We start from the raw sequence: 69844 nt of genomic DNA, 5'->3' as shown, positions 1-69844 counted from the left end.
CAGGTTGGATATTAGGAAAAAATTTTTTACCATAAGAGTTGTAGAACACTGGAACAGGTTGCCCAGAGAGGTGGTGGATGCTCCATCCCTGGAGACATTCAAGGCCAGGTTGGATGAGGCCCTGAGCAACCTGATCTAGTTGGAGATATCCCTGTTCCTTGCAGGGGGGTTGGACTAGATGGCCTTTGAAGGTCCCTTCCAGCCCTAACCATTCTATGATTCTATGATTCTATGAAAACAGCCTTTTGTGTAACAAACACATGGTAACCCTAACACGTTTCTATAGTATGTCTCAATAACTAGGTCATATCCAGCACCAAGAAAAATGCTACAGGTCAGATTCCCATGTGCCATGCCCCATAAAGGGAACAGCATCATTTTGTATGAGTAACTTGATCTCAGCTGCCAGTTTTACATTTGAGAATGTCTGTCCATGTTCAGAGACATTAAACTAAACACTTAGCTCCACCCCTGTCAGTTATCTCCTGTCTCCGCCTTCCTGAAATGAGTCTTTAGCTGCATTTCATCTGTTCAGTTCCAAAATCTTCAAATTCAGCTGCAAAAATGGAACCCCTTTGATCTTAGATTGCCACTAATTCATAATTGATAACTCAGTCTGGAAGGAAGGGAAAAGCTTCGTCCCCATTAGTCGTTCCACTTAATATGTTCTGGTGCTTCAATTATGCAAAACCCAACTCTCAGGGTCTGACTCCCTTCCAAAATGTGAGTCAATGGGGGAAAGAAAAACCCAGATCGAATTATTCCAGCTGTAAATCTTTGTAATAGCATAGATGTCACGAGAGTGATATCCAACACTGAACAATTCTGTTTGTTTTCTGAGCTGTTGCTTTGTAGAATTCCCAAGGCATCCATTAACGACTTCAGAGGGCTCAGCAGAGAAGGACTCATTCCCCCTCACTTTTATTTTTTTGGTCAGGTCATTAGGCTGCTTGCTGTAATGACCCTTTTTGGCCCAAGGCACTAAAAGCCTTGGAGTAATATATGACTTGGAAAGTGAGTAAGTGAGAAGGAATAATTAACACAAGTCATTTTGCTCTTTATTTTGTAGAAGAGAAACTGTCACTTCTTTCTGAAGATGTCTGAATTATAAATGTTAAGAATATGAGAACCGTAAAGAAAACAGTAACGTGCAGATATCACTGGGCCAAAGCATGTCTTTCAACTGGGAGACTCCAACAGAAGCAGGACTATGCAGCACGGAACTCAGCTAAAAAGGCATGTATGCCTACATCACCTCGTATGAATAACCAGCAATCGCCGCGTTCTGTCACCCAGCAGGTTGTTGGGCTTAAAGAACAATCATTTGACTTACATTTCTCTTGGTCAAAACCGTACAACTATGCAGCAAACTCCCAGGAATCAGGGAAACTAAAGACCGCAATTGCACGGGTGCTGTTCAGACAAGAACTGATTTTAAGCACAGGACGTCCCACTGAAATCAGGTGGATCACCTGTTCAGGACATTTCAGTTCCATAGTTCTCCAGAACTGACCCACATTACCCCAAAAAGAAATATGCAGTTTGATTTTCTGCTGGCTTGTGTCAAATGACTGGGACTTCATGCTCTAGGAAGATGTGAACTCCAGTTGAAAGTTTTCCTGGAGCAGGACCAAGAAAAGGTCTCTTTTCTGGAGGTCATCACAGCTTTTCTTTTTTAGGTGCTTACAGGATCTCTGCTCTACTCGTCACTGATTTTCTGCAAACTTTATTCTCTTCCACACTTGTCCACATCTGTCAAACAGGTCCTGGCACTGCTGGGAAATCTGGGACATACAGAGTGCAAAGGCATAAGCTTCCTCTCTAGTAAACTATGCTAAAGAAAAACACAAATATCTTGCAATAGAAATTCACATCCTTTCTTTTCTTTTCTCTTACATACAGTGAGTCTCCCACAGTGACACAGTAAAGTCAAAGGCCTACAGCAAATGGAGGACACATCTTCACATTGCATTTATTTCCCCAGTATGTCAAATCCATCACATAAACCTCCTTGCATTTTCTGGTATGTTTTAAGGGCTAAGCCATTAACCTCTTACAAGGCTAAATCTATTGAGTTCTCCAGGCTTCCCTTGCTCTGCTCTTACTTCCCTGCCAAAACCCTTTCATACCTGGAAATTGCAGGGTAGACCACGTCCTTTATAAACAGACAGATGCTACCTGTCCTCACAGACCATCCCCTTTTCTCTCTTTTCTCGTTGTCATGTGCTGCAACCCACCTGCTGTTACTTTTGCCCTCCCAGGATTCTTGTTTCCCCTCAAATTTCCCCTTGTTTCTGAAGAGAAATATATGCCTCAGCCTCACACAAGTTGAGCAGAGCAGTAAGCTGTCAGCTTGCCTCCTTGGGCAGTGCAGACCCTTCCCCACACCCCAGAGCAGGGGCTGTCCTGCAGGTGATGGTGGTTCAGAGCTCTGGCTTTGCTGGCAGACTGTCTCGTGGCCAGCAGGACTGGGACCATTGATCCAGGGCCAGTTCTTGCCTTACATTTTGCCTGCATGTTCTGCTTTTGCTTTTATTTTTCACAGACACCCCACAAAAGAAAAACAACCCCGCACCTCACAGACATTTTAATAATTCATATTCAACTTCAGTTACTGCAAGTTTAATAAACAAGTACTTATTAGAATACAATCATTTCTTCTTAAAGTGGGCAGTTTTTAGGAATGAAATCACAATAATTACCTCTAAGAATATGTATGAATAACAAACATCCAGTCCTCCTGGTTTTGTTGTTCCATTCATTTACATGAAAGCCTTCCCCACTGTTCCCCTTGCCTTTGTTTTAGCAGAGACTTTGCTTTTAATTGGACTGAATCTTCGGCTGGGTTCGAACCCAAATTTATATGTAAAAAAGCTATACCTAGCAACCAGCTCATCCTGGAATCCATTAAAAATAACAAGAGGGATTGAAATTAGATTATTTCAAGAGCTCTCTTGCATTCATAGGAAACCAGATTTATTGCACTTGCAGAGAAGCTCTCCCAGGTAAGGGAGATGCAGGCGATAACATTGAGTCCTCCTGGCTTTTCCTTTTCTCCACAAAGCAGAACCACACGAATTTGCAAGCTAATTTCATACCTGAAAAACGGCTTGCCATGCAATGATAGCCTGCTATCCACTTCTACGCCGAGACTGATTTTATTTTAAGCACAGTGACATACCAACACCATCCGTTTCCACAGCCTCCTTCCTTCAGCCCTCCCTTGGGACGCTTTGCAGGCCCCCATGAAATTCAGCTTAGCACTAAACGGAAGCAATGGAGAATACAGGAGCCTGTACAAACCTAAAATAAACCAGATGTTAAGTGGCAACTACAGTAAATGCAACTGCAAGAGCCAGGAAAGCAGGTTGAAAAGCTGACATAAATCTCTGGAGAAGATAAGCCCAGCGGCCTCAGCATCACGTTGCAACAGCGAGGCTGATCACATCCTCACCACCCACCCTGGCAAGCACAGCCATCCTCTCATGGGGCTCCAGTGAAATTTGGGCTCACCACATAAAAAGCAACATGTTGTTTTAAGGAAGGACCACAGTGTCCAGCTGCAGCCTCTCCAGCAGGATGCAGGCTGTGTTTTCATTCCAGGGGAGGTTTTTAATCATTTCTTTCACTCAAAAAAAAAAAAAAAAGCTATTTTCATAAAAAGCACCTTTCCTGCATTCCCATTCACAGTAAGAAAACGGAAAAGTGACCTGGAGATCTTAGGTTTCTCCTTCTAGCGCTTGATAAGGGAAGCTTCCTAGTAAGAAAAAGAAACTCCACCTTAACAAGATAATGACTTAGGTTTGGGGACATGTGTTGTGGAACTGTTTAATGGAAGAGAACGTGGGGGGAGGACAATTTTTACTGCCTTGGCAGGGAAAAATAATACCTTTATAAGCCAAAGGCACACACCCTGAGGTGGCGGCTGAAATTTCTGAAGGGTAAGTCCTCCACCACAACTTGCCCTGTTGGTTGTCCTGCAGTGACCTCATACAGCAGTCCCAGAAGAGGCCTTAAAGTCATCATCTCCAAATCACAGGCTCTGATGTGCCTCCTCTGAGACAGTCTGCCTTCCCAGGGAGGACGTACGTTAACTCCAGGGCTACAGAGCCCAGAGCGAAGCAGCAGCATGTTCCTGTGTCAGGTAAAAGTATCGCCTTTCACATTGCTCTTCAAAACAGAACATCTTCCTTTGGACCACACAGCTCCAGATTAGGTTACTGGTGAAAGGTCTGTGCTGAGAGGTTGCGATTAGAGGCCAAATGAAACAGGATACATTCGTTGTGGTTTTGAGAGCATGTTTTACTGACTGTCACACACCCTTAAGTGTTGAAAGTCTGTTGATCCCAAAAGGTTCAGGCCACTGAGCAGAAGTCACAGGACCCAAGGTGGTTTTCGTCGAAGTCTTGCTTCTAGTTGCTTACAATTTCCAGCTCTCAGACTAAATGAGCTGAAGCTTGGCGCTCTGTAGATAAAGGTCTTACATTTGCACTACACCAAAGAGCTCCCAGAGCTCAGAGTAATTCCTTTGCACCACGCAGATTCCTCTAAGAGTTAATCGCTGTAAAGCACAGTGGGCTCTTTTGGTGAAAGGCACCAAAGAAGTCAAGGCCCGTTTGTTCTTATGGATTCCGTATTTCAAGGTGTGTGTTGTTTTTAAGAGAGAACTGAAATGAACTGAACATTGGTGTAGCTCAGTTCTGTAGTAGATCCTTAGCTGATATAAATTAACACAGCTCTGACATGTTTGTAATTCACACCTTCTTGTCAAGCCAGGAACAGATCTTTGGCAGTGAAACACAACCAAGATGACTACAGTTGACTATAAAAGCCTTGGCTTCAACAAGATTGAGGACTCATCAATTTACTTTCATTTTGATAGCCCTTGTTCCAACTCTAGAAGAAGAACTAGGCTTTTATTTCAGTATCCTAGAGTTTGTCCACTCTCCATATGAACTCAGAAGCATTTTATAAGAGCCTGTGACTTGTGTCTTCTGCCAACTCATTTTCCCTGGTGCGTTGGCATAGAAGCATGCTGGGCAAATGCAAAAAAAAACCCAACAAAACATAATGACCATGTCTGGATCTAACCTAGTTTGGGAATCCCTGGGATGCAGGAGAATTTGAACTGGCTACCCAGTTCTGCCTGTGTAAAGAAGCCTTGGCTTCTTTTTAAGCTTATTTATGTACAGATCAAACAGACAGACTTCCAAGTGCTTTCATTTAACTTTGATGCCAAACTTTGATGTCTTCACCATTTACAGTAATCATTTTTATGTGCATTTAATATTATATTTTTTAGTCCAAAACGCTACACATAAAAAGACCAACTTCATTTGAAATATGCAGCATTTTTGCTATTTGAAAACTCTGCATTTTTAATTTGTTTCTTATCAGCAGAGTACTTCTGGGGCAAAGAGAACATCAAGTTTTTAATGCCTTTCAGTTGATTTAAATTAATATTTTATGTTTGTATTCAAAAAAGCTGGCTAATAGAAAGGCGCTGACATTTTTTTTTCACACTCTTTCTCTGACAAGTGTTATACACAAAGTAATGGTTATTTCTCAAATGTTTGGTGCTTTATTCCATGATGAGTACCCAAAAGACAACATTTCCACACAGTTTAATCCACTTGGATCATTGCTCAAAAGCCCTGTGCCCAATCTGGGGAGGAGAGGTACCCCAATCTCCCAAGATTAAGATTTAGATGGAAATATATCAATCCTTTGTTTTAGAGGCAAATGTCTAACTTTGTGTGCTTGAAAGCCCTGTCTCCCAAAACCAACAAGTAGGGGAGCATTTCCTCTTCCTAGTTCTGTATTTCTGCTGAGCTCTTTTCCAAAAACATAGAAAGCCAGAGATAAGAGGGAAGCTTTTAATGAAAAGGGGCTTGAATGACTTCTATTGCACTTAACAACCGCTTCATCAGCGTCACTAGACGAAAGTGCTGTATTGAATTCCACGGCTGACAACAGTGGTGAGGTAGAGGATGGTCTTCAATTAAGAAGCTATACACCTCTCCCTTTAAAACTAATGGAGGAAGACAGTATGTGGAGTTATCAGCTAGCTTTAACGTAGGTAGCTTAGAGGCTGGTAGCAACCTAGTACCAGCAGGATGGAGCTCAGTTTGTATTTATTGTTATAGTCACCAGGATTAAGGTCAGAGTGACGCCATGGTCATATCGTCCAGAAACCTTCCAAGACTCTGTTAAGAAGACAGTACTAGATGACTGCTAAGGACAATGGGAATCATTTCCAGAAGGCATCTGCCATCCAGAAACTGTCTGAGTTAACTTAGTACAGCTTAAACACTCAGATTTAACCTACAGGGTCCACTAAACAGGTATGAATCCCGGGCTTCCAAAATCAAAAATAGCTTTTTAAGTTGGGATTCCTGCCATGCTACTCCTGTTTAGAGCACAACAGCTAACCTTCAGCTCACTGAATCAAGAACATACCTTCAAGCAGGAAGAACTAGCACTCCGTTCTTGACATACCCACAGATCGTACCAAACATTTTCTTTCCTTGTTTTTGCCTATATACACTGTTATAGCCCCAAACTTCCCCATGGTCGTGACTACTCTGAGAATTTAATAGGCACACAAACCTGTTTTTTATATTGTTCAGTTGAAACTACTGGAGTCAACCTGGAACAGCTGTGCAAATGAGTCAGCAGAAGGTCACCACCCGCTTACACAAAGTTCTCACTGAGCATCATCAGGAGAATTTGCTCTGGAAGCATTTACTCTTCTATCACTTCGGTTAACAGGAAGCAGTTGAACGGGTCAGAGAGGAATCAGCAGAGATGCAAGCTCTCAGACTTTTCCTGCTACACTTAGCACAGTCACAGACAGGATCTACAAATAAAGGCTGGAAAAGCAGGGAACTGAGAGAAGGAACGTAATTACATAGCTGAGTACCACACAGCACAGACTACTGCAGCGTTAGCACCATATTTTTACTGAAAGAATCTATTTATGCCATTATCCAAGAGGACAGAGTACAGGAGAGAAAGTTTTCCTCGCTAGGGCAGATGAAGGAGGAGGAGTGCACTGAGAAGCAATCATTAGTAAAATAATTGACTGCCTGTTTTGCACAGTTGCCACAAAACATTTATGCTGTCAGTGCCATGGATGTGTTGGCTTGCCAAAGTCACAGCTGTGCCAAGGAACCGTCTCCCGCTGGGGCTGCTGTTGCATTTCACCTTGTATCTATATGATGCACCCCTGGGTCATCGTCCCTACTCCTCTGCTATCCCAGGCATCATATCAGGAAAATGTATTATTAGTCTCCTTTTGAAACCTAGAATTTCAGCCCTCATGATTGCTATCAGCAACAAATATATAAAACTTACTTTTAAGAAATGAAGATACTATGCAGCCTGATAAAGGATCTGAATTTTTTTTTTTTTTTTAAAAGTAGTAATAAGTTGGAAGCTTCTGTGTTGGAGAACAAGAAAAAGACCTGTTGTTTTTTCCTGCTGTAGACAGAAAGAAATGTTGATGTCTTACATTCAAGGACAACAATACTGAGTTTATTGTATTGTACAATACATTTGTATTGTAACTAACTTTACAATACTATTGTATTGTAACTAACTTTAACAAAGCACACCTTGAAGAAGGAAGGAGGCCTTTGTTTCATATCAAAGAAGATGGACACAGAAAAGAACTCATAAAAGACCCAAAAAGGATTAACTAAGAAGAGACAGGCATTGCAAAAATTTCATTTAGAAGTTTCACCTATCAGAGAAAGTATCAAAGAAGGATATGGTCTAGGAAGGAGAGATATGCACCACACTTATTCATATACTTCATGTGTAAAGCAAGCTTCTAAGAGCACAATCCTGAAAGATGCTGCAGGCTCCCTGCAAGTTACTGCTGCTCTCAGGTGAGCATACTCAGCACACCGCAGGATTTACCTCTAATGGCTATCTGATCCAAAAGCCAAACTGTTAAACGAATAAAATCCCTGCATGCTACATCAGGACACGAGAAGATTGCCTGCGTTGTTGAGATTAAGATTATCAAGTGAATAAATCTAGCATGTGATAGATAAAACAAATACCCATTAAAAACATAAATCTCTCCACACTAGGAAGAGAAACGTATTCCCAGCACAGACTCCAAAAGCCTTCAAAAAGACAGGCATATCCAGCACCAGAACAGATGGAGATGAACAATAATTGCTTTCCAAACATCCATCCCCCCAAAAGTAGTGAGCATAGGCCTCCAAAAAAGACAGATAATAAAAGCAAAAGAAAAAGGAAGAATATCTCTCAAACATCTAGGACTTGATGAGAACAGGTGGGAATATCTGCTCGATATGACACGACATACTAGAGACAAACTCATACATTTCTAACTACTTAGCAGTGGTTTAGTTGGCATTGCCTTGATCTCAGGCATAAATTTTCACTGATTTTGTAGGTAAGAGAGGTGTAATTGCACCTTGTTCTTGACTCCACTCAGCCCAAAGTAAATCCAAGTTCCACATCATTTTGTCCCTACCCTTTGCTGATGCTGGAAATCACCTTCTCCTTCTAAGGACACCACAGTTCCAGTTGTTTCATACTCAAATTTCTCCAGATATGTCTTGGTCAAGAAGGTCCCATTTATCTGCCCTCATTCAACTGTCTGCAACCACATTTCTAGATTTACCCAAGGCCCTGGGCACGCTCAGGATGAAACTTGGCAACAGTGTTATTTAAAAGCGGTTGCTACAAACAGGGATCTTGGGCAGCTTCCTCAATTCATGTGGACAGGGCAGACAAAACACAGCTAGAGCACATGCATGGATATTCTGTTATAACATAGTTCTTCCACGACTACAAGCTCTACGTAGAAGTCATCCCTCTTGACTGAACCTTTCCAGCTCAAGGTTCGGTATCTCCAGCCTGTGTTTTTCTCTCAAAAGCCATGTTGCAGACTCCAAATCAGGGCACCTGTCACAGCACAGACCATTGCAGGCTGATTCTGCCCGTGCTTCAAGCTGACAGGACACGAACCCATCCAGGTGGCCTTCAGCCACAATGCTCACCCAAGTAAAACCCTGAGCCCGGTCTGCTGGGACTGGCTGCGGACTCGGGACTGCCTTCCCCCACCTGTGCAGGTAAGTTCTTCTTTGGACAGTCCAGTGTTCAGACTCACTGAACTAGCAACATATTTCAGGCCCAGAAGAAACAGAAAAGGACTTTTTAAGCCAGTGGAAAGAACCGGAACCATAAGAATAGCTGAAATCTAAAGCCATGTAAGTTGTGATACAGCACATTGGCAAAAAGCATTTAGTTGCTGGAAGAACTACCACAAGGCAGATGTCCCACCTCCGCTCTGCACCACAGTGGGATTCATTTACACTCCCTTTCTGGTGAAAATTTCCATCTCCTCCAATTTGCAGCCCTTTTAAGAATTTTCCAGCACACCTTGCTGTACTGGAATGTTTCAGGGAACTCAAACTCCAGAAGAGAGAGGGTAGCAGCATCAGGGTCGTTATTAATGATTTAACCAGCCATTTGTGGGGGTTTCTGGGTTTGTGCCAACTCTACCTTCAGAGTTTTAGGACACACACTGTGTGAGGGGAAGTAGGACTTCTGCGCGCTCTCAGGCTGTTCCATTACACCTGATTTATTGCATGGCACTACTTGTTCTAGCCCATAACCTTGAGCTTGTAAACTACACAGGGGAAAAATTACTAACTACTGAGTTCATCTTAATGCACTATTGGGAATTTTAAGTGGGGGAAAAAAGAAGGCAAGGAATCAGGGGCATCTAGAAGAGCTGGTTTTGAACAGCAATCCTTTAATGGCCCAGTGCAGTGTACCTCACAGTCCACTCTGCTTTCATTTAATTAAAGTTTTAATTTACACGGCCAGCATACAGTAAGGACTTATGTTTGTCTTGCTCTGAAGGAGATAATCAATAGGAGAGATGTAGACACATTTTACTGCTTATTACTTGCATACGTTGATGGAGTTTACCACAACAGCATGTACAAATGCCATTACTCCACTCTTAGCTAGCCTAAGAGTTTGACTAATGACAGAAGCCAGAAAACTGTTTTGCAACTTTTCTATTAGGAAAGAAAATTATCATCCACATAACAGAGCAATTTCCTAGTGGTAAAGGAGTCCTCATTAGTGTGCACAGAAAGGTAATGAGAGCTGGAACACAGGTGCCACAGGTACTTACTGCTGTTCTGATGAGCGACCTAAAAAGGACCTGGGAGTTGCATGAACATCAGGCTGAATGTGAGGTAACAACACGCTCTCATCATCACAGACACAGCAAACTGCATACTTGCCTCAATTAAAAGCGTCGCCAGCAGACTGAGGGAAGCCATCTCCTCCTCATCAGCGCTGGTGAAGCTGTACCTGGGACACGGAGCCTGGCTGTAGGTCCCCCACTGCAACAGAGATGAGGAAACTGGAGGGGGTACAGCACAAGGGCTAGATTTATGAGAGGTTGAAGCTGGGCTTACTCATCCTGCCTAAAAGGTGTTTAGCAGGGTGATCTGATTAACAGAAGAGTTACAATGTGACAGAGTCAACCACTTCTCAGCAGCACCAAGAAATAGAACAAAGGACAAGGACAACAGAGTACAGCTTGGGACATCCAGGCTGCCTTTGCAAGAAGTTTTTGCCGAGAGAGTAGCACAGCATTGGCACAGGCTACCAGAGAGGTGGCTAGATTTCCAGCATTGTTAGACAAAGACACAGCTGACTTGACGCAGCGTTGACAACGGTCCCACCTTCAAGCTAATTTAAAATACAGATCTCACAGGAATGCAAATATGGTTTAAGCCTCCATTTCATTATTTCTGGAGGAAAGAAAAAGGGAATTAATCTAGGTTTATATATCACAAAATTCACTTTACCACACAAATCTTGATAGCTGTACTACTGTGCAATACAGAGAAGTAGCACCACAGATGCAGTAGTTATTCAGATAAACCCCATGTTTTGTCTTTAGCTTCAAGAAAAATGAGGTGGATGCCTAATTTGCACAGTGTAAAGTTACGCTCTCCTTGGCTCGTTCTCTTCAATGGCAGTCTGCCCTCTGTATTAGTGTACAACTTCCTTGAAACAAGAAGAAAGTGTTGATGTTATAGAGCAAATAATAAATTAGCTCTGTGTTTGCTGACTACTCTGAGGAGATATCTTGTTCCTTACTTCAGTCTAAGTACTCAAAAGTCAGTTCCTGAAACTTTCCCCTCCATTCAAGTTATTTTCCCTAGGTAAAGCTGCAGCAAACAGTAACTTGTGTGATTATTATTGCTATTAGTGTCTCTTATTTTGTTTAATTAGTAATTATTTTGAATTACATGCCTGAAGCGCAGCTGGATGGATGCCATTCAGCAATAGAGGCTTGTTCTTTGAAACGCTAGAAATAGGGGCATTTCCAGTAGGACTACAGCTCATATGGTGAAGAATGTCACTTTGTTTCTATGGTTTATTGAGACTATTAGGAGTAACCTCATTTCTATTTAAAGGAGATTTCTGTTTGCAATTGACTTTCCAGCATCCCACTGGTGGATTTTCACAGGGACTGGCAGAAAGCAAACAGTGATTCCCCTGGTTCCTTCACTCCAGTGACTGAAGGATGTCCCAAGCATCTCTGGAATGTGGAGGTGGCAGTACTGTTACACGCCTCCCATTTGGGCAGATTTCCGCCGCGTGACCTTGGTCTAGTCAAGTTCATGTCAGGTACAGCAACACAGCTGAACGATCAGGCAGAACATGACTGTCTGTGCCCAGGCACCATCCGAGCCCTAATGTAGTCCACCTCACAACAGCAATTTCCAGTACAGACCTGACCAGAATCAGAGGTCCCTAAGTGTGATAGACAATGATTGGACAGTTATGTTCCATGTTTTTAAAGAGGCTGATGATCACTTTATATATACTCATGTGTCTTTCCTAACTCTACCTTTGATGAGCTACCTCCTCAATAACTGCCCAGGAGTTTTAAAAAGGAAAAAAAAAAAAAAAAAAAACAAAACAAACCACATCCGAAAAGACATCAGGCTGTCTGACAGTAGTTCTACTTTCTTAATGGATACTTTAAAATGTTTATGGACAAGCCCAACAGCAGGTTTTTAAGTTTTCTTCAATTAAATCTCACATTGCTGAGCACAGCTCACAGTTCTGCTCTCTTCAGACTTCCCTGAAGCCTTACTACACCTTCACGCATACTTGTTCCTTTTCCAGTTTCTGTAGCATCAGCACATACGTACACAAGTGGTGAGTTTACAGTGCCCCCAGACGTTACTAATAAAATAAGCATCAAGTAGAGGCCTGGGTGCCTCTCCCTTCTGGTGATGGCACAGTTAAGAATGTTCTTTTATTGGCAGTCACAGCAATAAATGATCATCTTCTGCTAAGGACTTGTTGCAGTCACATGGAATTTTCTGTCTGAATCCATATCAAACATCTAACTGAAGTGTAGATGTACTAATTACCACGAAAGTACTGTAGAATGAAAACCCCCAAATTTTATTTATATATAGAACTTGACAGTATAAAGCTTTATCAGTAGATCTTACTGAATTTTAAGAAGGTTCATGCACGTTTCCATACCAATGTTCTGATGTATCTATGACAAAAACCACTTCAGACACTCTTACCATCCCACCAGTGAAAGGCACAGCTCAAGCCAGTTCAAGCCCCTCATCTCACCAAATCTCCCACCATTAAGTACTGTTACAGCGACAGCTGTGGAGCTTCCTTAGCCAACACCATCAGGATCCACTATAAGTTACACATCTTTAAGAAGGCAGAAAAGGGTACTAAAGAATAAGAAGAATGCTGAAAAACATGTCAAAAAAGAAGTCTTCCCACTTATTGTTTTGAGAAAGAAAACAAGAATGACAAGTAACACCTTGCTTTTCGACTGAAAAATTTTAAAAGCCCAGGTCTGTCTATTTAAAGGAGTGTCAGGGACACCCGCTGCATTATAAAGAAGCTGGAAAAGACATCAGTCACATCCTTACTTCTCTCCAAGTTTGCAGATTCATAGCTAGGAGCAATGCTATCTGTAAGGATACAACCTTGTCTGGAGGTCCACAAGGGATCCAAAGGGAAGTCTACAGCATGCAGGAGAAACAGGTTCTGGAATAAAATATCTGGAAGACAGGTTTTACATGCTTAGATGACAAGTGCTTATTAAGCTTGGAGTATTTTGCAATTCCTTAGTCTTCTCCCAGATCACTGACTCTCAAAAACATTAAGTCATTCAAGTTTGCTATGACTTGTAAGAGATTCAGTATGACAAGAGAGTTCAACAGTAGCTGGCAAAGCCCAGCACAGCTGTTTATCATAGCACACCAGAAACAGTTCTTCAAACACGTATCAGGGACTACAGATCGAGAGTTTTATCAGGTACATACCTTTCAGACAAAAGTTACTACATTGTGGCTTTAAAGCAAGTAATGTGTCTAAGTGCACTGCAGAAAAAGAGACTGCAAATAAGCATCCATTAATGGTACTGAGCAATGCAGGTACTTCTTGGGTAACTTCAATTCCCTAACACTCTAAGATGATGTGACCCTTTCTTTGGTAGCCAAAAGAAACAGCTGTATGACACCTTCATTAAGACAGAGATAACTTGTTTCCTTACAGGAACTGTCCCTTTGCCATCATCCAAGTACTGATTAAAGTAAACACATGTAAAATGTTACCACTGTTGGTGTGGTAAAAAGACTCAATAAGGTAAACAATCTGTCTCCCACCTTAATGTTCCCAGAATGGAAAAGAAAGGTCTAAATATCAGACGTTCTCATAAACAAGCAGCAACTATTCTCTTTATACTGATGTTCATGATTTCTGGCCATCTGAGTTGAAAGCTTGACTGGGTGAAATGAGATTCCCCCTACTGACCTCAGTCTTTTCAAACTAATGATAAAAATGAGACTGTTTTCAGAGAACTGAAAGCCTGATTTGTATATGCAACAAGCCATTCCATATTAAATCCAATGAGCATTTTACTTGCCTCAACATTACAAAAGCAGTTTGTTTCCAGACAGTGCAGAATAATTAGTTCTCTCTTCACCACGACAGGCTTTTCCCTATATTGTGCCTGCTACTCATACTGAGTTTCCACAGAGAACAGCCTGAACTCCGTGCACATATCCGACTATTAATGCCACAGCCAGAATCAAGAACAGTTTCACCCTGCTCTAAGTTTTCACTGCCGCTTCCCTCTCTGACAACAAAACATTGCCACCTATCGACTCTGCCAAAAGCTGACCTTTAAATGGTATTTTTATTCCTCACTCCCAGAAGCAATGCCCAAGATGCACGACGGAGGCTGTAAGGAAAGAGCATTATGGCCCAGATAAAGAAACCATAAACTGATGCCTGATGATCTCGGCTATTATCATAGAATCATAGAATGGTTAGGGCTGGAAGGGACCTTCAAAGGTCATCTAGTCCAACCCCCCTGCAAGGAACAGGGATATCTCCAACTAGATCAGGTTGCTCAGGGCCTTGTCCAACCTGGCCTTGAACGTCTCCAGGGATGGAGCATTATTATTATACTATTACTGCTGCTTGTTTTGTTCCACTGTTGTAGTTACTTTAAGATGTCAAAGTTTAGTAATTTCAGTCCAAGTCTTTATCTTGCAACACAACCGTCAAGCACGTATTTTTACAATAAAAGACCCAACCACACATGGCAGACAGCTGCATGAATTTCAGGACAACCACGGGTCCTTACAAGATTTATAACTGCACTATATGTTCTACATTTGATAGTCCAGGGTAGAGCTTCAGTGCTGCTGTCCAAATAACACCTCTTGCTGCTTTTCCAAAATTCTTCCACATCTATGGCTTGATGAGTAAGAAAAAAGCCTATGATCATTTTTGCATTATCCAGCTCCAGCAGCACCAAAGATATAACTGAGACATGATTTTAATTATTCTTTTATATGATTACATTGTCAAACAAGAAATACCTATATGGTCACAAAAGTTTGTCACAGTGTATTTACAAGGGTTCTACTTCGCAGCTGCTGCACGTATTCTTTCGCTTGGTCAAAACCAGTCCTTGGTGGCTCTGGAGGGGGAGGAGGACCTTCCACCAACTTCACAAAGTAATGGCACCTGACGATGTTCATGATGCCAAACATGCCTTTGCCATGGTAACGAATCCGCTTCACATAGCGGCCTCTGCCCGTCGTTGACTCAGCTGAAGGAAAAAGGCAGAGGGGTAGGGGGTGGGAGAGAAGACTATTCAGTCAAGAATAAACTACTGCACATCTGCAACTGAAACACTGTCTTGTTGGTGTATTTTTCAGGACTGCATATGAAAAGTTAATTCTCTTCAGGATTCTCTCCTCCATCTATCTTCAACTACACTTAGCAGGTTACTGCTCTAGATGAACTCGTGAGTTGAATTAATGCCCTTCAAGAGCAACAAAAAGGTGAACTTCGAAAGCGTGCACACAAAGATAAATATATAGTAAAGGACAAATCCAAAGGAAGCTACACTGAGCTAGATTATACAGCTCTTCTGAAGGTGGTATTAATTCTGCTGCTTTTCAGTAGTTTGTGTCACGAATTCCTGTAGAAGTCTTACAGATTTCATTTTCCTTCCTTTCTCCCTTCCTTGCATTCATCGTTGGTACTTTCATTATCTACACATCCAGTCCTCACTAGCAGATAAACCTTCTGATGGCAAAGGCCTAGAAGGCTCCAAGGAATCCTAATCAAACCTGCTCTACAATCCAGGTTCCTTTTTTAAAAAGTCTACTGTCAATATTCATTTACTTTTATACTGTTTCTAACAGAAGTTCAGATTCCAATCCTGCAAAGTTAGTAGCATCAGCCATGGACAAAGCTTCCAGCATCTGTGTTCACAACATGAAAAAGTAGTAACAGTTTGCTCTTTGTTGTCTAGTCTTTCCTAATCGTGTCAGGCATCTTCCCCTCTGCGACGTTCTCTTTTCACATAAGGAGCAGAAACTCCATTCTCAGATGAATGCATCTTAAAAACAATGCAGGTGCCAGAAGAACACCAGTCAGACACCAATTATAATGAAACAATGGCTGAAGGCTCAACAACCACACTGACTTCAGTTATGCTGCAAAGCACATTCCTTTAAGTTTCCTAGAAACTGTACTTTTCTCGTTGCAGCTGATTTGATGGAATAAAACCTTAATAAGGATAAAACCTTTTCATAGAGTAGGATGACATTTTTCTGCACAAAATAAATAAAAAAAATGTACCTATATGTAAATTTGATTTGAACTCCACGTTGTGATTTCTTACTGCCAATTCCTGAGCTTCTAACAGAACCTGTAACAAAAGGAGAAGAAATGGAAATACTGAGTAGGAATTCAGGCAATGCTACTTCTTATTTCTAGAGAACGTGAAGAAATCGCTATAGAAAAGTGTTCTATAGAGATCAAAACTGTTACAAGACAGACATCTTTACATATGCATGATCTTCGCATACAGACTGAAAAGCTACAGGACATCTTTACCACATTTTTGGGAGAGGAAAGGGAGTGGAAAAAGATTTTTCCCACCAGCATTTGTCAGCCTTCCATCTACGGCCCTTTGTCTAATAAGACATCAGACCAGAAACAAACTCCAAGGTGGGCAAAATGAACTTAGGCCATTCAGTATTTTCAGCTAATATATGATAGTTCTTTGTCATTATTATGCCAGGAATCAATGCTTTGGGCAAGGAAATGTGTAATTAGAGACTCCTAACAACTAATGTGTACAAAAAACTGTCACGCCTTCACACAGCTCAGTCCATTCCCTGATGATAGCCTTCATCTCATGACTTTAAGAACAAAAGCACACGGATGCAGCAGCTGTTAGTGACAAGGACTCTGCATTATCTACCATGAACTGAACACCAAGCACTGCTAGAGAGGGTACCCCCATGTAACTGATTGTCACATTACAAGTTAAAACAGCCAGCACAAGTGACCTCTGCGTATTCACAAGTCACAACATGACATGACTGCTACAAAAATATGTTGTTTGAAGGTGCTCCAAATAGAAACGTAGAAAAAACACAGAAACATACCCAAACTTCTGCCGACATTGATTTTAAAGTTTTCTTGAAACTAGAGTTTTAAAGAATACTACTACGTACCTCTTTGATCACCTTTGCTCCCTTTTTATCACTAAATTCCAGCTGAGCAAGAGCCTGATCGATAGACATTCCTTTTATCTGCAATCAAAGCGTTCAAGTTAACTTCTGTTATTACAAGCATTTCCCTTCTCTCATTCAGAAGACAGAATTTAAATTATTTTTTCATTATAAAGAGCAAATCGAAATACTTCAGTTTCCTTAATGACCATTTCTTCAATGTAATATCTTACATACAAAACTTGAGCTAAATATTAAATAAATCTTTAAGAAAAAAAATTGATTATTTTTATCAAAACAGTCCATTACTAGCCTTCCAAGTTCCCCTTGCCATCCACTACTAGGCAGAAACCAACACGGAAATTCTTCCACAGTGCATAATCTGCATGTGATCCTGAGTACACATTTGAGAGCATGCTGGGATAAGGCAGCTAAACCAAAACCAAACTACAAACAACTGTTTGCTTGCACAGATGCAGGCTCTTCCCCTGGACTCTATCGTGAAGATGCTGATCAGACTGTGATTGAACTAGGCTGCTACAGCAAATACAGCAATTAAATTTTGTGTTCCAACAAATACAGCGCAAAGTATTTTTTTGCTTACCAGTTTTGCCAGATACCACATCTTATCTTTGCTATATTTAATTTCCCTCCGACAGTGATATATTTCCTAAGGGAAAAAAAAAGTTAGAAGATCAGTAATTTTGCTGCGAAAACAAGAACAGTGCATACATGCCTGCTCCACAATCTGCATTCTTACTAGGAGTAAGTGTGACTCCCCCTGCTATACCATCAACATATCAGAGCAAGCGTATCTTTGACATTTGAAACTGAAAGCATTATAAAAATAAGTAGCTATCACACAGAAAATTTTAATACAATCTTATGAGAGTTTATAAACAGAAATCCCTGAAAAGGATGATCAGATTTCTCATCATCTTTTCCTTTTCTTCTTCCCACCTTTTGAAGCAGCCTGACTGACATGCCCATTCAGTCTTAAAAACATTACTCTGCTGTCAAGTGGACTTACTGGGATAGCAACTAAACAACAACAACTTAATTAGCTCTTCAACAGTGAAGACAGTTTAAAGTTTGATCGGCATGAAGAGCTGTCTCTACAGACCCATTTAACACTACCACGGTACCAACAGGGACCAAAACTAGCTCATAAAATTTAGCATCAATACAAATCTGGAAGAGACAGCATTCTTTATGAACAGGTGAAAAATGATTTAACAAGCAAGTTGGTCAATAACAGCATTTTCATACACGTTGCACTAGTCAGTATAGCACACAGCATGTATTTCTGTGTCCTGGGCCATAATGTTCACAGAGGTGATAAATGCTCACAGCCCACAAAAGCACAAGTCAAAAAAAAACCAACATGTTATTTTGAGATGCAAATACTTGACTTTGCTGAGCAGTATGCCTAACAGAGGCCACAACATATTAATGCCCAGTGAAGAACAATTACAAAAATGGAATTCCAAAATACCATTTCTCAAGGAGGAAATACTGAAGAAAACTGTTAGTCCCTTCAGCGATCAAATACCCAACACTCAGTTTTCATGTGGGACTTAAGAGGCTTGCTTCTGTTCACATTTAACTGCACTTCCCAGTTATACAACGATCAGTAACAGGGGACAGGGAGAAACAGCTATGACTACATTTGAAAAATTGACCACGCTACTTATGGTGACCTTTCCAAAAGCTGTCTTGAGCAGCCAGCAGAAGGCCCTTCACTGAGCAAACACGTAACAAAAGGGTTTTAGATCCTTTGCTTCAGTTTATGGTTTCGTAAAACACAAGTTATTGTGCAACAGACCGAAGAAACAATCCCACTGTACCGTGTAATATGGTTTCCTCAGAAAAAAAACCTCCTGCAACCATATGTCACATCTGACTCACATGTCTCTCCCCACGTAACTTTAGAACCTCTCAGACAATATTAAGCATGTCAAGCAACCACTGTAACAGAAAACAAGCTCTGAAGCTTCATTAGGGGGAGGCCACAGCAAGAGGTAACACACTATCAGGCCTCAGAGAATCTAGAACACAGAGAAATTAAGAAATTAAACGAGCGTGCACTCTATTGTGCCTACATCAAACAGGCACCACTAGTTCCACTACTCAAGGAAAGTTACATTTACATCTTTGTGCACAGAAGCAACAATACAATCACGTTCTTCTCTAGTTATTTACTGTCAGTACAAACAGAACAAGCGTATAATTGTACATCCCTGGTAAGTTCTACTTCCTTGTGGTTCAGAGACTTCTACAGAGGATGGTACCTTTGCAGCTCACATCATGCATTAGGTAGGTGATGAGGTACAAGCAGCTTGAAGCTTCAATAAAATTTAGAAATCAAAAACATTCAAAGTGATATTAACTTTTACAATACAAACACGCCAAACTGACTAAAATCTTAAATAACAAACGAATAAGCTGTCAAACTAGTGCCTTGCAGAGTCACCTGGAGACAATCTGTTCAGAAATTGCTAAACGTGAGCAGGTAAGGAAATTTACAGGTGTATCCTTACAGCTGGTCTGCGAGGTTCTCCTGGCAGCTGCGGAGGGTAAACAATCCTGTTCTTTTTCTCCCACTTCCCAAGTTTCTGCAGAGCTGTGCTTGTGTGGAGACATGACAGAGGGAAAAGGCTGCTGGGTGCTAGCCACCTGCAAGACAAGACCACAGTCTTTGCTCCTGCCCGGTTTATCTGGAAAATTGTGAACTTACCTGTCTGCTAAAGAGAACTGACACCTGTGACTGATGACAAAATAAAACTCTTCAAGTCTTCTACGGTTTATATGGAAAGCTCTATAATTCAACAAGAAGCCTCAGGCTTCCTAAAGCCATGTCACCTTTGTATAGCAAGAGGTGCCACATTGTGTGACTATCTTGGGATATGCAAAGACACAGTTTCCTCTTTGCTCTTACATGGAGCTCATTACTCACACAAACAAGTTATATTTTATCCAAGACTAGCCAATACTTATTTAACTCTTATCAACAACATTTTTAGCAGTAAAAATTTCTAGTTTTTCAAGGGTTTGAGTACCGAAAGAGTATTAGAAGTTTATAAACATTCGTCCTTTCTGATATTTGAAGGGGAAGATATTCTAAACAACTTTCGAAATGCAAGCAGGTCAATATAAGACAAGCGACAGCAAAAAACCCTCTAGTTTTTAGTCAGTTCATTCACCTCAGATTCAGCAAAACCAAGCTACATTTTGCCCCCTGCTGACTAGATAAAGCAGTACTAGGCAGCCTCTCAGCTACAAGAAACAAGTGAGTTCAAGACCACGTATTGTGAGTTCTACTGAGGCTCAGACAGCTTTGTGTGGGTAGCCAAAGTATGGAAAATGTTTTAAAAGTGACTGGCAAACAGAATACACTGGTTAGTTTCAAGAGAGCATTGTACATCTTAAAGTTTTCACTTCCTATCAGTAGAGGGTAGCATAACACAAATTTAAGTATTATGGAATGTTTTTTCAGATATTTACCAAAACTGGTTTAGTTGCTTAATACTTAAAAATTTTACTCATCAAGACAACAATTCATCATCACCAGATATAACGTCATCAATATGGAAAACATTTGACAAGCACATGAGTATAATTTTGCAATTAAACAACTTAAGCAGCCATGAATTAAGGGTTGTCTCCTTGGTATTAGCAGAACACATTAACACATTTGACAAACTAAGGAATTTTATATTCCCTCTATCTTAACATAATCCAGACTCATGTGAGGAGCAACTCTGTTCATTTTAACTTTAGGAAAAGAAACACAACACAAATACATCGTAAGAAAAAGAAAACAGTGACCAGCAACAAGCAAACATACATTATATAGAATCCTAGAATGGCTTGGGTTGGAAGGGACCTCAAAGATCATCTAGTTCCAACCCCCTGCCATGGGCAGAGACACACTCCACTACACCAGGTTGCCCAAAGCCTCATCCAACCTGGCCTTGAACACTTGCCAGGGATGGGGCATCTACAACTTCTCTGGGAAACCTGTTCCAGTGCCTCGCCATCCTCATTGTAAAAAATTTCTTCCTTACATCCAATCTAAATCTCCCCTCTTTCAGTTTAAAGCCATTGCCCCTTGTCCTATCACTACATGCCCTTGTAAAAAGTCCCTCCCCAGCTTTCCTGTAGGCCCCCGTTAGGTACTGGAAGGCTGCAATATACAGGTAAGTAAGAGGAATACAAAAGAAAAAAGCTGAGCACCTTTCCATAAAGAACCACATGTAAGCACTAAGTGGGAGACAGACTAGAACTAAGTACAACAAGCAATTGGCACGTAACCCTGCTCAGCTGCAAGGCAGCGAGCAAAACACAGGCAACACAGCCGTATTTCTTCCCCCTTCAGCGACACAGGTATCTGCAATTTACCTCCGCAAGCTCTAGCAGAGAGAAAAGCTCTGCACTCTCAGGATCCACACCGGCCTTTCTTACAAAGCCAGGGATACAGTCAACAGTGACCAACGCTCCCCAGCACAATTTTGAGAGGAAAGACCAGCAACTGCAGAACAGCAACGACTGAGGAGAACGCAAAGGGGAGGAACAGGGACCGTGTTACTGTGACCCGCACCACAAACCCAGAGGAAACACGGATGCCCGACAGAAGGGGATCAGGAAAGAAGGAGAGACACCTCCATCATGCCACGATTTCCAAGTACACAGAAAGACGGAGGCACTAAGCGACCTGTTCCCCACAGCTCCGCGGCAGGGCGAGAAGGCCGAGCCAGGCGACTCGGAGAGTCGGAGAGAGACCCGGAGACCGCCTGAGCGAGACGGCCCGACCTCCCCCAGGAGCACGGCAGAGCCGGACTCACCTCTCCGGGCGCGCCCAGCCAAGGAGGCCGCACATCCAGGCTCTGCCTGCAAGGAAGCACCACAGTGAGCAAGGAAGGGCGGGGAGGGAAATAAAAATTAAAAAAAAAAAAAAAAAGCAGGCGAGAGCCCTCAAAACCAGGGCTCCCCTCAGACTCACCCGCGCTGACGGCCCACCGCGCCGCCATCTTCCCCGCCTCGCTTTACGGCAGGCGCTCCCGGCGCACGCGCAGCGCGGCACGCTGTTTGCGACGGTTTGCGGCGGCGCGTGAGGCGCTTGGCGGTGGGGCCGGAGCCGGAGGGGCGGCCCGGGGTGATGGCGGCGGCGGTAGCGGGCGTGCGGGTGCTGCCCGCCTCGCCCAACTGGTACAGCAGCCGCTGCAGTGACGCCAGCAGCGATGGCCGCATCTTCGGCTTCGCGGCCAGGCACCGCGTCTGCCTGCTGGATGTCGGCGGCGCCTCACCCGCGTTTTACGGTACTGCTGCCACCCGCGCCTGCACGGGCCCCGGGGCTGCCGGCGGCCCTCCCTGACCCCGGCCTTTTGTAGGAGCTCCCTGACTCCGCGGGGCCGCCCTTCCGGCGGGACGGGGGGCGCGGGAGCCGCGTGGCGGGGCGGGGGGCGCGGGTTTGGGAAGGCGCCGTGCGCTCATGGCGGGCTTTTGCTGTCGCTGCAGGAGAGCTCATCGGGCACACGGACAGGATCTCCGGGTTCGCGTTTTGCCACTGCCCCGGGCAGAGCAGCCTCTGCGCCAGCAGCTCCGACGACGGGAGTGTCCGCGTGTGGGACGCGGAGAGCCTGGCTCCGGTGGCGGAGCACGGCCTGCACCGGGTAGGGAGCCCGCGGGGGCGGGGAGGGTGAGAGCGCAACAGCTTGCGGGGCGGGTGGGCTTTGCGAGGGCTTGCGCCCAAAACGGGGCGATGTTCCTTCAGCAAAGGTGGATTTAACACCTGGTGAAGGTAAAACCGTTGAACGCCTCTGGCCAGCGTTCTGTCCTCGCCTGAGGCCTGCACTGGGACAGGTTGCCCAAAGAATCTGTGGATGCTCCATCCTTGGAAGTGTTCAAGGCCAGGTTGGATGAGGCTTTGAGCAACCTGGTGTAACGGAGGGTGTCCTTGCCCTTGGCAGGGGGGTTGGAACTGGATGATCTTTGAGGTCCCTTCCAACCCAAACCATTCTCTGATCACCTTAGTAAGCTGTTAGTTACATCAGAGCCTCAGTAAGCGGGAGTGCTCGCAGTGCCTGCTCATTGCCTCTCAACCCAGCTCACCTGAAGTCTTCTCACCGAGTTATTGTTGCATGCAGGACAAAGAACAGGCATTTGAAGAGTTACCATCACCCAGGGCAGCATATCGGTGAATACATCGATCGTGGCAAAGCCCAAAAGAACTGAAACGCTCTAGAACTGACTCAGCTGATGCTGGGGATACTCCCAGATTATTTTCTGCCCGTTATTCTGTGTTCCATGGTGGTAAACCAGCTTTAAATGTCTTCAATTCTCTCTCTTCAGAACGCAATCTCGGCATTGCACTGGTCGCCCCTTGTGAAAGATTTGATCGTGTCGGGTGATGAAAAAGGTGTAATTGTTTGTTACTGGCACAACAGGAGTGACAGCCAGCAGTTCTTCCCAGAGCCTCGGAAAATTTTTTGTCTCACTTGTTCTCCTCACCATGAAAACCTGGTGGCAATTGGGTAAATATTCATTACGTTTTGTTTTCCATTCTTAGTCTGCAAGAACCTTATTTTGAATTTTCACTACACAATTGTAAGGTTATTTTTTTCTGCAACAATAGAGAAATAACATTTAGATTTGGTAGACCTGCGAGACATAGAAATCCATAACAACATAAGGGTCTAAATTTGGTTTGAATCTTTGGAGTTTCTTATTTTTTAGTTAGACTTGACCGGTGTTTGTCGCACTATAGGTTACTTCATCTGAACAGAATTTCTTAGTTTGACTATGGCAGTGGGGTTGGAACTAGATAATCTTTGAGGTCCCTTCCAACCCAAACCGTTCTATGATTCTATGACTAGGCCTTTGTCAGCCACTGCAAGTCCAGTCCTGTAGATACTCAAGACTGTATTGAGCAGAGCAGGAACATGAAAGCCCTTTAGACTTAGTGATGCAGCTCTCTATAAAGGGTAAAGGGAAAAGTTTTCCTTGTATAAAAGCCACTGTAGCTTTTTAAGTCTCAGAAAGCTGTATTAGTAATGAATTAATGTCAGTCTTGAAGCCAGATATACTGGTTGCACTTCTTGAAAAGGCAGATGCAGGTACGCCGGTGCTGTACTGCACATCTAACTGACCGTTAGTCTCTTGGTCCTCTTGCTCCTTGTGATCTGGCTTCTCTGTCCATCATACAGAGATAGTGATCCTGGTAAAGAACTCGGAAATCGAGTCAGATATAATTATCCAAGAATCTCTTCATTAATTCAAGTCTCTATTTTTAGCTACAAGGATGGCATGGTGGTTATAATTGATATCAGCAGGAAAAGAGAAGTTCTTCATCGGCTAAGAGGCCATGACGATGAAATACATTGTCTGGCCTGGTGCCCTGTGCCTGGTGAGGAAAGGTTACCTGCTTGGCAAGATGAACTCCAAGGTATGTCTAAGTGATTAGTAGTTTGTGAAGTAATTCTTAGTTCATGTAAATATCCTAAAGAATTTAATTCCTTATAAAAAGTCAATAAGTAGCTAAGCAAAGGCAACTGATAAGTCCTATAAAGAATGTTCTGATGCAAATCAGTATATTTTCAGTTAATTTTTATAAAGCTTTGAATCTTCAAGTATAATAACGTGACTTCTGTGGTATTCGGTAGTTCGTTCAGAGGAAGGCAAAGTTCCAAATGGGGACCTGACACAGGACACAGCCACGAAGAAGGGTTGTTACCTGGCTTCAGGAAGCAAAGATCAGACCATACGAATATGGAGCTGTACTAGAGGCAGAAGTAAGTAAGATTAATAGTGTGAAATAAACAACGACAATATGGTGGAAGAATTCTCTAACTGCAGCCTTCATTTGCTGACTTGATAGTTTCAAGCATGGGGGGCATACTCAGTGCTTCAGATTCGCACAACTTGTTCTTATCTCAGAGAATTTTGATGTACTGGGTCTAGAGGATCCCTCTTGGTTCTGTAGGTGTAATGACTTTGAAGTTGCCACCCACCAAGAGAAGAGGTGGAGCCGTGGATCCTGCTGTTAAAGAGCGCATTTGGCTGACTGTTCACTGGCCTTCTGGCCGTTCCACAGAAATTGTATCCAGCTCTTTTGGGTAAGTAGGACGCCCAGGTGCCTGGGTACAGTCAGTAACTACAGGTTAATACTTAAGGAAGAACCGAGTAGGAAACTTTGACATCCGCTTCCTTCCCAGTATAATTGGAGAGAAGACAGGCCAAGCGTTAAGTGGGAGTGCAGTAGCAGAAGACTACTACGTGTCCCATAATTTGTCTGATATTGACAACTGAGCATTGACTGCTAATAGTACTGATTGTAGGTTTGCTCATCTGGTGGGTAAAAAATGGTGTGTCGGTTTTCAGTGTGGTTAACTAAGGATATAATTTGTAGGGTGGGGAGTGTGTGTGTGTGTGTAAGCACGTTGTCTAGCGGTATCACTCTTGCAGTGTGCATACATGTAATGGAGTCTATAGACTATTATTCTTTTGAAATGAACAATGAAGTACACACTTTAAATTTTGCAGAGGAGAACTGCTACTTTGGGATTTGGCCCAATCTGGAAAACGCAAGTGGACGCTTCTAGGATCTTCAGAAGGACAAAATCACTCACGAATAGTGTTCAATCTCAGTTCTGTGAAGTGTCAAGACAAAGAGCTCCTGTTTTCCATTTCAATGGACAGAGATGTAAGAACCATTTATAAAATTACTGTAAGAATAGCCTTACCTATACAGTTTGACTGAGTGAGGCTACCCCTTTCAGGGCCACAATTTTTCTCTTAAAGTGGGTTTACTGCAGCGTTTTATAACGTCATTGCTTAAAATTTGCTCTGAGCACAGGTGGTGTATATTTTTGTTAGTTTATTAGCTCAAGCTCTTACCGTGGTGGAGCAAATGGTTATGACATCCTGGACTTGAATGGTAATTGTTTAACAAAGGTAGTTTACCATCTCTTTCCTGTATATTTCATTTTAAAAAGGCCTATTTTTCCTTGTAAAAATCATCTACTTGTACAGAATAAAGCATCTATTTTTTAATACATTTTTTTAACTTTTTTGCCTTTTACAGGCAGCAGAGCATGTCCTATTTCAAAGTCAGAAGAGGACCGTAGTACTAAAATACAGTAATTTTATCCATTCCATTGCAGTCTTACAACTCTTACAGCCCTGTCCATGACACGTAATCCTCTGGGTGCAGATCACATACTATGTCAAGCCTTGAATTTGACCCTTTTTTTCATCTCACTTGTGCTTTGCTTTTCCTTGTCATACGAGTCACTCTATGTTTAACGATTCCTTATTCCTTAAATATTCTTCAGGTGAAGTGCTGGGACCTATCAACTCTCGACTGTAGCTGGACAATGCCCTCACTTGGAGGATTCGTCTATAGTCTAGCCTTCTCCCCTGTGGACACGGGCTGTCTTGCCATTGGTGTTGGAGACAGCATGATCCGGGTGTGGAATACTTTGTCCATGAACAATATCTATGATGTTAAAACCTTCTGGCAAAGCATAAAGGCCAAGGTTACAGCAGTAAGTGTGCTTTTGATTCCCTTTTTCTCTTGTCTCTTTTCCTCATCTTGCTCCATTTTTCTCTTTGAAGAATATTTCTTTTTCACTCCGAAGAAGCTTTTTCCTAACTAAAAATCTGTAAAGCCAAGTTCTTCCTTTGGTACTTGATGCTTTCTGTATGCAAAGCACTTTGGCAACAAATTTTTAGACCTTCTTAGAGCCCTAGGTGCTTCCATCACATCTTGTGAAAATCAGCTGAAGGCCAGCTGGCCGTTCCGTTACTTTCTTGCTTCTTTTGTGATCCTTCCTTGCTTCATCCATGATTTCTCTTGCTCTGCAAGGAAGTTTGACAAGCACAGAAACCAAGATGGGTGTCTTCAGGTTGAGTTTGACCAGTGGTTAGCCAGAGGCTACTGCCTGGTAAAATTGCTGGCAGCATTAAAACATGGTAGTTCTTCTTCTTCACACCAAAAGTTTTCTCACCATCCTATTCTCCACTTGTATTTTGTAATGTAGATTTAAAATAGTATTTTAATGATTTTAGTCCATTTCATCTCATCCCACAACAGCTGGTAGGGGGCAAGCCTCTTATACTCGTAGTACAGGGATCAGATCAAGTGGCTCTAGTTGGAAGGGTGGGTATAAGAGATGGTGCTTGCTCATCGGTTTCAATGTTTTCCTTTTGTTTATTATTTAGAAATAAGGGGTCATTATGGGTCTCTTTTTGTTCTGCTTGCAGTTATCCTGGCATCCAACTAAAGAAGGCTGCTTGGCTTTTGGAACAGATGATGGGAAAGTTGGCATATTTGACACCTTCTCCAGCAGGTAAGAAAGTAGCATTCAAGTTCGTTCATGTCAGATCCTGCTGGTATGTTACCACGCATCGGTGGTGCAGTCTTTCCTGAGGTATACCTTTAGTAGTAGAGAAGAGTAGGATTAAATTAAAACTAGTCAAACAGCTGGATTTTCACTGCATCTTTTCATCTCTCCGTTATGTCTGGTAGCTTCTAAGGTAGTCTTACTCAAAGTGCATGACCAGAGATCCTCTGTGAGAGGACATCAGTCAAGGAACACTTTAGCCAGAAAGATATTTTTCAGAGAACAAAGAGCAACATGCAGGTGCAGGTCATCAGGACAGTTTTGTGCTGGTTTTAGTAGTGTCCTACAGGGCATGTTCAAGAAGGCTTGGTTGAGCCATTGCTTTAGTATGTTACAGCACCTGGTGTCTGTTTTCACCACTGGAAATATGTTGCTTTGATATTTTATTTATTTGCTTATTTCTCTCTTTGCTTAAATCTGACTGCCCCTGCTTCCTTATCTTCCTGACCAGTGCTAAGAATAAGCCACCTCAGATCTCCAGTACTTACCATAAGAAGACTGTATACACATTAGCCTGGGGACCTCCAACTCCTCCTCTGTCTTCTGGTGAGTCTTCCAGCACCTTGTGATAAGTACATCATCCATGCAGAGCACACAGAGGCCATGAAGTTGTTACACCCTCCCTTCTTAGGAAAAGGAGCCTCCTTTGCTTGGTAGCAATCCTTTCCAGCAGCTAAGAATGCATTCTGCTTGAGGAATTGTTAATAGTTTTGCAAGGGAGCAAAACAATCTCATCTAGTTTTTGAATTCTGGTAGCTTCAGGAAGTAGGTGGGAGTGGAGTATCACACCTCTGCACTTACTTCAGGGTTTTACAGACCAGTAACTGTCTGCACATGCTCCCGGTAGTAACTGGTTTATATCAAATGTGGGTTCCTTTGCTGCAGAAGTATGTTTCTATGATTTGAAAGTACCAAACTTTAAAGGGAATTTTAATTCTTGCAGGGATTGTGATATGGAGAGATCTGTTGGTAGAAATGAGATGTCCTTTCAGAGGACTATTGTGAGAATTTCTTGCTGCTGGATCACAGGCAATTGAAGCATGTATCTAGCCTTTTAAAATAATGTTTTGATTGTAGAGGGAGTGATTACTCCTTCTAAGACTGATGAAGAGCACAGTATATTTAGCTTTTTTCTCTATTGGATAGGAGGAGAAGGTGAACAGCCCTCTGTAACTTTATATAGTTGTGCTGGAGAAGGTATTGTGTTTCAGCACAACCCCTGGAAGCTTAATGGAGAGGCAAATGACATCAACAAAGTCATCCAAGACACTAATTCAATCAAAGTGAGTATGACTGGGGGGGAGTGGTTACGGATTTGTGATAACCATGTCATAGTTTCTACAGCCTTGTAATTGTAGGTTTCTGATTATGCCTTCATTATGAATCCGTAACAAAAAATTTGAAACTCGCAGTCTCCACAGATGAACTTCAGAGACACTTACTGACTCAAATTATTTAAACAGTTTATCTGTTTGCCTCTGAAAAGGATATTTTTTTATAGAGTCTAGTTTTTAAAGCTGTGTATGGCTGCTTAAAATAATTAGTTCACACAGAGCTTTCCAGTTTCCAAGCACTTCAAGTAATATCCTGAATAATGTCATAGCTTAGATCACGTGGTGGATGTGCATGAATTAACTACCTCAACTTCTCTAGTTCTTGTTTCAAATGTTAAATTTTTCTTTTTTAAATAAATGTTGCAGTAAAGGCAGTCATGATTTTGTAGGAATCTCTTTCCATTTACACTGCAGCTAATGCAGAGTGGTTGGTCATAACTGACTGTAACCTTCTCAACTACGATCAGTCATTTCTTAGTTGAAAGTATGAAATAAGTGAAATGGGTTAGATCTTCAGTTGCTTTAAGTCAACTGAAGTCAATAAAACTATATTGATTCGTATCAGCTGGGTTTTGGCTTCTTTCTTGAGTAGAAGACTCACTGGGGGTTAACAGACTAACATCACAGGCAATGAAAGGATTATTTTTACGCATCTAAATTGTAAGTAGTTTTCATCTGAATTAGAAAGAATAGAAATAATTACAAGTAAACTTTGATTTCTTTTGAAAGATGATAGAATTTGCTTGCAATGTCTGGGGCTTTCCAAGGAACATAAGGAGATCGAGCATCAAGGTCCTGCTGGAATCCAGACAAACTCCCTTTGAGATGTTTCACTGAACTGATAAAAATAATCACTGGTTCTCACATCAGTTCACTCAGTCTTTCTTAATTGCCCAAGCTTATGTCACTGCTACAAAATGCAATGGATCCTTTTGCGACATTCGTTTTGCAGGCTAATTGCAACTGTATCCAGTTGCCAGTCTTGCTCTGTTGAATGTAAGCAAGAGAGATTTTGGGGGTTTTGGCAATACTTGTGTCTTCTTTCTACAGCACAAACTGCCTGCACGCACAGAGATCAGCTGGAAACCAGATGGCAAACTCTTGGCTCTTGGCAATGAAGATGGGTATGTTTCACTTGTAGTTTAAGGCTGTACATGTGCTGATCCAGACTAGAATCACTGTAGTGAAGCAAAAGTCCTTTTTGTTGCCCTGGTTTGTCTCTGTTCTTTCACTGCCGATGTATTTGCATTGTGATAGTACAGCATTCCTTGCTGTTACTTGGTTTAGCTGCTCTTAGTGTGGGAGATTCACGTCATCATGTTCAGTTACTTTTCAAGGATCCACTCATGGTTGAAACGCACTTTTGCTGATATACTAAATGAGGTTTGAGTTGAATCCAGAAAAGAAAAGCTTGTTTAGTTACTCCGTTTTGTGCTCTGTTAGTGGAGTTCTTACACTGTTGTTCTTAAATTTCAGCTCAATTGAAATATTTCAGGCGCCGAACCTGAAGTTGCTCTGCACTATCCAGCAGCATCATAAACTGATTAACGCTATTCGTTGGCATCACGAGCATGGGACCCAGCCAGAGCTGAGCTACTTGATAGCTTCAGGCTCAGTTAATGCCACTATTTATGTGCATAATCTGAAGAGCATCGTAGGTAACTGTTTGCAGATTATATTCCAAGTCTTGGCATCTTGGTTTTGGTTTACTCTCGGTTTGTCTTGCTGGCCATACTTGATCCTTTTCTTTTTTCTTTCAGAGAGCACTTCAGAAAGTCCTTTGACAATAACGGAGCCTTTTCGAACTCTGGCTGGGCACACAGCTAAAATCACAAGCCTCTCTTGGAGCCCCCACCATGAGGGAAGACTGGTATCTGCTTGCTATGATGGTACTGCACAGGTATTGTTCCACAGCCAGTCACAAGCATGTTTCATTTAGTTTCAAATCATCCATCCTATAGCGTTTTAGAACCAAGCTGACTAAACAGCAAAGCTGCTTTTGTGAGATCAACTGTTGAAGTACTGCAGGTTTACCCTTGGTAACCATCTCCTGCTTCTGGATACCTGATATGCAGGTATCCATTTGTTTTTGTGACTTGCAAATTGATTCGTAAGTCCAGTCATTATCACTTTCATATTAGCAGTTTTGGATCCTTGAAAAAGAAAGATGTTATGCAGACGTATGGATGCAAACAAAGGAAGCCCTGACTTTTCTCCATTTGCATGTGGGTATCTGAAATACCTGTGCAAACGCCCTAGAGAAGAAGTTCATACAAGTGCAAATCACTGAAGAGAAAATGCAGAGTATTAGGGGAAGGTGAGACTTTCTGAGGAAGTGGATTTCTTTCTTATTTATCAGGTATGGGATGTTATGAAGGAAGAGCCACTCTGCAACTACCGAGGGCACCAGGGCCGGCTACTGAGTGTCCAGTGGTCACCAGTGGATCCAGATTCTGTTTATACAGGAGCAGATGATTTTGCAGTTCACAAGTGGCACATCTCGAAGCAGGAACATACACGGCCTCCTCAGGGTACGTATATTCAAACAAGATCCTTACCTGACAATGAAGTTGGAGCTGGGAAGTAGAGGGTTGCCATGCTGAAGTTGTATAAGTTTTTATGCTGAATTCAAATCTGCCTGCTACCTCTCCCAGAATAAGCTGTGTCTAGGTTTAAATTGAGTTGTTTGTTTATTTGGAAACTAAATTTTGATCTTGAGAGACAGACAGCTATATACTAAAAATCTATACAGATAATATCAAGGTAACTTGCAATCTTTTACAGGCAAAAAGAGTATAGAATTAGAGAAAAAAAGAAGTATCCAACCAAAAGTGAAAACCAAGAAGAAGAAAAAGCCTATAGGAAAGAGTCCAGCCACGCAGGATCTGAGTGATGCCATGAACGGAGATGAGAACGTGAAGGAAATGTTGCTAGAGGAAAATGGAGTGTCGGACCATGAAGGAGAAAAAGAAGCTCAAGAGGCAGAGTTGCCTGACACAGTCTCCATGACTGGTAATAATCAAATGATCTTAGTTCAATGGTTCCCAGACTGTTTAGCCTTCAGAGCGTCACCAAGTTTAATATTTTCATGCAGATTTTCTCATAAGACAGCCTTATTGAAATAGTCTACTTAAAGGAAATACGGTTCTGGAATGCCTTTCATAATTTTCTAAGCTAGCTTGGGACTACTTGTCTTTAAATAAGAAGATTTTGGCCTAACAAAGTTACGGTATTTGGCTCGAAACAACATCATTTTTGATCAGTGTTGCCTTCTGGTCATAAGTCTTACAATACTGGTGGATCTTTGTTAGTGTCTCTTGACATCTTTGTTAGCTTTCTGACAGTTCAGTAATGTTTTCTTAATATTTCCTGTCCCTAAAAAGCTATTAAGTTCTATTGCAAAGCAAAGCTTGGTTTCTGTATGTTCTGAAATGAATGTAACGAGAATGTGAATATGTCAAGTGTTCTGTTATGGGCTTTTCTATGTATTGATTTTCTTTTTTTTTAATCACTTAACTCCACAGCGTGCAAGGATACATCTTCCTCTGGATATGATTACTCTTCATTCAGCTTGTCAAAGCCTTTTCTGACTCAGAAAGCCACTTCTGTGAAAAAGGATCCACCTAAAGAGAAACCAAGTTAGTATGTTCCAGGGGCTTTTAAGAGTCCTGCATCAAGGCAGAGTTCCTCATTCCAGGCTTGTTTGGCTACAGCTTCCCTTCCTAATATGACACTAAAGTGCTGGAGAAAGAACAGTGTACAGTTGAAATGTCTTAAACGTTTTAAGTTGCTGCTTCTTTTATTTCCCTGTTTGTCAGGTCAATTGAGCAGTTGTTTAATGTGGGCTTAGATACCCTGCCTTTTAGTTGCTAGTTTCATTCCAGGCAAGATGGGCAGAAAAACTTGCAAAGTGACCAGTATTCAAAAGTCACAGTTGTCGTAACAGAGATGCATGTGGCACTTGAGAATCTGTTTTTTGTTTTCCTGCGTGAGGAAGAGGGAGTTTTGGAATATGTTGGAGAGTTATGCTGTAGGGGAGACTCTTGTAAGTGTGCAGCAGCAACTAAAACGTGTCTGATTTTTCAGCTCCTGATGCCTCTCTGAAGAAGAGAAAACCTCGTTCTATTCTACCCTTCAGCACATTCATGGATCACAGATCAAAAGATGAATTGCATCAGGATTGCTTGAGGCTGGCTACATGTCTGAAAACCAAAGGTATCAGTCTAAAACTAAAACACTTGGAGGGGAGGTGCTATAAAATATTCAAAGCATGTATCCAAGGACTTGACTTTGACCGCTAGGCATTACTGTTTTTAAATCCTTACTTTATCAAAGTGTGTGACTAGTTGTGGTCTCCTGTCTAACTTCTCTTACAGTGTTTCAGCACTGTAGCCACTGCAGACAGGTTTTGAGTAGGATCCTGTGTTGTGGAAGTAGGGTAGAATTTGTCTGTAGTGGTTTTGACCTTCAGAAGTATAATATGGGCAGGAGAAAATAAGGGAGAGGTTTGTATTCTTACAGTATCATTCCTTAGAGCACGCAAAGGAACGTGCTATGTGTGATTTAGAATAAATGTTCTGTACAAACATGGCCCTTCTGATCAAACTTAGATGTAAGTTTTAAGTGTTCATCTGCAAATGTAAGAACTTGTTAAATCTGCTATACAGGAAATAAAGTAGAAGACACAAGTGTTTACCAACAGTTGAGTGTAGAGGAGTGGTACAGTGACTTGGCAGGTCCCAGTTCCCAGTGTTGTACCAAATCTTAAATATTCATTCTCTTTATCTGGTTTAGGTGATAATGAAGATGTGTCTCTTGACCTCAAGGATTGCATCCACTTGGGGCTGTTCACAGACAGGCCTTCTCTACACAATATGATTGATGTGGAAGGTAAGTGGGAAAATGAATCCACTTTGACAGTATGTCCATTGTAATTGTTACATTCAAGGAGAAAATGAATTGGGAAAAATGCTTGGATTTTCTTTACTGTGGATTAAAGTGTAGGATTAAGAATGCAGATCTATGTGAAAAGAAGAAAAGATCTATTTTTCCCAAATAGTTTTTAAATCTTTCAGATGCAAACTTGCAACACCTTACACTTGAATAATCTCACTGTTGCCAAGGTATTTACTATAGCAAATAATGCTGTTGCACTTATGCTGATGGGAAGCGTGTTTGCTTCAAACAGGAAAACATCACCTGGAGAACGGGCATCCAGAGCTCTTTCAGCAGCTCATGGTGTGGAAAGGAGATCTGAAGGGTGTCCTCCAGGCAGCTGCTGAGAGGGGAGAGCTGACAGACCAGCTGGTAGCAATCTCGCCCATGGGTATGTTTGTTCTTGTCACACATAAGCAGATGCAATTAGCTGCCAAGGGTAGCCTCATTCTCATTGTTTGGGGTTGGAAACTCTTGATTGTTCCAGACTGGAAGGAAGTTGCTTCTTTGATTTTTGTTACCAGGCAGTTAAACACAAAACATATCCAATGATGATGAAAACCTGGATGTTCCCATAAGCACCTTTAGGTCGAGACAGCAGGAAACAGAGTGGTTTCCTTTGGGACTTCCTGAAAGAGCAGGCCTCTCCTTCCATGCACAAAGTTGGTGCGTTGTACTATGTCAGAGTCCTTCCAGCTTGCTGTTGGTTTAAATTACTTTTAAGTTATTTTACTGATCTTGAAGTCCTACAGTCATGTTCACGCCCTAGGTCTACCCTGTTTCGTTGCCTCAGTGACTTGTATTAGGATGGTTAAGGAACAAGAAACTAATCTGGGGCAGAGAAGAGGTACATGTTGGAGAAACCAGTGATGATAATATCCCACAGGAATTTTTCCAGTTCTAAAACTTTGCCTCCAATTGTATTGCCTTCTCTTTTGCAGTTGGATATCAGGCCTGGGTTTGGACAGTGGAAGCCTTTGCGAAGCAACTGTGTTTTCAGGAGCAATATGTGAAGGCTGCCTCCCATCTCCTCTCCATCCATAAAGTGTATGAGGCTGTTGAGCTCCTGAAAGTGAACCATTTTTACAGGTTACTCTATATTCATGTTTAGCATTTGCTCTTGTTTTCTAGTGGGGTAGATTTGTCTTTCTGGTTCACTTTTTGTTGACAGTAAATTAACTCTTCTACCTGGTTTCTCTTATGTGCATTAGGGAAGCAATTGTAATTGCTAAGGCCAGGTTGCGTCCAGAAGATCCAATTCTGAGAGATCTTTACACCAGTTGGGCAGCTCTGTTAGAGAAAGATGGTCATTATTCCATGGCCGCCAAATGGTGAGTGTTACTGGGAAGAAGACAGAGTTGGTTCCATGCCTGAAACAAAGAAAGTTCTTGGGTTCGTAGCAGCTGAAATCTGTTAACTGGTCTGGTCATTATTTGCTTAAGGTGCTTTCTGAGACTGATCTCACTAGACTCCCTCTAGAATCTCCAGAGGGAAGTTCAGAGCAGAAGGTCCAAGTGCCATACTACAGTAGAGCCATCTTTTTCCACAGATGTTACTGGAAGTCTTTGAAAACTAGTCTCGCAAGACTAAGATTAGGATGTATACAAAAAGACTATGTGATGCTTCCAACCTTCCTACTGGAAACATGCAGTGCAACAGTTCGTCTCGTGTGTCTTGAGGCCTTAGCTAATATCCTAATCACTGGGTTCTCCTCCTCTGACTGGAGTGTTTCAAGTCTGTGACTACCAAAATTACTAGTAACACTTGAAGTATTTTGGCTGGAGTAGTGTCCTTTGCTTGGTGCTGACTTCAGTTTTGGCATTTTTGAGGGTGTCCACGCTTGTGAAGGGACTTAGATTAAATTCTCTTTAATCTATTTATTTCTGTTTCTCATCCAAGCCGTGCATGGTATGGATGAGACCTGAAACCTCTGGTGGTTGTCCAGACTACTAGGCTGTGTGACTTTGCCTTTGTAGTTTTGCATCAGATCAGGCTTTGTATGTCTGTAGTAAACTTTGGTAAGGCAAAGCAGCGAGAGCTCTGAGAACCTGTGGAAAATACAGGTTTATCTTCGTTTGGTTGCTTGTGCCGTTATCTTGCAATACAGTTTAAAAATGGTATTTCAGTACTAATCAAGTCGATTTGCTTTTATCTCTTTCCAGTTATTTGGGGGCTTCCTCACCCTATGATGCAGTTAAGGTGTTGGCAAAAAAGGGGGATGTGACGTCCCTGAAAACTGCTGCTGAACTTGCGCTGATATCTGGAGAAGAGGAGTTATCAGCAACTTTGTCTTTCAGATGCGCCCAAGACCTGCTGTTATCCAGGAACTGGGTGGGAGCTCAGGAAGTCCTTCAGCAACACAAAACTTTATTTGTGAGTCTGGTTGTTTCCTTTCTTTAGCTTTGTCTCTCTCCAGATTAACTTCATTAACTTGTCACCACTTCCCATAGTTTAGCAGTCCACAGGTACTCCTTTGAGCTGGTTTTGCCTCAAAGTCTTTTTCTAGAAGTTTATTGCAATGACCCTATGAAAAAGCTTGTGCCCTTGCAGAGGCAAAAGGCCCATGGTGGGGAGGCACATGAAGCTCTGTGCTTGTTAGTTATATGAGAGGTAGTTGAGAAAAGTGGGATTTTTTTTTTTAAAGTATGCAATACTGATCATAAGAAGAAAGAAGTGAAGGAAAAGTATTCACTGTTTACATTAAAGGAACAAATGAGCAAACTGTAAATCCATCTGCTGGAAGCTTAATCCAGAAATTTGTTTTCGTGCAGACTGAGAAACAGAAGGCTAGCCTAGCTTGTTATGAGGTTTCCTTCTCATGTTAGAACCTCTAGCAGCATTGTTCTTTGCTAGCTGCAGTTGTGAAAGTCTATCACCAATAAGCTACTACTAGCCATTATGTTCTTAAATTTTTCTGCCTGCTGTGGTCAATAAGGGATTGTTTTTCTTTTAGCAGCAGCTCAGTGCTTTTTTTTTTTCCTTCTTAAAGGGACAAAGACTTGTTTTCTGCCTTAACGAACTGCTTTGCAAGTGCCTTAGCGAAAGAAATCCCTATGACCGAAAGAGCTCCGTGCCTCCCTGTTACCACAGCTGGGAGCTGAACAGAGAGGCCTCATTTTTTGACATGGTGATAGAAGTGTGGCAGAATGTTCTGGGCATGGACACCACTGAACGAGCCACACATGCACAGGAGCAGCTGCGCAGTGTTGAGCATCCTCCTTCTACCAGCAACACACACCCAAAGCAGGTAAGTGGATTTAGATCTATATAGACACCAATCCTTACTATGGCACATGCAGTAAAACAGCTACTTTGTGGTGTTGTGCCAGCTGTTCTCAGAGGACTGCTGCCTGTGCCTTGCTGCAGGATGAGGTTATAGTCTGGGAGGGGTAGATGATAGGCAGCTGGGACAGCTTGCAGAGCCACCAGTTTGTTTCTGCATACACTTCTGTGTAGGGTAACAGCTGATGCACGATGTCGTTGCTGAGCACTGAGATCACCAAGATGTGCTGGCTGGGTGGGAGTGATTGGCATAGTTGAGTAGTCTCAGCAGTGATTCAGGGTTTTGTGTTGAACTGTTAGGAGAGGCAGGGCTGCTTGTTAAAATGTCCTGGAGTTCAGAAGGTCTGTTCATAGACTGGTGCTCCAGCAGCTCTTCCCTCTGAGCACAGTGAGTCACTGACCTCTGGTGTGCTCCCATATGCAAGCACAGCTGCTGATTTTACAGTTACAAGTAACGTAAAAGTGCTCTATCTGCTGCATGAAGGAGACTATGTAAATTGCATTGTCATTAAAATTGCTTTTGGTTAAGTCATGTGCTTCTGGGCTGTTCCACAATGGTCATAAGCTCATACTTGGCAGTAAAACTATTAATCATGCTCTCTGGTGCTTCCTGTAGGTGCTTTTCCATATCTCCCATGACCTGACCCTTGCTGCTCTGAGCTATCAGACAGCTACCTGGGATGAGGCAGTGAAAAGCATTCTTGGAGCTGTGACCCGCAGTTATGATGCTGGTAATTTCACTCTGATGCAGGAGATCTGCAGTATCATCCTTCCTGAAGGTAAGTCTCTTCTTGTGTATCTCCTGGTGCTGACAGATTGGGGGCTCTTCCTTGTAAGCACAGCTGTCTGTCCATTATATTATTAGGCATAGTAATGTTTGGAAGGAGAAAGTACTACCCATACATATAAAAACCTGTGGAATTTGGCTAGTGGAAGGGCTATTGGATGACCAAAATTCCTGGCCGTGGAAGGAAGCTGATGAGTGTCAGCTGCTGTGGGTGATGTAGGAAACTGAGCAAATTCTGTTCTGTAAGGGAGATGGAGACATTGGAAAGCTGTGTTCATCTCATAGTTAAAAATCACTCCAGCTGGCCCTTCCCTCCATTCTCTGCAGAGTGCAGCGCATTTATTTTGTGGCTCTCGATCATGTGACTGTCCTGAAGTGCAGCTTGGGGCCAGGGAAGTTTGCTGTAGGTGATAACATGCAGTCTCATGCTAGCTAGAACAGAGTATTGTGTTTCAAAAGATGACGAAGATGTCTGCCTCGTCGTGCTTTTCTGCTTCCTGCACCACTCTGCCAGCATCTGAGTAAATCTCTGGTTTGGGTCTCCAGGATAGCTGTTTATTTACCAGATCTGGTCTTTTTCTTTGGAAATCTCTATCAACTCTGTAATCCTTTCTTTCATTACTAGGCTGTGATAACCTGAGACACAAGCTGGACAGCACAAGTTCTCAGAGCATGGACGCTTGCAGAAGTTTAGAGGGCTTTGTGGCTTACGGACTGCTGTATGACCTGTGGTGGAACTCTCTTGTCTTGCAAAAGGCTAGTTTGGATCCTGTGCTGTGTCCCAGTGAGCAGCCAGCTCCTGAGAAGAGTTGTGTTTCAGGTCAGTCCTCCTCTGAAGAAACTCCTAATCAAACTGCAGTTGAGACAGATGAAAATCTCTGCAACATAACTGAAGTTTGTGAGACAGAAAGTGACTCAAGAGCTTGCTCAGTTGGTTTGGTAGACAGAGAGTCAAAACTGAATGGCTGCAAAGTGCTTCTTTCGGATGAGATGGCTGCTTTACAGAACACCCAGAGAGATATAGCTGAGGTCCAGCAGATTTTAGCAGATATGATCCGCCAGCATCAGCAGCAGAGGAACAGTCTCCAGGAAAACACAAATGGAAGCACCCCGGAAAGCAACCTGCAGCAGAGTTCAGAGACTGAATCAGGCAAACCATGCTCTGACGACAACCAGATGAATTGGTAAGCTTCAGAACATGAATTAATGGATTGAAAACGCGTTGGTTTTTTTGTGTGTTTGTGCAGCAGATTTCTTGTTTAGCTCAGATTGCCTCTAATCTCAAGCTTGTCACCCTGGGACACTTCAACATACAGCTCAAGATTCTTGCATTTCCCTGGGGCTGAACTACTGTGTGCATAAACTTTCTACAGCTGATGGACTGCTTGATACACTGGGTGTGCTGGTGTGGTGAATAAACAGGGCAGCCTGAAAAGGGGAGGATAATGAGGAGGACAGGCATGGTCTAAGAGGTCTGTTTCTTTGTTGAACAGTTATTTGGGACTTGGGCGAGAATGAGCTAGAGGATGTAACGCTTGTCCAACTCTCCCCTGCGCAGGAGGGAGACTATGCAGTCGTTTAAGCAAAACAGTTACTCATTACACTTGCTCTTTTCTTGACAGTAAAGATGAAGTAAAGGAACCAATTACACTCCCTGAGCTAACGAAGCAGCTTCTGAAAGCAAAGCAGAAACTAGCAGAATTTCCAGACAATTTAAAGGTAAGTTTTCAGAAGGGGCATTGTGGTTCTCAAAAAAGACAGTCTTTTGGTAGGGGCAGCCTCATCATAGAATCCCTTTCCTACAGAAAGTAAGGGAGGGTGTCTTTCTTTGTGATCCTATGGCAATTTTGAGAGAGAACTGACAAAGGGCATCAAGGTGATATTTTTCTTTCAAGCGTAACTCTGTGTGGTTGGAAAGCGTAGATAAAGCTCCTGCATGGGAGAACTCAATGGGATATTCTGTATGAATCTCCCACACGCTTTAAAAGTAATCCCTTGCTACTTAGAATTACGTATGCAAAACCAGTTTTGGTAAATAGTGAAATGGCAAATTTAAGGTATAAAATAGCCTTTAGAGATCAGGCACTGTGGCAACTAAACATGGCGTATTTGAAAACAATGTTTTCTAGGCTGTCCCATCCCCTCTGTCCTCTAGTCTATAATATAACTAAAGGTAATCATGGTGATTGTGCAAGAGGAGGCAAACCTGGTTAAAAATGAGCTAATGCACTAGAAGAAGAGGGAAAAACGCATCTGACTCATGACTGTCTGTTCTAAAGATATTCTAAAGCAGAGTCTTTAGAGAGGTGGCTGCCTGTAGTTGAACAATTATAACAGAAAGAGTAGACGTCACCTCATGTTCCCTTTTTTTGCAGGTCTTTCCGTTCCCCGACGTGCTGGAGTGCTGCCTTGTACTCCTTCACACTGGATCCCAGTGCCCTCCTGATCTACACGAGCAGGCATTGGATCTCTTTAGGAAACACGGTAGCGCTGATGTTTACAAAAAGGCTGGCAGGAGGTTCTTGACATGACGTTTTGGGACCAAACTGTCTCCCTCGAGCTGCCTACAGCTACTTAACACCAAGGCAGCTCTTTCTTCAAGTGAAGGCTTGTTTTGATGGCTGTGGTTACTTTGGATAAAACTACAAAAGAACATGTTTATATACAGACTCACTTGTGGTCATCGACTAGGACCACTTAAGGAGATTGTGTTAGAAAACTGAAAAGCAGTAGGTTGTGAGCGTGAGCTGCATACAGGATTTTTGTAGAGTCTTTTTTTATTTGTTGGAAGTTATGCTAATGAAAGCTGTTCCTATTTACATGGAAGACAAACAGTTTTGAGCAGCTCTATCAGTCTTTGAGCAGAGGAGGAAAAACACAATGGTTTCTGTAAGTAAACTGACCCTTAAACCAGTATTGTTCTTAAAAACATTGTGAGTCTATTTTCGCTCCTTTAAATAAAAGTCTTCTACCACCATGAACTGGCATTTAACTTGATGGATAGAAATCAGTATCAATCAAGGGCAAACACATTAAAAATAAGCCTGGTTTGTTTTGGTGTGGGGTTTTTTTTTGCTAAATGCACTACTCAGTAGGTAGAACAAGTGTGTGCTGTGGCTTAGCTTTGCGTGGTGAAGACACCCGTACAACACAAAATGGAGGGCAAGATCTTTTATGTTTGTTTCTAGCACGACTAGCAAGAGATAAGGCATTTCTCCAGGTAAAGAGAAGTCCCTCCTTTTGGCAACAGTGATGGTAAATTTAAGGAACTACCAAGTTCTCTAGAAAAGCTGCTCTTCTAGAAGTGGCAAAACCAGTGCTAGATTCCTGAGTCTTGAACACGCAACACTTTACCAGTCTCACAGCTCACCTAAAAGCTTTGCCTGTCTTGTTAGAAAAACTAACTCTACAAAAAGAACAAGGCTGCATAAACCTTCATGAAATAGCATCTGGCTTTGTAATTTCTAGAAGCAAGTTTTTCAATGCAGCAGAAAAGGTCATGTTAGGATGGGGGTCATGAATTCAGAAACCTTGTAGGTACAGTAAAGATTATTAAGACAAAAATTAGGTGATCAAGAGCAGTTCCAGGTTCTTCCAGCCAAAATGCAGACTTGATACTGATCTATAGATTTCCTGCTCCAAGCTGAGTAAAGCCTCAGAACAACGTGAAGCCAGGGTGAACACCTGGGGTTATACTAAAATAAGATCCTTCTGTAGATGTGTTAATATGGTAAACTGTTGCTGCTAATTTGATGGCAACAATTTGACTTTCTAAAATCTGTACAAGGTACTTGAAAACCAGGAGGGGGAGATAGTGCTTAACCAAACAGCCCTCCTGCACTTTTAGCAAGAACCACTAGAGTTTAGAGGGAACAGGAAAACTTCATGGGACAGATGAGCAAAACAGATTTGTCAGTTTAAGCGGCCATGCTGCACTGGAAGAATACTCCACAACACTGCTAGCTGTGCTGAGAGATGAGCTTAAAGAGAGTACGAGTCCCCCAAAAAGCTTTTAAGATGAACTTTCATCAGGTACTGTGCAATAAGCTCAAAAGCAGATTTTACTAAGAGCTTCTCCAGTAGCACATCATAAATGGTAAAAGACGAAAGAAACTTGAGCATCTTCCCTTTGAGCACGTATCATTCAAATTCAGATGCCAAAGGCTGAACTTTAGGAATTTTAGTGTTTTATGGAAAATCCAAAACAAGGCCTGGTTTAAAAAATTTATTTTACAAAAATTAAAACAAGTAGTATTTACAAGCATTTTAAATACCAGCTCTAAACCTCAACTCCTAATAATGGATTGTTTAAGCTTGTTTAAAATGCAAGACAAAGTCTTAAAATTTTAAGTTTGCAGTGTCCAAAAGGGTTTGTTTTGGTTTGGTTTTTGGTTGGGTGGTGGTTGTGTTTTTTTAAGAAATGTCATTAGAGAGCTGTTGAAAAAAAGATGCTATAGAATAGCTCATTTTTTAAAAAGTCACAATCCAAAGTTCTTCCATCCTCTAACTACTTTTCAGATGCTTATAATGAAGAGAAATGGAGTTTCAGTAAAGTTTTGTCTGTTGTTAAGCATATAGTAAAATTAGGGCCTGGAGAAGTGGGGAGAGAAGAGGAACAAATATTGATCCATCTGCTCAAGTACTTGTGTTGCAATGAGAAGAATAAAATATTTATGTTAAGCTGAAGAAGACTGAAGTCAAGAGTATTGGTCCAATCCCCTGTCAAAAGGTCCTCGAGCAAAGGTGAACTTTTAGGCTCTCTTAATCTGCAGAACAGGTTACTAATGCCCGTAAGAACTAAGCTGAGGCTCAGTATGGGTCAAACCTGTACCCTACAGAATTGGAAACCATGGAGAGCTGATCAAATCAGCTCCGGCAATATCCATTCCCATTGTTGTTAAAGCAAATCTCTTGAATATTTTTAGCTGCAAGGATCATTTTTAATGTCATCCGTTCCCAAACCTCTGCAGTGATCAAAGGGAGCAATTTCCACAGACTACACAAAGATAAAATAAGCAAAACATGAGGTGAAGCAGTCACCCTCACAACATGCAGAAGTTTTAAAATAAGCTTTATAAAGCACAATTTGCAAATTTGTGTGCATGTCTGTGTCCGTTTTCACTGGGTGTCCAGACCCTTAGCTCTACTGAATATTCTCCCATTAAGTCTTCCTTGCAGATTCTGTACAGTATAAAGAAGAAAAAAACAGAGGTATACACAGTAGGTCGTGTCTTTTGCCCTTGGTATTAAAAAGATGGCAAACCACAAATGCTGGCATTAGGAATCCAGTCAACTCTCTTCCAGGTTTCAAATGAAGATGCAGCTCTTCAGCAAAACTGCAGGCTGTATGCTGTAGATGCCTTTAGTTTGAGACACTATTAGGGAAAATGGCTGAGGACAGCAGCTGCCAATATGGTAACCGCCTTCTGCTGAGAGGTACCGTTTATCATGGCTGCATGTTGTTGATAATAGCCAAAATGCTCATTTTCTCTTGGGCCGAGTCCACATCTTCGTTTTGTTTCTGAGCCACTCCTGTGCCAAGGCCATACAGCCGCCCACAATACTTTGCATCATCAATTGTATCCTCAAAAAACAACTGCACATTAAAAAAAAAAAAAAAAAGGAAGAAACAGGTATTGTTTAGTTGTCCCTCTAAATCAGAAAGCACCCAATTTTAATTAAACAGCTCGTTTGAAGTCAGCCATCTCTTAAGATGCTGCATGTGAATTAAAATAAGCACATGAAAGAGGAGTAAACAGCAGAAGTCTGAGCCAATATCAACAATTCCTATTATTGGCAGTTTGAAGTGTGATGGCCACAAGGCTCAAAAAAAACCCCACACAACAAAACACCCCCAGTGGGCATGTTGACATTTATGGATAAGAACTGGAGAAAGAAGAACCGTAAAGAAGTACCTCTTTCATTCTGAAGAATGCCATTCCTGTGAGAAGAGAGTCTGATCCTGCCTGGTGTTGTCGTCCAATTCGCTGCAAATCCAGCTGATCTGCCACTTCTTGAAGGCCACCCTGCAATGACAAGAGAACACATTTCATTTTGGAAAATGCACCTCTTGCCCAAATTGCCATACTTCTCCAAAACATGAGGGCAAACCCTGGCTGCAATGAATTGATGCAGATTCCAGTACACACACACCAGCTGTGAGTGAAACACAGCGGTAAATACTGTTCAGGAATGCACAAATGGCTCAGATTTAGGTACCTTGCTTTCCTGCTGCAGATACTGGAGATGCCTGTGGGTACATTCATAGGTTACCAGTGCTGGGTCTTTCCCTCCCTTTCCTCAAACAAGGCTGTGATTCAGTAGATAAATTACTGTCAACCCTCAGAGCATCTAGCAGTTCATCAAGTCATGTATTAGTTCATGTAAGAAGAAATACTCCACCTTGCATAGGGAAGACAAGCATGCTGAATTATAGTCAGCCCCTGAAATTACTGATACACAAACCGGAGAGTTAAGGGAATGTCCCCGATGTAACACACATATGCAAGTCTGAAACTGGGCAGGCAGTGTCTGTTAGACACAAACTTACTGGTAGGTGCTCACGTGTGACCACTAGCTTTTATACGTGTTCCAGTTTTAAGATTTGATGTATGCACGAGTTCTGCCACTCAGCTTACTGTACATCTGCAGTGTTGATGCCCACCCATCACCCGCTTGCTGGCGAGATACAAGTACCTTGAGGTTTTTGCAGCTCTTCATTAAGTACTTTACATCATAGATAGATGGGAAGAAAAGGTTCAAGATATGGAAAAATTCATGTTCCTCTTCTGGTAACCTAGAATCCGTCAACAGCTTCACCATGTAGCCAAAGTCATAACCACTGAAAACAAAACCACACAGAAACCAGGTAAGCAGGCAACACCTACGCTTGGTCAGTACCAATATCTCATTTTTCGCAAGAGTTTCACATGCTGTATAGCTTTCAAACCTTAACATTTTCTGACATTCATAAAACTTCTCTGGATCAGAGCCAGAATTCATCCTGATCGTTTTTGTCAATGGAGGACTTCCGAATGTCCCTAGGTGCCTCTACTAACCTCCTGCAGAACAGTTAAGCCATCGGGAAGAACACAGTTTTCTTCCCAACGCTGCAAGTTTCTATAGCTATGGGCAATACAGAAAAGCAGGAAACCCTGTAAGTATCTGTTGCCACCACTTCCTACTCCCTCAAGTCCTTTCACTTGGCATGATATCAAGGAGCAAAGGCTTTGTAATCAAGTTGCTGGAAACGCTACAAGACAGACGTCTTAACTACACAGATTTCTTCCTCCATGTAAACACAAGATGGAAGTTGAGAACACACTGACATTGTAAGGCAGAAGAAAGAAAAACCTCACTTTACAACGCACACAAATTACTAAGTGTAAAAATCCCATTTCGGCTTGTTAATAACTTCTTCCATAAAGGAGGGCTGTAACAGCACAAGTATTTGGAAGCAATGCATACATGAAGTTCAGACCACAGTAAGTGCTAGTACAAAATAAAGTGCAGAGTGTCCTTCAACTTGGCCTTGGTGTCTTTAAGCTTATTAAAATAAACTGCAGCACTGCCAATTCTTCTCCTTAAAATCTCCATGGGCCAAAGCAGCAGTATTTCAGTCAAAAAGACATTTCTCACTTGGTAGTGCCAGTGACCACCTTGGACCTACCTGTGGAAGGACAGCCATTTCACACTGTCACTAAGGACGACTCCAGATGTCATCAGCAACTCGGCAAAATGCAGGGTATCAATCCCTTCTTCTTCATGCTTCTGGAACTGCAGCCCAGAGCTGGCAAGGAGGTCTATGGAATCCTGAGAGTACATGTCCTCCCTGCAGGAGAAAAGCAGCTTTGCACTCAAGGTACTAACAACTCAAGCTCATTGTAGAAAACCTCCCCCACACTGTATTTGAAATATTGGAGTGACCAGTAAGCTATCTCTGAGTTCCACATTTGTCTCCAGAAAATTCAAATGGAATCAGTTTTAATGCCACTCCTACAGCCTCCTACATCTGTAACAAGCTATTCTGTGATGGTCACTAGTTAATAATTCTGCTGCTAGTGCAAATTCCAAAGATTCCACCTCCATAGAACCAAATGACGTTTTTAAAAATGGCACTTCTGCAAGGTGAATGGAAGCACTACAGATGACAGCCAGAAGAAGAGGGGAGTTCTCCCTAACAGGAAGACATGCAACTCTAAAGCACTGAGCATCGTTCCTGTCTACGTTTTTCTTCTTCACCTCACAGCACGTACCACCTTCTCATCATCTCCTGTTCCATCTCTGAGAGTAAACAGAATTGCATAATGCTTGACTAAGGAAGGAGGACAGGGATGAGTGATGATATCCTTGGTGGAGAGCTGAGCAGGAACGTGACTTCTGACAACCTTCCTAGGTTGTTTCAATTGAGGGGGGAGGGTAAGGAAGGACATGACAATACATAGAGCAAAATTCATGCTAAATCTGGTGACTGAGTGAAATGAAGTGATCACACTGTGGAAAATCACTTCACTCTGACTTCAGTACTTTAAGAGACTCACAAATTTGTGGCAGCAAATATTGCAATGTCTGGGTTCGAGAACTGTATGATCTGCACATGGTAGCTCTGAATTTTTGTAACATTTTCCAATGACAGTTCCATAAAAGTACTGTTTGATTTCCAATAAACGTGTGGCTTTGCCAGCTAAACCCTCTCTTTATTTATGTCCATGCAGCTCTAACAGTAATTATGGTGAGCTTGTCTTCACAATTCCAGGGGAAGGGATGATGAAACTTGTTTCAACCGTAACCCAAGATATTGCAGTATGGAGGAGACAAGAACAACTGCCACATGTCATTGAACAAGATTCATTCTCCTGAACAGGTGTGACAATTACACTAATATTTTTTTTAGATCCCAGTTTATATTTTAACATGGACACAGACACCTGCATTTGCCAAAGGAAAGCATCACTCAGCAGAAAAGAACAGGCCATTACTCCCTCGCTCAAGAGACTCACGTGAGGTTGAATTTAAAGTTAAACTGCCAGGTGTTGATGCCGGACGGATATTCTCCTTTCTCATTTGTGAAAGTCAGGCCCAGCTGGATGATTTTCAGAAGGTCAACGTTACACCGCAGGAGCTGATACTGATAGTCTATGGAACTGCGGAATTCACCGATCGGCCTTACGACTACTCCAGGAAACTCTGTGTCCTAGGAGAGAAGAGTCAAGTCTTATTTCACCACTTACTCTCTCAGGAGTCATTATTATCACACTATTGGGCATCTATTCAGTTCCACATTTGCAGGTCTCAGCACTGCATTCTGTGAATTCTTCTGTAAAAATCAATTATTTTTTCTCCTTTTCCACATTGATACAGATTCAGACACTAAAAAAACAACACAATTTGTTAACTGTTGTATTCATTCATTTATTACAGGTATCCATTCTTGCAGTTTTGTTTTATTCCAAAACAAAAATGCTGTATAGTCATCTGATATGCACTGTTGTGTAAGTTAAACATCTCTCGCAAAGGACTAAATCTCACTTTCCCTAAATCTACTAAAATGGACTTTTTTTAACTTATTCGGTGTTCTTTCATGTTCTAAATACAAGTTAAATTAATCACTCTGACCGTCTCCATTTGATAGTCCAGACAGTGATAACCTTCACTGGTTTTGAGGAGCAGCCAATGCCTACATTAATGAAAACTACTGCCAAGCAAAACAGACCTTAACCACAGAGCAACCACTACTAGATGAAACACATTTCACTTGGCCAGTGATGGTGGGTTGTCCTTGCTGAAACCCAAACTTCCACACTATTTTTACTCTCACATGAGGTCACCTAACTTCTACTGCCTGGAGTGGACGCAAAAACTTCCATGCAGAATCCAGTGCTGTGCATCTGACAAAACTTCTCCCCTGCCCAAGACTTTTGTGTGTCGACTCTTGCAGCACAGCCACTAAAACGGGTCATAAGCACCATTTCAAGGAGATCAAACAGAAGCAAGAAAGCTCATTTCCCGTTGGCATATGATAACAAAAAAATCAATATATTAACTTACACAACTGCGTTCTACAACTGAAATACCACACGCTCTGCGGGGGCATGTGTTTATATGCCACACTTTTATTAAGGACTTCTCGTATCTTGAAGTTTAGTGTTCCTAAGCAAAGTTGGCATAAAACAGTATCATAACTAAACCCAGTTATTTATGTAACTAACTGGCTCCTGCCAAGCAGACACGGATTTGTAAGAGGAGGAGGAGACTCCTCCCACCTGGGAGAGATTCTGCTCTTCTTCAGCAAAGCTTTCTGAACACACTGTCATATCTACAGCCAGAATATTTTCCTTCCTCAAGAATCAACATCTGAGCTTTTTCAAAAGGAGGCAGCCTGGCTGACCAGTTGTCACTTGCAGGCCTTTTGTCCTACAGGACCATGGCATTTTCCACAACCGAACGGAGAAAGACATCCAAAGGACTAACACACTGGTGGAAAACTAAAGATTTAAACCCAGCTGTACATCCCACCTGTTTCAATTTTCTGTTGCACGAACCAATACATGATGAAGAGGTAAATACAGAATGAATTCAAGCTTTTAAGGTGGTCTCTCTCTTCCCCATCTTCCTTTCAATCTGTACTCGACACTATTTGTATTAAATTCTGGAAAAGCTTCTACTGAACTGCTGTCTCGTTTTTCACCACTTAACTTCCAGCTCAGTTCGAATGGGGATAGGAGGAAATAATTTCTCGCTCCAGAATCAACTTACTCCCCTACCCAAGAAATCCCTTGCCTAAGGCAATGAGGTCAAGTATAAAACATTTACCATTGCAATGTAGCTGTAACTTAGAACAATCTCTCGAATCTTCCTCATCTCTTCTTCCAGGTTGTTGGCCCATACTTCACAGATAACCTGGCTGTTCTCTGCAAGGGCTGCTGGCATCTTGCTGGGACCAGAGTAAAGGCAACGGATGTTGAGTTCAGATGACAGCGAAGAAGTGCAAGCTGTCTGATCTTATCAGTGTGCTGCGTGAAACAGATAAATAAATAATGCTTTGTGTGAAGAAAGATCGGCATATGAGAACGAATGCTCTGTTGGAGTAAGTCATGCTTCCATTTTAAGCTTCACATAGCCTATTTAAAGTTTACACCATTTTTTTTCTTGCTTTTAATCACTTCCTGAAAACAAATTAAACAAGAAGAAAGTCTAGAGCATACATTCAGGTTACTAGAGTGGATGCACAATTAACAGTTCCATTATTTACAAAAAGAGTCATGTTCCCTGTCTTTCTTCTTCTCCTGGCAGAAGCTCTGAAACTTCAGACGCACAAACACATTTAATACTGTTCAGCTACAGCTTTTAAAACACTAACCGAATGCTTTACAGACTACGGTTATGGACGGGCGCTTCTCTGATGGAACTCAGGAAACTCTCGAGTAAGACATTACAGCCTGTGCTAACGACGGCTCCAGCAGCGCTGCACCTGGCTCAAATCACCGGTTGTTCATCGTCTCCTGCAACAAGGCGGGCAGAGCGATCCCGGATTCCTGCGAGCAGGGCTCAGCGCTCAACCAACGGCCGGGCCCGGCGCGCCCCGTTACCCGCGGCTGCTGCAGGGACCTTCCTCCGCCCGCCGCGGGGTGCCCGCCCTCCCTCAGCCGCCGCCCAAGGCCCCGCGCCCTCACGGCCGGCCCCGCCGCCGCCGCCGCCAGCCCCGGGCCCCAGGAGCGCCGCCCCCCGCCCCGCCGCGGCCCCCTCAGGCGCAGGGTCCCGCCCCGCCCGCACCTGCTCGCCCGCCGCCGGGCCCCGCCGCTCGCTCTCGGGGCGCAGGCCGGCCCGGCCTCTCCAGCCCCGGCTCCCCCCCGCCACCGCTCCGCTCCGGCGCGCCCCATCGCCTTCCCCGCCCCCACGCTACCTGCCCGGAAGCCGGGGCCGGGCCGCTCGCCTCTGCGCAGGCGCGATGTGCGGCCTCCGGGAGGGGCGGGACTTCCGGGTTGCCGCTTTGCTCTCGCGAGAGAGATATGGCATAAGCCGCAGGAGCGCGCGCGGCGGTGTGGGGGGGGTAGGTTGCTGCGCGCGCTCGTCTCGCGGCCGCGCGCGCTCCCGCGGAGGGGCGGGGAAAGGAGGAGGGCGGGGGAGGCGCGGCGCCGCGCGGAGTGCGCCTGCGCGGAGCCGGCGGCCGTACGGCGAGCCGTCTCTCTGTGTGTCCGTCCCCCCCCCTTGCAGCTAATGGACTCGCCCGGCCCCCCTGCGCCGGGAGCGGCGGGCGAGTCCAAAGCCCGCAGGCGGGGGGAGGGATGAGGGATTGAGGTGCTCGTCTCTCCCGGAGAGAACAGGGGCCGCGCGGGGGTTGCTTTTGAAGGCCGCGAGGGCAAAGCGCTGCGGTGTTGTCCGTGTTGCTCGTGTATTGTAGCATGCAGCAAGCTCTCCAGCGCAGGGAGTTCTGCCTCCTCCAGGAGCTGGGAAGTCATTGTTCAAGCACCTGCGATGTCTGCAGGCTTAGGCTAGCTCCTCCTGTCCCGGCAGTGCTGCGTGAATTGCATGAGCAGCAGGAGTTGATCCAGTAAAGCAGCGTAACGTAACTTCGTGTGTAACAGCTGCCAACGCGTGCTCTGCTGCCTCGTGCTGGCAGCAGACAGGCAACTTACGTGGAAGCTTGTCTACTAGTAATTAAGCTTAGCTAGTATTTCCTTTTTTTCGGGCTGCCAACCTTCTGGACGGGGTTGCGTCTGTTATAAAATGCTGCAGAATCGTTATCTGCCTACCATTTGGGAGCCTGTCCACTCTCTGAGTGTCAGCTCTTTGCCTGCCGTTTTGGTACAAGTGTCTGGAAAAACAAATCTTGGATACCTTTTACACTTCAGACATAGTTCAGCATCTCTGGTTTAATGTTCGTACCTCAGCAGAACCATAACTTTTAGAAAAGGAGAGGTTTTTCCGAATACTGCTCTCCATCAAGTGACCTTGGTGCTGTCAGCATCTTGTCATGTCCCATTATTGAACGTTATTTTGATTCACAGTTTATCTTCCTAGATGATAGATAGCTACCATTTTGCCTTCTCAGCTCTGCAGTCTCTCGTCTTGCGTAATGTATATATTATGCAATATGCTAGATTGGCAGAAAATAGTCACCTTTCTTCCCATAGTCACTTGAGATTCGGATTTCATGCAAGAAAACATACATGGTTAGCAGGTAGATATGGCAGGTTAGGTTATAGCACTCTGTAAATGTAAGGTTAGAATTATTTTTATTTCCTAAACAGTTAAAATACATATTTTTCTTTCTCATAAACCCAACACTTGAAGGTATGTTCAATCTAAGGAAAAAGGGAGGATGTGTCTTCTCAGGACATGAAAAATGTGTGTGCCTTGCTACTCTAATAAAAAATGTATTGCAGGAAATAATCACTTGTGATAAATTGTGCTTGTAAAAAAAAAAAGCTATTCAAGGATGCTTACAAGCACTGGTGGTAAGAGCTGGAAACGTTTTGCTCAAGAAGGTCACAATTTGTTTTTTCAATCGTGGCTAATTTTCATCATGGCTAATAAAGATGATGAAGAGCTAGAAAAGACACTCTGCCCTTTAAAAAAGTGCCACAGTTCTCATATTTGGAAGTTACCAAACTTTCTTCCAGGTTCAGCACTCCGCAGCAGGTTCTTGAAGAGACCTCAAATCCTCTACATGGCTCTGTGAAGACCACAGTAACGAAACAGTTTGTGTGTGCAGGTCTACTACATCATAAGGTGGAAGAAAGGGCTTTAGCTCAACATTTTCACACTAATCAGCTTGAGTTGCATGTTCTGGATCGTACCCTGTGCATTTCCTTTAGAGGTTAGTAACAGCACCACAAATGGTAGAAAACTTACTCATGGAAGTCTACAAACATGAATTGAGAGTTAAAAGTTGCAACTATTGCTGAACGTGTTTGAACCATAACAGCAAGGCCATCAGTTTCATTTCCCTAACCCTTCCGTTGCTCCATGGATGCTTCCAAAGCGCGCTGCCGCAGTACTAGGTGGTGGCACAGGCATGCCCAGGCAGATAGCAATCCAGTTCAGAACATGGGGGGTTAGTGATTAGGGGAGGTGTGCTAAGTTCAGATTCCCCTTTGACATTACAGGAACTATCAGCGTGGGTTTGAACAGTCTTGAAAGATAAGTCAAAGTTTTTCTCCTTCTAATGTTTTTTTCAAACAGTGAAACAAACAGTGGGTATTAGAAAAACTGTGGAGAGTGAACAAAGAGAAGTTATTTTAGGAAGCGCCTGATCAAAAAGCCTTTCTCCTGAGAGGAAATCGGACTTCTGCATGCCTCACACAAGATTGAACTAACGTTGGAGGGTTTGTGGTGAAGACGCCAGTGCAGGGCACAGGCTGGCCAACAGACAGAAGCAGCAGCTTTTCAATTACTCCCAACCTGTGCTAGACACAGACCTGCAGCAGAAGGTGAATTACATTTACATCCTTATGACTAATATGCTGAGCTGCCTCTTCCTATTGGGTGTAAATATTTCACAGATAACCCGTGTCAGAATTGAACAGGTTAAAAAGAAACACCGAGGTCTTCGAAATTCACTGGCTTACTACCTGCTTTTGGCTATTGGATGGACAGTCCTGCCAGTGCAAGCTCAACTCCAAATAAAGATCAGCTCAGGACAACGTTCATATGGCAATCCTCTCTTGAAATGCCAGTTTCCACTTCCTCCTCTGCACGTGTGTAAATAGTTTGAAGGAATTGCATTCCTCCCTGTTGAGTCTTCTGTCTCTGATAAATAGCAATTAGTAGCAACAGCTAAGAATTAAAAATTCTTTCCCCATTAGGGAATTGTTAAGGATTAGTCAAGAGAAGGTGTCAAAACAATAACACAGTCTTAAATCTGAAATGAAGCAACAGCGAATGTTTACTGCACTAAGAGGACAAACAGCTTGAGGTTGGGAGGAGAGTTCTGGGAATGCTCTCATTCTAGAAAAAAAAGTTAATGCATGAAACTACAGATGTAGAGGTAGGTACAAGAAACGAGGCACAGACAACGAGGCACCACCGTTATTCATGCTTGCCAGTCTCTCTGCAGCTTTGCCTGCTGCTTGAGATGTTGCTTACCAAATAAAAGTGTGTGTTGCTTCACCTGTGAATGGCCATCCAAGGCTAACTGTGAGGCAGAGGTGAATCTCTGTGATATTCCTTCACTTTCCTCGTGGAAAAATAAATCTGGAAAGGTGTGGCAAGTAACAACCTTAATTCTCAGAGCTTAGTTCTTAATAGGGCACTGTATATTAGGTAAGTAACATAGATCGGGGCCACATCTGTGAGCTCAAGTACATTCTAACCTATTTGCATCTTGTCCTTACAGATGGAGCCAATACCTGTAACTGGTTGAGGACACTATGTAGCAACAGTGTTGGTGTAATTTATAGATTTAGTGTGACACAATGAAAACTGGACTTGTATTTTTTTTTTCCAAATTCCACAGTAACCCCTACTGCTTTTAACAAATACACCTTTGACCCCTTTGGTTGCACTGGCACTAGCTATTTTGTGCTCCAAGTATGAGTTTGTGCGTTATAAAAACTACTTATCTTGACGGTGTAGGTGGCTTTTTTATTCTGATACAGCCACTAACTCTTGATGAAAAACTCTTACCTGCAGAGATGTATTCCAAATGCTTAACTGAGTGACAGCATGCGCACATGCACAGGGAACACTGCCAGAACTAACAGTGACATGGCACTGGTTTCACATGACTTGTCTGGGAGGGGACAGCCAGCTCCTGCTTGGAAACACACCCCCCTCGCCTTTGCCTAAACCCTTAATAAAGTTTCCACAGCAGTAACAAAAGGCAAGGAGTTGAATTCTGGGCTCTGAGTAGACATAAAGGACCTCTCCTAGGCTACCATCAGCAGGAGGTGAGCAAGGAATGGGCAGCCAGAGTTCAGGGGTGTATACGATAGAAACTTTGAGGAAGTAATTAAAAGGCAATGACGTGTCTATTTAAAGTATGATTGTAAGCTTTTCTAGGAACTGTGATTACCTTCAGATCTGTGCAGTGCTTGGCACAGTACGACATCTGCCAAACACGAAGTCTAGTCCTGTGTCTGCCCACATAGCGTAGCTGATATGCAACTTTTTGGGTGACCAGGTAAGTTGTCCTTACGTTTTCCTTTCCATACTTCTAGATAGTCATAGCCTTTTTTCTTTCAGGTGCAGTTGTTTCCCACTGTCTGTGTACTATAAACTTTACTTCCAGTAAAGTAAGGTCTACAACAGAAGATCCAAGCAGGAGGGAAAAAGGAATATCAAGCAACTGTGGTAGGCAGCCAGTCCCTGGCAGCAGACGTACCCTGGTACTGGGCTGCACCTGCCAGCAGCAGGACTGGCTGGCTGGTGTCGGAAGAAGGATGCTGTGCAATACAGTACTGGGTACAGCACAAGGAGAAGCAGGCACTCGTGCAGCCTCAGCTTGGGACTGTCAGGGCAACAGAAATGTAAGGGGACAGCTGAGATGGAACAGAAATAGTAATGTAAATGTTAAAACAAATGTAAAAAATACGGCAGTTCTTTCCTTTTCAGACTATGTTGAACGTTTCAAAACATTACTTAGACAAACTAGCTTTTTCTGATACCTGAAGTGGAAAGTTCAGTGAAAAGACATCTTTGGCTTGAACAGTTGTTGGACAAATGATGAAGTACATGAAAATGAAAATAATAATAATAAAAAAATGTATTATTATTCTTTATTGGCTAGTGTATATTTCCCCTTTAACATCAAGAGATTGATCGGGAAAACAATTACTTTTACTTGAGAATTTGTGTTAACTAGTTTGAAATAACTGAAAAGAAACTTTTTTTTTTTTTAAACAGCACCAGTTCTAGCTAATAGTTGGAAATAGCTGCAGGCAGCTGAGGTCTTCACTGGTAGATTCGAGGCTGTATAACATGCCAACATGAGATCAGTGCCAAGCTGTTTGAATGGCTTTTTTGTTTGCCGAAACAGCCATGGTTACTCGAATGCTTTTTTAATGTATTCGGTGTATTCCAAATCAGAAGAGACGTTATCCAACAAAAAAGAGTAGGTAATGAGATGTTGATGAAAAGCTAATCCATCAAAATTTATCTTGTTTTAATGTAAATAATGTAAAATTTTATCCTGTAAATGTGACTTAATAAAGGTAGTGTACTGAGATTCTGGGGAGAGGGAGTGTAAGCAGACATGGCCCTACTGTTTCAAACTGGAAGCCTTTGTCCATGCAAAACTTCTATCATAGTTTGATTGTTTGAAAAGGACTACTAGAAATGTGATTATTATTTTAATGGTTCCTAAACTCACAGAATATGAAGCTCAATCAAGCAATGGCTCTTTCTCATCCTAAAAACTCAAAGCAGAATCACACTTTCTACTGTGCTCTGCTCTTTAGCTCTCCACATGCAAAGATTCAGCAGGACTTGTCTCAGCACTGCTGTATGGAGGAACCATTCAGGAGCATCACCTTTCCAGCAAGCAGCTAATAGTAACTGAGATAGAGAGGCAGACATAAAAGGGCTAAGATCTAACGTTGTCTACTACAAGGTCACCACAGTAGAATAATCTCTTCAACCACAGAAAACTATGGCCAACACTATTTACTGTACTGTCCCAGCAGAATAATTTCTTGTTGCTGTTTTCAGCTCCCTACTGGGTGGTTGTAGAGAGGACAGGGATGTGCACAGAAAAAGGGCAAGAGATACAAGTTCTAGCACAGTAAATTCTGATTAGATAATAAGGGGAAAAAAGTATTACAGTGAAGTAGTCAAATACTGGAACAGTTTTCCCAGAGAAGCTGTGCAATCTCCTTCCATGTGGATAGTCAAAACTCAGCTGTTCAAGGCTCTGAACAACTTGCTAAGAAAGCTGGAATGCAGTAAAGCTTCCAAAAGGAATGAATTATTGAAGCTTGACATACTTCAAGCCTCAGTAGCCTTTTCTTGGAGACAGTGGGCGCACCTGCACTGAGAAGACCTGTGTGACAAGGTGGGCATACCGCACATGTAACATAAAATGCAGCATTGTGATCAGGTCTTTTGCACATGAAGAAAGACCAATCTGTCCTGTGGCAAGTTATTTACCCTGTTCTGTTCAGGCTAGCAGGTTATTTGTAGTTGCTGCGTACAGGTATTCTTCATCAGATATGATAGAGTTCGACTATATTTTTTACAATAAGGTTGTGATTGGCAAACTTGATATATTGGAGAAAAAAAATACGGAAGATCTCAAAGACTGGCTGTAGTAGCTCACAAAGTCTAATAATGAGGAGCTCTAGATCTAGGGAATTACAAGAAGTCTCAGGACACTGTGACTTCCTTAACACATTCTCATTTTAAGCAATAACACCTTAGGACACCTCTTGCACTACTTTTTTTGTCCAATGGAGACAAAGTTAACCTGTTTTTTTTGTTGTTTTTTTTTTTTGAAGGCTGCTACCAAAAGTCCAAAAGTTAGCATTTCCCATAGGAGTATATACAACCCCAGTGTCAAAATAGAGGATTGGGAGTTTGGGCTCATGGTTTCAAGTTTCAAATCACTTTTGCCTGATTTTTTTTTTCTTCTCAGAACCGTTCAACATCAATTTCTTCCACTACAATATGTAGTTTGGTGGACTGGCCTTGTCTTTTTCTATCCATGAGTAAGCAGGAACCCAAGCAGGAGGAAAGTGTCCAGTTTTTCTGTCTCATACCCCGACCTGCATACTAACATGTAACGTAGGGAAAGAGTTGTATTTGTAAGAATGTACCTGTAAAGCTATTATGTCAAAGATAAAGTATTACTTCCTGACTAATATGGGGACTTCTTTTTCACAGTGTATTCCTCCTTTCTGAAGCACTGCAAGAGTACTCCCAAGAGGCTTGCTAGCATCATAAAGGTAATAGAATATCATCTCTCTAATGAATAATTTTCCAACTGTTTTTCTTTGTACCTTAGAGAGGTGCCCTTCTATCTTCTTTGTACTTTCCTTTCTACCTTAGGTAAGAGTTTGCCTGTGCTTGAACATTCCTCTGTGTATGAAAAGCAAAATGGATTAAATTCTGCAATCTTCAGTAGTCTGCCCTTGTTTTATTAGAATTCATGTGTTTGTTCTTAAAGATTGGGTGAAACCAAGAAAAGATAAGGAATCTTTTGTTAGCTTTTGCTGATTATTATTTATGGTAAGAGTGCAGCAATATAAAAACTGCTACGCAATAATCCCTAGGACAGTCACAGCACATCCTGAAATACAGAGATCCTTCCATAGCCATGGACAGCAGTGAAGCCCCAGCACCTGCTTAAACCTTGGGTTTGATTTTTTATATATATATTTTTTTTTTTTTTTCACCAAAACTGGTAACAAATGGTCAAGTCAGAGCCAAACACAAGGAGATTTATTACAAGGTGGCCACCCACCCATCTATTTAGACTTTAAACCCTCAAAATGGACCATAGTGGGACTTGAAGCAGATGATTTTTTTCACTTACCATGTTCTTAAGCAGTAACTGACAGTTCCTGTGCCACGTGAGCAAAGGCTGCGTGTGGCTCTACTGTGTTAATTCTTCATGGCACAAAGTCACGTTGCTGTAGTCAGATTTTTGGTTTCATCCTTGTTAGTTTAACAGCATGGCATCGTTACGGAAGAGCACGTCCCATATCATCATTTCCTTGAAGTCTGTGAAGGGCTGGAGTTCCTACTGAGTGCAATGTATTCCTGGGCCGGATCAAGAGAAGCAGCTGTGTCACAACACACCATTGCCACGATCAAAAGCTTTGGTTTTGGCTGTTCCCCCGTTTTAATTTGTTACCCTTGCATGTCTGCTAGTCTTCTGGGACAATACTAACTCACCAGGAAATAAGGGGATTTTTCATTTCAGGAACCCCACGTTGCTCCATGGCCAACATGAAGGAGGGAACATGACAAGACAAAGCAGAGTGTAAATATTTTACAGTTTTGCAACTGAGCTCAAAGTCGAGGCGATTTGCTATTGTCAGCAGTGTATTCTTCCTCTCTATAGCTGTACAAGGTTCACTTACTCATATGACCTCTTATTTCAGATGAGAAGAGGCTCTGGATATTCCACCACGGCTGAGCAGCAGAAGCAGGTAAAGGCCCATGGTCATCTTTTAAAGAAGGAATTATGCAGGTGTCTTGGAATGCTGGATGTGTTGAATCATCTTCTGAGAGGTGACAGACACATCCATGCTCTCATCACTTTAGCACAACTAGGAGCTCATTTCTTATCACTACAGCAACATTTTCCCAGTATTTTTTCCCTTCCAGTGGACTGCAGCTGTGGCACCAAGTGGTAAAAGGTCTGTTATCTTTGCTCGTGTGGCAAGAGACCACAACACTTGACTGTAGCCAGAAACTGTGCCAGCTAACTGGGCCCAGTTCTCAAAGTGGTTCTGGTAAACAGTACATTTCCCAGCTGTGCCCCAGTCTCTTTACCTTGCAGGCAGCAGCCCTCTTCTGCACTTAAGGAATTTGCCAATTTGTACAAGCCTTTTAAGGGCAAGATCTCAAGCGATCCATGGATCAGAGTTTGGAAACTACTGTGCTGGAGATGTTGGCATGAAGAGAAACAGGGTGTTAGCACTTGGACTTGATAAACAAGATTAATTTTTTCCCCCCCCCATGTAAACTACTCTGCTTCTACAGCTCATGTAATTATACTGTGGGATTTATTCACATAATCACTTCATCACACGCAATAAAAACACAGCCTCAAAACAAGGCAGTTTCTAGCCAAAGGGCTTTTAAAATAGTTTAAGTGCTGAGCTTTGGCTACTCTCTGTCCTGTCTCAAAGCAGGACATACACAGTGTCTGACTGAGTTCTGCTGGAAGATGCTAAAGAATCTGAAATACTGTTTGGTCTAACTGAAATTCTGACCCTTGTAAGACATCGGAGTTTTTCTTTGGTATGTTCATTCTTCATCCCAGGAGAAACGGAGATTTATAGCATATGATTCTGTTAAAAAGCTCTAAGCTTTTTATAGCTTTTGAAGCCTTTTTTCTAAAGAATATGTAGATAGTGTTCCAGGGTCTAAAGATTAAGAAAGTCTTATGTCAGCATACGTGAGGCATAATACGGATGCCACTGAAAGTATGAAAGTGCTAAGAGAGCAAATCTCCAGCCCAGAATCCAGCATACACTATCTGAAGCTGGAATACAGGGCTTTGGCCAGCCCTGCCCTTGTAGTTCAGTGCATCCAGTGATAATGCTGGCAATAGATTGCATTGCTTCTGATACAACCCTATAGGGTTCACAGACATCAAGCTATAGGGCAAGAGTCCTGTAAATTACCTCCTCCCCAGTTGCTAATTTGATTTAAAAAATAGATGACAGAAGCAAATGTTTGTTTGTTTTAACAAGGAATGTTTCAGTGCTATGAACAAAGTTCTGTCCTGAGACAGATAAATATTTGCTGACAAGCCCTGGGCGATGTTTAACATTCTATAGCTCTTATAGAATCTTAAAGAAGCTTTTAGCACTGAAAGCTGTGTAGAGAGGATTCCTCCATGTTGCATTACACTAAACACACCTGCATTTGACATTGATCAGCAAGCTGTCTGTCTTGTTTGTCCTCTCTGACAGGAGAAAAGCAGGACAGCAACTATGAATCATGCTGTTTTCACTCCAGTCTGTTTTCACAGCACGCCACCACAGTTAAAAAACAGGAAGGGCCGAGTGAAAAACAAGACACTAGCTAGTTATTACACAATATTATTTTAGAATTGCATTGATTATTTTTTAATCATTTATCCTGCAGATAAATGTAATGCATATACCACAATTAAAGCCCAAATTAAGATTTCTGAACTCCAGAAAAAATTCCAATTTGGGCTACTAAAAAGACAGGTAGTTAATTAAATATTTGTCATATATTTGATAAACAACTTGGTTTTGAATATTTAAATACTCAAATATATTGAATACTACTTTTTGAGTACAGTTATTTCTGGAACGAAGAGGTCACATTGGTAATTTTCTGACTCTCTTGCAGTTGCTTTGTGTAGTTAAAATCCTTAGTGTGATAAAAGTCGTGCTGACATCACAGGTGCCCTTATGCTGTACACAGGAATATTTCTCTAGTAGATAACATCTCCATGACTGAGAGCAGGGATTTAAAAGACTTTATACTTTTGAGAAGTTGAGTATTTTGGCTCCTTGTTACTGAGCAGTTGTTCTATACAGATGGCACATGGTACCTACTAGACAAGTTGTACTCTCAGTACTAGAGCTCAGTTGTACCTGTGATGGCCTAAAGGAACAGCAAAGTGAATTATGCAAGGGAAGGTAATATCCTGTATTAAACCTCTGTTCTACTTGGGGAAAAAAAAGGCAAGCTTCTGGGCACGTGAGCCTGACTTCAGAATCGGTCTTCAAAGCAAAGAGGAAAGTTGAGAGGAGTGGTTCTGGATTATCTGGAGCTGTTAATCAGATCATCTGAGCACAACAGTTCTTGACTGTGTGGGAAGAAAGCACACTGCATACTGGGAGGGAGAATATACTGGTAGGGTGAAGAAGGTGTTGAGATAGAACACCATTCCTTGCCTTCAGGTCTTCCGTGCTTGCTGCTCTGAGTTATCCAGAAGCCCTTATAATACAGTCCTCCAGGTACCAAGAAGCATGCCCAATACAAATGGGGGGGGGGGGGGGGGGGGGGGGGGAGGGGAATAAAATAATAATAAAAAAAAAAAATCAGTGGTCCTTTCTCTCCCTTTTGTTACTCCAGAGAAGAAATTCCATGTCACTGACACTTCAGGTGACATGGCAGATGATGTGTGTGTACTCCCCCCCTCCATTACACACAATATCCCATAACAGGTTTGTTATTATGTTCTTTAGAGCATTTGTAAAACAACATGGGCCATCATAGGACTGCCTTGGCCTCCTGCATTTCAAATACAGAAAATACTAGTGTAGGATACAGCAGCACATGCTTACTCTTGCTCCTTGCTCACAGGAAGAGAAGCTCTGGGATGCCATGAAGATCACTGCCCGTGTCCTCGGTACTGGCCTGCTAATCTTCACTGCCTTAGTGAACTCTGTTTCTTGGTAAGATTGTTCAAACAAAGGGGCTTGAGGAGAAACTTTCCTGTGGAGAGGGAGAAGGCGGATCATGAAAAGATGGGCAACCAAGAACATTTTATTCCCACAGGTACGTGCAGAACATCTGGGACACTTCAGGCCATTTCTGGCAAACAACATGGCTAAAGTTCTATTACCTGTTTGAGGGAAACGAGTGGACAATCTTCCTCCTTGGTGAGTTACTCAGGTTAACAATTCTCTGCTGTAGGAGGAACTATCCGTGTGTTACATCTAAACGGGGGACATGGACATACCTTCCCAGGCACACTCATCCTCTCACTGAAAAAGCACACGTAGGCTTCAAAGCCAGCCACAGCTGATGTAGTGTGGCTGAGCTACCTTTGGACTGGTTCCTCATTAGAGCACCTATACAGATTGAAAAGTTGATCTTTTTGCTGCTGCTGAAATGGCTTCTCTTTGAAAACACACTCTTTGCTCCTGTGAAAACTGAATGACTCTGTAGAACTAATTACTGGAAATCAAAGTAAAAGTAATACATTTTACTCTTGCTGTAGAAGCTGTAAAACTCTTCTCTGCCTATGCTTAACAGCTGGTGAAAAGGCCTGGCAGGGCCAGTGTTCAAAGGTCCCAGAGATCAACTTGAACTTGTGCAACTTATCCACCCACCAAAGAGATCCCTCGGCCTCCCAGAAAAACTCTTTTCTTAGCCTCAGTTGTGGCAAGTTTCAGCCTACAAGACACTTGTCTACTCTAACCTCCTCCCCATTCCCTAGGTCTTACCAGGGTGTCAGAACCTACCCATATTCGATTTTAAAGCCTCTCAGGGCAGGGGTTATGCACCTGGCACATCTGGGTCCCAGCAAGGTCCTCTGGATACTGTGCCACTGTATTTCATTTCTGATTTAGCCATGGCTCTCAATTTATTCACGCATCTCTGCCCTTTCCTTACGCCACAGGGGCTGCATTGGTGCCTAGCCTTGCTTTCTGGTGCTTCAATGGAATCCTTATGGTGGCTGATGTAACAGGAAAGCCAACTTTCATTACTCGCTATCGCATTCAGCTGGGCAAGAATGATCCTGTAAGTATTTCTCACTCTGCCTCTTCTGCTGGCTAAACACTTAGAGTAGGATAGGTTCCTATTCCATAGGTTGGAAGACACCCTGAAGATCGAGTCCAACCGTTAACCCAACACTGCCAAGTCCACCACTAAACTATGTCCCAAAGCACCACATCTACACCTCTTTTAAATACCTCCAGGGATGGTGACTCAACCACTTCCCTGGGCAGCCTGGTCCAATGCTTCACAACGCTTTCAGTGAAGAATTTTTTCCAAATATCCAATCTAAACCTGCCCTGGTACAACTCGAGGCCATTTACTCTTGTCTTATCACTTGTTACTTGGGAAAGGAGACCAACACCCACTTCCTGTGGGGAGAAGAACCTGTTAGGCATTTCTTTTGCAAGTAGGTAGGATTCAAGGAGAATCAAGCTGAGTCTTGTACATCCACCGCAGAGAGGAAGGCAGTTCTTGTGTTTAGGCTACTAATCAGATCTGAATGGATGGCTTGTGAAAAAGTTGATTCCAAAACTAACACAGAAACAGCCTACAAATCTTAAAGGTCTTTATCCTCCAACTCAAAGCCACATTGCTTCTTATTTAGCCTCAAGTCCTGACTTCTCTTTTACAGGTGGACACAAAGAAATTGCGCCAAGCCATCTACACAGCGCTGTGCAATCAGTTCTTTGTCTCCTTGCCCATGCTTGTGCCCATGTTCTACATCATGAAATGGTGGGGCAACACCTTTAGCAAGGAATTACCCACCTTCCACTGGTTTCTTGTGGAGCTAAGCGTCTTCACCTTAATAGAGGAAATTCTCTTTTATTATACACACAGGTGAGCTGAACACAGGAACTGGTTTTCACTAATGTCTTTAAGTGTATACCCATCTCCTGCAACAGCAATGGTCCTAGTCTCTCCTCTTCCACCAATCTTGTATTTATATTGTAAGACTTACAGGTCCTGGAATCCACTCTTACAACACGAGGCTTGGGTGCTGCAATGCTGCTAGTAACTCTAGTAATTTTAACCATTTAACTCTAGTTGTGCTTACAAAGATAGAGAAGCTTAGAGGCTAAGAAAAAAACAATCAGCTTCACACAAAAGCTGTAACCCAACACTACTCAAAAAGAGGAGAACAAAACTGACTATCCTGAAAGAAAAAAAGCTCAAGAGGTCAGTGACTGATCTCCCGTTCACTTGTAGGGCACCTACGAAACTGCCTGGCTGACACTGCAGACTTTCTAAGCACTGATACCAACATCAAAGGAAAAACCTAAGGCAAGGAAGAAAAAAGCCTGCAAGGCTGTGCAGAAGCAAGCACAGCATTCTCAGAACTTTGTAGGTTTCCCTTTTGGACAAATGCACACACAAAAAAACCAAAAAAAATTTCTTAAGGGCCTGCAGAACCTAAAATTCTGCCTCTAATAGTTTCCAGTAGGTAAAGTCAGAACAGTGAAAATATAGTGAGTCTTCCCCTTACAGGTACTCCCAGTCATTCAGGGACTTTGATTTATGGGATTTATCTGACTTAAGTTTAACATCAGTCTTTAGACACATACATTAAGTGAGGCCTCTGTGTTAAAGAAAAAGAGGGAGGCCAAGAGTCGTACACTCTTATTCCCAGCTGCTCTAAAATCTTCATTTTGAAGAAGAAGCATGAGCAAGTCCTCAGCACAAATTGTATGTTAGGTTACTCTACATTCCCTTCTTATGGAGCTCAAAACCTACATTTCTCTGTTTTCTCTTCTTCCCAGGCTTGTTCACCTCCCGCTCCTGTATAAGCACATTCACAAGAAGCACCACGAATGGACAGCCCCCATCGGCGTGGTCTCCATTTATGCTCACCCAGTAGAACACATAGTAAGTGGATTCTCCTCCCATGGTCACCCTCCAGTTGCTGCACAGAGTGTCATTTCCACGAGATGAGGAGGAGGAGGAGTAAGAAGAAAAGCAAACACACTCTTAGTCTCGTTTCTTAGGGGGAGAAAGCTTAGCTGCATTGCCAGGAAGCCCAGTTGTAGAAGGGTTGCAGTGCCTGTTTGTACTGGACTCCACTAGCTTTAAGATTGAGCACAGACCCAAGGGACTCCAACGGATAAGGAACTGAGTGAATGGAGCTTCCTTGAGCACAGAGAGGGCTGGCAGCACAGATGGTGCTTTCTGCACGAGATGTGACACTTACGCAGCCTGAGTTACTGCATGGACTCAGAATTCTGTCAGGATTTTCGTGTTGCTGGCTGGGATCAGTGTTTGCAGGAGCGTCCCCCAGCACTGCTCCAGCTGAGACTACTCACGACAACACATCCCACTTTCAGAAGATTCCACTTACAAGCGCTGTTTCCTGTGAACAATAGTCCTGGCCTGCAGCACCAGCTCTGTGAGTCTCCCTGACAGTCTCTGGGCAGCAGAATGACTCCATATATTCCAGAGCCCAGCTGGTGCAGTGAGCTGGGTCTGGGCAGCGACAGCCAGTTGTGCCACTGGTAGGACACAATGAAGTGATGCAGCCGGGATCATCACATCGCTGCCTTTGACTGCAGGTCCCAGGCCAGCACCCTGTGACAGCTGGGCTTCCAAGAGCAGCTTCAGCGTTACTCAGAGTTTAAGCTGAAATTCAAACCTGACTCCAGGGTGATTCACTGGAATCATGCTGCCCTCATGCCCCCAGTTTGATCCCACGTCTAACCTTCTACTACACGCTTAGGGAGCTTGAGCTGTGACTATGTTTTGCAGTGAGTAAAACCCAGTTAGCTCAGAGTAAATTATTTCTTTAATGACTATGTAATTTCAGTAAGGCGTTTGCAGAGGGATCTTCCCTTTATGCTGTTTGCACAAAACTAATGTGATTTATCGCCCAGGTGAAACAATTAATTTCCTAGAGGAGAGACTGCTTGTTGTAGACCAAGTAATGAAGTAGAGTTTGTTTCTCGTTTCTAGCTCTCCAACACACTGCCTGTCATGACGGGCCCGATGATCATGGGATCTCATATCGTTTCAATCACAGCGTGGTTCTCCCTTGCTTTCATAGCAACAAGCATCTCGCACTGCGGCTACCACCTGCCCTTCCTACCGTCACCGGAGTTCCACGACTTCCACCACCTCAAGTATGTCTGGGCACTGCTCAGCTTCCCCTTCCCATCCTACCTGTGCCATGGCACTGCTGATGGGCAAAGCTCCTTTCTGAGGGTCGAGTGGGTTTGCATAACCCACGTACAAGCAGAGCAGCTTATCCAGTTCACCCGATAGCAGGCTGAATGGTGTCAGTTCTTAAAGCAGTTAAAGAGAGATCAGGATTTCAGAGGACTCCAGCCCACTGCCCACACACAGACACCTCACTGGCATCTACCCTCCTCCATCAGCTGCCTTGGAAACTTTCTCCAAAGTACAGACACCGCAGCTGAGGCTGGGCCTTCCAAATTTCCTAAGATTACGTGGGAGGAAAGCACGTAGTGTCTGAAGCAGCAGGTATCACCTGGACTTTCCCCAGTGCAAGCACAGGGTCAGAGACGGTTCTCTGCAAGGCTCTTCCTAGAAGTTTAGCAGACACTGCATGTGATCTACAATAAAAACAGAGCAAGGGCAAGTCTCACAGCTGAAGTAAATTTGCAGGGAGCCTCCCTGTTTGTCCCTCTCCCATATGCTGGGATTATTAACACTGATCAGATAACACCTTGCCCAAACAATCGCAATTAAACCTTCCTGGCAGAGATTCCCAGCCTCTTACACTGGAGAGAGCAAAGTTTCAGCAGGGTGTTCAGGGATACATACCACAGTAGTGGAAGAAGCGTTCCTATCTCCCAGATGGGCCCTAAATTCATAGACGGACTCCCTGGAACAGTTTGCCTCTCCTGCAGAAACAGCCGATGTGGCAGTGCTATCGCCACTCAAATGCTGGGCAACACTCGTGCCACGGGGCCAGTTCTCCTTATCAGTCAGTTCCTCTGAACCTCAGTAACTTCCAGTGATGTTTATTCTCCGTTTGGTTTCCAGGTTCAACCAGTGCTACGGAGTCCTGGGAGTGCTGGATTATCTGCACGGAACGGATACAGTGTTCAGACAAACCAAAGCCTACGAGAGACACAGGGTCCTCCTCAGCCTCACCCCGCTCTCAGAAAGCATCCCCGAGGCACCCAAGAGGGCAGAGTGACCCCAGCAGCCTGCGGCTGTTGCAGAGCCCAGTGACTAGCGGAGCGAGAGACAATTATTTATGCCAAATAGTATTTTAATCGGGAAAGAAGTTATTGTTCACACATAGCAAAACCCGAAGTTGAACATAAACATGCTACTTGAAATGACTGCACTTTTGCTGCTGTTACTTTCTACTCAAGGCACAAACCCCACCTGCTCTAGAAAGCTATTTTTAAACGGAGTTTAGAGAGTGATTTGTTTAATTACTTGCATTTCCTTGGTTCTAGCTGCCTGTGCCTAAGGCAGACGTGTTCTGGGCCAGGAGGCTTTGGGGAGTTCCTGGGAAGTTCCCATTATTAAAGTTGTAACACTTCAGTTTCACATGCCATGCTTTGGCCTCCTTCAGCAGCATTCTATAGAAATACCAGCAAGATGACTATAGCTACATATGATAGGGTTAAAACCACTATTTTTCTGAGACTCAGAACACCTGGGATATGGGATGCAGCCCCACAGAAAGCCAGTGGGGCCACAGCTGTAAAAACCCTCTCCCCTGCACATGCAACACATGCCCAACTTCCCCCAAGGGAGTTTTCCACATGCGAGAGGTCAGTATGGGTCCAAATTAAGGGCTGCCACATCCTCATCTCTGCTCCACAGACCAATGTCCACAAACATAAAGTGAGTTTCCCCCACATGGGACAGGGAAGCAGGGCTGGGAGCTGATGTGCTACATGGCAGCAGCTCTGGTACGTCACCTTCTCCTGCTGAGCCTCCTCTTGCCCCCACATGCCAAAAGGGGGCACAAACCAAAACAAGCGGCTATGTACAACGATAAACTATGGAAAGGGACTTTCCAAGGAGAGCCATCCCCACTGTCCCGAGCTGCATGGAGACCAGTGAAACCCTCTAAAAAAGAACCCAACAAAAAGCACCCATACCTTTATCAACATCCATAAGTACCTACACAACCAATCTCAAGACATGCTACGAATTTTCTCCAGAATCTTTTCAAGTCTCAATCCTGTCTGGACGCCTGACACAAAAATGACAGCTGCCTCTCACCATTGCTAGACCCAAATCCTAAGAGGACACGCAGGGCTGACCTGCGCTGCACTTACCTGCTCTCAGGCCAGCTCCACCTGTGGAAGCCAACTCTCTTCCCCACCCTCCTCCAGTCCTTACAACCACACAGGGAAGAACCCAGCCCGTTCATCCACCCACAGCCCCCTGGGAGGGCAAGTCAGCAAAACAGAAAACCCAAGCTGCATTGTCTTTTGAAGTTTTTATTTTTATACATTTTTTTTTGTATTAAAAAGGAAAAAGCATAATTACCACAAATTACAAAGGACTAAAGCATTACTAGAATAATGAATCACATCAGCCTAGAAAGCAGATACTCTGAATAATATTAATGTTATAATACAAGCTCTCATTCAAGTATTTTACATTTTCTCTTTTCCTTTTATATGTGATGATGATCCTAGCACATGGGTCAAAGATTATGTTCTATCGACAGAAGATGGATCATGTACAGCGGGCCATATTAACAAGATTTTCCTCCCAAGTGATACATGGACTGTGATGAGTCATTTTAAGTTTGTCTCTACGATAAATGCAGCTGAAGAAGGTTGCACACACTTTCTAGTTTCAGGAAACAGAAGGCTGAGGTTGGGACACACAGGGTTTGAGAAGGGCCAGCACATCGAACCACCACCCTTTTTGCTCCAGGCGAGAGAGCAGAGGGCCACCCTCGCCAGGGTGCAGCTCAGCAGGGGATTCCGAGCCGCAGATCCCAAGGCTTCCGACTCAGTGGGACCACGACAGACTGGGAGGGGACGAGGGGGAGCAGGGCTGCACCAGGGAGGCTGGAGGAACCAAGTGGTGCCAAGCCCCCCCTCCCGCAAGGGGCACCACCGGCACCAGCCACCCCTTGCGCGGGGCTGACACCAGGACCCCGAGCTGCAGGGGGACGGCGCGGGGGTCCCGGGGCTGACCCCAGCATGCTGCGCACGCCACAGGGGCCTGGCTGGAGCCCAGGGTGCTCCCTGCTCCTCTGGAGCTTCCCACCGACAGGATGTGCTTGTCACAGATACATCGGTCCTATGTTCAAGTGTCTGCAGAAAGTGAAACTGTAAACTACTCATGGAAACGCTGCCCTCCAGCCACCCGCTCCACACCACCGAGATGAACATTTTCTTTAAAAAAAAAAAGTAATTCATCTATTACCTGTATTGGAAACTTAACCAAAAACCCAAAAAAGAGTCAGTGAGGCATTTAACATCAAGTGTAGCAACCCTCTCTTAAAAGAGCCTAGCATCCATTTCAAAACAGTGACAAAGTGACATAACCAGTCTCAGAGGAGACAGGAGAAAATAAGCATTGCAAACATAGCTTGCTACATTTACAGTTTTTTCTCTTTTTTTTCCTTTTGATAAAATAACTGGAAAGGCATTAACAGCTAGAAGGCCCCCTCTGCACTGCCATGCTGAGCATGTACAGACACGTGGCAGGACACTGAGGTTGACACATCATTTTGTTACAGTACAGTCGACCAGTCCCAAGCAAGATGAGCAGTTGCCAAAACTTGGGGGACCCCAGGGCTCAGTGCCAAGCCGCCATCGGGGGTGCGAGGGGGGCAGCAGGAAGAGGGACAGACAGGCGAATGGAGCAGCAGGATTACTTTTTAAAATTTTTTTTCCCCCCTCAAATGAGCACGGCAAAGCAACAAAGCCTCCTCTGAAACACACCTTCCATCTCCACTCCTGACCATTCCAGAGCTCTGTACCCGTTGCAACCACCTGCATCCCAAAGACAGGCTGACACGCAGGACCACGGCAAGGAGCCCCGGCTGCTGCAGCCTGGGACCTCCTGAGAAGAGAGGCAAGATGGAGAGTGCTCCCCCTGCTCTGCCTGCGGACTCTGTGGCCTCCCCCAGCCTTTCCGAAAGCAGCCGGTGGCTGGGCGCCAGCACCGCACGGTCCTCGCGAGCTGCGACGCAGACCAGCAGCGCTCACGGGAGCACGCATGCCCGACCACTCAAACCACTCAAAATAAAAAAAAGCACAAAAAATGATTGTGGTGAAGCATTCAAGCCCAAAGCAAGGCCAAACCCTCTCCTCAGCAGGAGGGCAAGAGCTTCCTCAAAAACAAAACCCCTCTGGACACCTGTCCCGTTGTCCGGTGGTGGATGGAGCCGGGTGGTGCCTTCTGCACACAGCTATGCAGCACGAGGTCAAGCGCCTCTGCAGACCCGTCACCCGTGCAAGTCATGGGAAAGCCTCGCCATGGCCAACTCCTCCTCAGCCTGGCATGGACCACATGCTCTGCAGCCCCAGCCGTGCCATGGCCACCGCGCAGCACAGGGGTACAGGACGCTGCCCTGTAAGAAGAGCGCCATGGAGCTCCCTGCCCTCTGCCACCACCCGCACCGCGACCATCGCACCCGGCAGAGCGGAAACCAACAGCCCCACATTCCTCTGCTCCAGAGGAAGACAGGTGGGAGCAAGCAACAGCTGCCTCAGCCTGTCACATCTTCCCTTCGCTCTCTGGCTACGCTGCTGCCTGACAATAAAACAAGGCACACGGTCCACAAATCCAGAGGGCAGCAGGACTGCTGGGATTGCTCTTCCAACCCACCTTCCTCTGGGAAACGGGCGTTTTGCACAGGGCCCTCAGCCACACCGATGTGACAAACCACTGACTCAGCAGACACAGGGAAGGTGTGGAACTCTTCTGTGCCAAGACTAGAGTCAGCCTTAGAAATTA

General features: G+C 43.3%; 4 protein-coding genes across 7 annotated transcripts; 2 read left to right on the top strand and 2 right to left on the bottom strand.

Annotated features, from left to right (window-relative positions):
* Positions 1–12307: 12307 nt before the first annotated feature.
* Positions 12308–22135, bottom strand: MRPL22 (mitochondrial ribosomal protein L22). Of its 4 annotated transcripts, none has more exons than XM_086621473.1 (8): positions 22108–22135; positions 21950–21995; positions 19646–19781; positions 17710–17775; positions 17109–17186; positions 16225–16294; positions 14952–15184; positions 12308–13121 (listed from the first exon to the last, which is right to left on the bottom strand). In XM_086621473.1, the coding sequence occupies exons 1-7, from the start codon at positions 22133–22135 to the stop codon at positions 14973–14975; spliced, it is 636 nt and encodes a 211-aa protein (XP_086477599.1). In that variant the 3' UTR covers positions 12308–13121; positions 14952–14972. The 4 variants fall into 4 exon arrangements, with proteins under 4 accessions (XP_086477599.1, XP_086477600.1, XP_086477601.1 ...); XM_086621474.1 differs by lacking the exon at positions 12308–13121 and adding an exon at positions 14541–14826; XM_086621475.1 differs by lacking the exon at positions 12308–13121 and having other exon boundaries at positions 14541–15184; positions 21950–21991; positions 22104–22135.
* A 128-nt stretch (positions 22136–22263) lies between these two features.
* Positions 22264–40392, top strand: GEMIN5 (gem nuclear organelle associated protein 5). Its single transcript, XM_086621720.1, has 28 exons — positions 22264–22423; positions 22623–22777; positions 23457–23638; positions 24398–24549; positions 24767–24895; positions 25087–25219; positions 25647–25806; positions 26438–26650; positions 27369–27454; positions 27960–28054; positions 28655–28791; positions 29893–29966; positions 30319–30500; positions 30603–30742; positions 31202–31373; positions 31627–31854; positions 32367–32480; positions 32929–33057; positions 33637–33732; positions 34031–34168; positions 34719–34866; positions 34989–35108; positions 35940–36150; positions 36767–37024; positions 37676–37838; positions 38472–39030; positions 39469–39565; positions 40222–40392. Exons 1-28 carry the CDS (start codon positions 22264–22266, stop codon positions 40375–40377), a joined length of 4587 nt encoding a protein of 1528 aa, XP_086477846.1. The 3' UTR covers positions 40378–40392.
* A 2883-nt stretch (positions 40393–43275) lies between these two features.
* On the bottom strand, positions 43276–49777 carry CNOT8 (CCR4-NOT transcription complex subunit 8). Its single transcript, XM_086621721.1, has 7 exons — positions 49749–49777; positions 48659–48858; positions 46846–47039; positions 45516–45677; positions 44543–44687; positions 43762–43872; positions 43276–43442 (listed from the first exon to the last, which is right to left on the bottom strand). Exons 2-7 carry the CDS (start codon positions 48773–48775, stop codon positions 43293–43295), a joined length of 879 nt encoding a protein of 292 aa, XP_086477847.1. The 5' UTR covers positions 48776–48858; positions 49749–49777; the 3' UTR covers positions 43276–43292.
* A 4171-nt stretch (positions 49778–53948) lies between these two features.
* FAXDC2 (fatty acid hydroxylase domain containing 2) lies at positions 53949–66183 on the top strand. The gene is made up of 10 exons (XM_009983499.2): positions 53949–53969; positions 56666–56727; positions 57889–57936; positions 60803–60894; positions 60998–61101; positions 61845–61966; positions 62577–62782; positions 63703–63808; positions 64886–65052; positions 65939–66183. Exons 3-10 carry the CDS (start codon positions 57889–57891, stop codon positions 66093–66095), a joined length of 1002 nt encoding a protein of 333 aa, XP_009981801.1. The 5' UTR covers positions 53949–53969; positions 56666–56727; the 3' UTR covers positions 66096–66183.
* The last annotated feature ends 3661 nt before the right edge of the window (positions 66184–69844 follow it).

Source organism: Tauraco erythrolophus, chromosome 16 (genome assembly GCF_009769465.1).
Source record: "Tauraco erythrolophus isolate bTauEry1 chromosome 16, bTauEry1.pri, whole genome shotgun sequence".
NCBI lineage: Eukaryota > Metazoa > Chordata > Aves > Musophagiformes > Musophagidae > Tauraco > Tauraco erythrolophus.
The sequence above is the reverse complement of the archived record's forward strand: the minus strand, read 5'-3'. Positions and strand labels throughout refer to the sequence as shown.

Coding starts and splice junctions, on each gene's coding strand:
- MRPL22 (XM_086621473.1), bottom strand. CDS start 22,135: ATGGCGGCGCGGTGGGCCGTCAGCGCGG. Junction 21,996..22,107: donor GCGGTGGGCCGTCAGCGCGG/GTGAGTCTGAGG, acceptor GCTTCCTTGCAG/GCAGAGCCTGGATGTGCGGC. Junction 16,295..17,108: donor GAGCAAAGGTGATCAAAGAG/GTACGTAGTAGT, acceptor CTTTTGTTACAG/GTTCTGTTAGAAGCTCAGGA.
- GEMIN5 (XM_086621720.1), top strand. CDS start 22,264: ATGGCGGCGGCGGTAGCGGGCGTGCGGGTGCTGCCCGCCTCGCCCAAC. Junction 24,550..24,766: donor TTGGCAAGATGAACTCCAAG/GTATGTCTAAGT, acceptor GGTATTCGGTAG/TTCGTTCAGAGGAAGGCAAA. Junction 34,169..34,718: donor GGTAGCAATCTCGCCCATGG/GTATGTTTGTTC, acceptor TCTCTTTTGCAG/TTGGATATCAGGCCTGGGTT.
- CNOT8 (XM_086621721.1), bottom strand. CDS start 48,775: ATGCCAGCAGCCCTTGCAGAGAACAGCCAGGTTATCTGTGAAGTATGG. Junction 47,040..48,658: donor GTTACAGCTACATTGCAATG/GTAAATGTTTTA, acceptor CTTCTCTCCTAG/GACACAGAGTTTCCTGGAGT. Junction 43,443..43,761: donor CATTCTTCAGAATGAAAGAG/GTACTTCTTTAC, acceptor TTTAATGTGCAG/TTGTTTTTTGAGGATACAAT.
- FAXDC2 (XM_009983499.2), top strand. CDS start 57,889: ATGAGAAGAGGCTCTGGATATTCCACCACGGCTGAGCAGCAGAAGCAG. Junction 61,102..61,844: donor GTGGACAATCTTCCTCCTTG/GTGAGTTACTCA, acceptor CTTACGCCACAG/GGGCTGCATTGGTGCCTAGC. Junction 61,967..62,576: donor AGCTGGGCAAGAATGATCCT/GTAAGTATTTCT, acceptor TCTCTTTTACAG/GTGGACACAAAGAAATTGCG.